This window comes from Pangasianodon hypophthalmus, chromosome 24 (genome assembly GCF_027358585.1).
Source record: "Pangasianodon hypophthalmus isolate fPanHyp1 chromosome 24, fPanHyp1.pri, whole genome shotgun sequence".
NCBI classification, from domain to species: Eukaryota; Metazoa; Chordata; class Actinopteri; order Siluriformes; family Pangasiidae; genus Pangasianodon; species Pangasianodon hypophthalmus.
In genome coordinates, this window is record NC_069733.1 from 3,114,531 (window position 1) to 3,186,619 (window position 72,089).

At 36.9% G+C, this 72,089-nt stretch overlaps 4 protein-coding genes across 7 annotated transcripts in view; 2 read left to right on the forward strand and 2 right to left on the reverse strand.

Annotated features, from left to right (window-relative positions):
* Positions 1-401: 401 nt before the first annotated feature.
* tbx3b (T-box transcription factor 3b) lies at positions 402-33,210 on the reverse strand. 3 transcript variants are annotated; one of them, XM_026940061.3, is made up of 10 exons: positions 32,633-33,210; positions 23,523-23,848; positions 19,972-20,056; positions 10,259-10,533; positions 8,087-8,354; positions 5,947-6,093; positions 4,876-4,952; positions 4,615-4,748; positions 3,416-3,837; positions 403-1,745 (listed from the first exon to the last, which is right to left on the reverse strand). In XM_026940061.3, exons 4-10 carry the CDS (start codon positions 10,525-10,527, stop codon positions 1,518-1,520), a joined length of 1,545 nt encoding a protein of 514 aa, XP_026795862.3. In that variant the 5' UTR covers positions 10,528-10,533; positions 19,972-20,056; positions 23,523-23,848; positions 32,633-33,210; the 3' UTR covers positions 403-1,517. The 3 variants fall into 3 exon arrangements, with proteins under 3 accessions (XP_034155032.2, XP_034155031.2, XP_026795862.3); XM_034299141.2 differs by lacking the exon at positions 19,972-20,056 and having other exon boundaries at positions 402-1,745; XM_034299140.2 differs by lacking the exons at positions 19,972-20,056; positions 23,523-23,848; positions 32,633-33,210 and adding an exon at positions 14,414-15,213 and having other exon boundaries at positions 402-1,745.
* Positions 33,211-33,212: 2 nt separating this feature from the next.
* lman2lb (lectin, mannose-binding 2-like b) lies at positions 33,213-40,234 on the forward strand. The gene is made up of 8 exons (XM_026940192.3): positions 33,213-33,417; positions 34,372-34,490; positions 34,906-35,023; positions 35,785-35,867; positions 36,039-36,200; positions 36,758-36,872; positions 37,554-37,670; positions 38,107-40,234. The coding sequence occupies exons 1-8, from the start codon at positions 33,213-33,215 to the stop codon at positions 38,247-38,249; spliced, it is 1,062 nt and encodes a 353-aa protein (XP_026795993.1). The 3' UTR covers positions 38,250-40,234.
* Positions 40,235-44,829: 4,595 nt separating this feature from the next.
* On the forward strand, positions 44,830-55,605 carry zgc:64051 (leukocyte surface antigen CD53). The gene is made up of 8 exons (XM_026940281.3): positions 44,830-44,974; positions 46,378-46,451; positions 47,379-47,567; positions 49,390-49,464; positions 51,497-51,598; positions 51,692-51,790; positions 51,926-52,009; positions 54,781-55,605. The coding sequence occupies exons 2-8, from the start codon at positions 46,395-46,397 to the stop codon at positions 54,847-54,849; spliced, it is 675 nt and encodes a 224-aa protein (XP_026796082.3). The 5' UTR covers positions 44,830-44,974; positions 46,378-46,394; the 3' UTR covers positions 54,850-55,605.
* A 2,909-nt stretch (positions 55,606-58,514) lies between these two features.
* The window catches only part of araf (A-Raf proto-oncogene, serine/threonine kinase), a 17,017-nt gene continuing 3,442 nt past the window's right edge, over positions 58,515-72,089 (reverse strand). For both annotated transcript variants that reach the window (XM_026939936.3, XM_034299002.2), the window contains exons 2-16: positions 71,157-71,397; positions 70,928-71,031; positions 70,648-70,750; positions 70,195-70,346; positions 69,826-69,912; positions 69,415-69,559; positions 68,816-68,843; positions 68,476-68,603; positions 68,153-68,346; positions 67,560-67,736; positions 67,062-67,108; positions 66,581-66,699; positions 66,316-66,447; positions 65,713-65,847; positions 58,515-65,058 (exon numbers count right to left, since the gene is read on the reverse strand). In XM_026939936.3, coding sequence (XP_026795737.1) covers positions 64,918-65,058; positions 65,713-65,847; positions 66,316-66,447; positions 66,581-66,699; positions 67,062-67,108; positions 67,560-67,736; positions 68,153-68,346; positions 68,476-68,603; positions 68,816-68,843; positions 69,415-69,559; positions 69,826-69,912; positions 70,195-70,346; positions 70,648-70,750; positions 70,928-71,031; positions 71,157-71,264 — 1,800 coding nt within the window. In that variant the 5' untranslated portion in view covers positions 71,265-71,397 and the 3' untranslated portion in view covers positions 58,515-64,917. The remainder of the gene's footprint in view (positions 65,059-65,712; positions 65,848-66,315; positions 66,448-66,580; positions 66,700-67,061; positions 67,109-67,559; positions 67,737-68,152; positions 68,347-68,475; positions 68,604-68,815; positions 68,844-69,414; positions 69,560-69,825; positions 69,913-70,194; positions 70,347-70,647; positions 70,751-70,927; positions 71,032-71,156; positions 71,398-72,089) is intronic.

The following is a 72,089-nucleotide window of genomic DNA, read 5'->3' on the forward strand; positions in this document are numbered from 1 at the left end:
ATAATAATAATAATAATAATAATTTTATATGAATCTGCTCTTCCAAAATAATCTCTTTGAAATAAAATTTGAACAAGAATGTGGCTTCATTTAAAAACAAAAATCAATAAAGATAATGAAAATGTTTTTGATAAATGACTCCAGCTTGACAGTGTTGGGCCAAAAATGACGGCTCAGATGATACAACACACTATTCCTGCAATTGAGAAAATATCTAGATAAATATGAGAATATCAAAAAACCCTGGGAAAAAAAAAGTTTTACAGTTACTGTGGTTTAGCTGATGTCTATGCATGACCTACCTGTCAAACCCCTTCTCATCTCTGTGCCTCGTTTAATACACACAGCACCATGTGATGCTGAAGTTCAGTAAATAATTTCCACGCTGTTGTAATGCGACAGTAACAGAATCATGCACACAGAGTCCTGTATACAAAGCCATACACTTTATTTGGCAACAAATCCATTTAATATATCTTTCACTTTCTCTTACAATATATTAATCATGCACACATATCTGCCAAACAGTAAATAATAAATAGCCTAATCATCATATTTTTACATTTACATTTATTCAGACTGAATTTATTATAGATGAGTTACAATCAGAGTGTGGAGGAGAACAGGGTAAGACAAGCCACTCCAAATAATTCACAATTCATTATTGTTTTAGTCATTGTCATAATAATGTTTAGTCATAATAATGTTTTAGTCATTTCGGCTCAATTTAAGATTTTGTGATAAAATAAAGAACACTTAAGTCCAAAAATATGATTTTTCTTATTTTTTTTGTTATATTTTCTTATAAGTCCAGTGTTATAATGAGTTCATAAGATGCATCAAGTGTATCTTTTTGTATGTGTTGTACTTATTTTATTATTTTTTTAGATTTAGTGTATATATATATATATATATATATATATTTATTTTCTCCCCTAATGTAATTTAAAAATAAGTAATGTATATCCAATGGATATTTAATATTTTTCTTAAACTTTATATTTTATACGTCTAATAAGTCTGGATTTTGGACAATCAAAACACACATACTAATAATAGTACTAATACTTTTTTAAAATTCTGGATAAGTTTTTTTATTTATTTATTTTGTAAATAAAACTGAATTGTTGAATCTGACTCTGAATCAATTTTCATTTCTACCACTTTGTCATGTGAAGTTTATTTTCTTACTGCAATTTTTTTCAGGCTTTTGGTCCAAAATGTTTCTGTAAAGTGCATAAAGCAAAAATGGCGCTGTAGCTACATCCATTTATTTCAATCAGCTCAGACTGAACTGTCCTGTCCAGGAAAAGTGTATAAATATTAAATGAATCAGAAGTGGCTTGTCTTACCCTGTTTTCCCTCTTTGCAGGTGAGCGGTTTAGGATTAAGAGCCGTTCTCGAGGGATTCAAGTTCCGCTCATATTCTACACCTCATTATTTTTCATTCACGCTTCAGTCACAGGTGTGAAATTTTATTGCTGTTCAGTTCTGTTTAAATCAGCGTAAGGTTTTTTTTAGGTGGAAGGTGGCGCCGGTGACCTCTGACCCCTGCTGACTTTGCTGTCGGGCTCGGCTCGGGCTGAAGCGTGGCGTTTGGGCTGCAGCAGGTGTGTGTGTGAGGCGTGGGGGAGAGGGTACGGTGCACAGCGAGGCCGGTGGCTCACAGCAGGAGCGGCCATTCGCTGAGTCCACGGAGCCGCCAGCATACAGTTATACGGGTAACAGTGAGAGATGATCAGAGCCTGAATATAAAAAAAAAACATATTTAATTCAGTACAAAATTAGTGTTTAATACTTACGAAAACGATTTCAAAAATCATAATCACGAAGCGCTGAAATGAATGACCACATGTGAATTTCTCAATAAAGAGCAGTACTTTGCTTAGGATGCTTAAGATCCAAAAAAACAGCATCAGTAAACATTTAAATAATATTTATTTGGTTTTTGTTTGGCTATTATTACATTTTTTTTTTTTAAATATTATTTTCAGTTCTTGTCAAATTTTATAAATATATTATTATTTATATTGGCTTGGCCAAAATGAACAAATTACAAATAAAATGCTTATTTATTTATTTGTTTGTTTGTTTGTTTGTTTGTTTAATCATTTGTTTGTTTGTTTAATCGTTTATTTATTTCTTTTTCTGTTCTTTGCAGACAACACAAAATCCACAAACTTTTTTTTTTTAAAACACACTTTTCTGTTTTTAAAAAACAAATTCTGAAATTATGAAACCAGAGCAATAACAATAGCAATAGCAATAATAATAATAATAATAATAATAATAATAATAATAATAATAATAATAATAATAATAATAATGCCTTAAAACACCTATGATTTATAATTTAATGTAAGTATGTCGTCATTTTTTTCACTTCATGGATACGATTTCATTGCAGTCATTTTTTTATGAAGATTATTTTTGAACGTGGAATTTGAATATCACACACTGCAAACATTTTTAAGCATTTTCGTGAATAAACATCAGAGCGATGACATCACAGTATTTCAGTATCAGTATTTCAGTATCATGTACTGATAGACACGGTTACAGATTCGGTTTACGCTGCTTCAAAATATCAAAAACAGTTTATTCATAAGCCTGTAAAAACTCTTAAAGTAATATTTGAGTTCATGTATGAAACGCCTCAATAATAATAATAATAATAATAATAATAATAATAATAATAATAATGAGAAGGCGAGGACAGGGTATGACACTAGATAAAAATTTGATTTCAAATTTTTTAAGATTTAAAATGATATGTTATGGTTTCATCATTACAGTAATTTAATCTTAGTTATTAAAGCATTACACTTTAGTCAGCTGAGCAGTAGATTACAGTGAGTAGGAATTATTGAAGAACTACTACAGTAACGCTTCATTACTTACTGATAAGTTATTAAGTACTTAAGCATTAATTAAGAAACTGTATTGTAAAATTTTATCACTTTCTTTTAATCTTTTTTGGATATTTTCTTCCTTTAGACTGCACCAGAAAAACAAAAAAAACCTTACACTTAAGATCAGCTTAAGTGTTTTTTATATTTGGCATATCATCATACAAATTAGCTCTTTAAAAATATTATAAATTATTTTAATATAATTAGTATTATATTTCAATATCTGTAACCTCCATGTATCAATATTTTATCTTGTGTGTATTGTGAATTACATCACAACAATTATTTATTATTTACAGTCATTGGAATATCATTGAGGACATGAAAGCCTTTATGGTTTGTATTTTTATTTATTATTATTTTTGGAAAAATTTTTTTATGCATAATGACACCTGAACGTGGTGCTGGAATATCACATTATTTTGATTCATTATGGTGATATTTGATCGTGGTATTAATACTGATTCATGTGGATCGTCATGGACGCACTGATGAAGTCGTACCTGCGAGGTCGTCTCAGGCTGCTGAAGGCACAGTGGGAAATTTCCCACAATGCCCCGGTGTGAAGTTTCCATGGCGCCGTAGCTGTAGCCCCTGATGCTTTCTCCAGCAGCTGGAGCACCAGCCGTCCAGAAGTTTACACAGTTTTGGTTTGGCAGAAAGCGTGACGTTCTTCTCACGCCGGCGAGAAGCTGCTGTCCTGCGAAGCAGCAGCGATGAAGGAAACACTCGTCCAGAGTCCGTGTGAAGTGTCCAGCGTGCAGAGGGACAGCGTTCAGGTCTAACACACGCTTCTCGCTGCCTCTGACCAGCCGCGTGTCTTTCAGCTCGTGGCTGCTGGTGGAGATTTCTCTGGAGTCCAGTTTGGTCTGATGGATCGAGCTCTCCACTTCTGCGTCACTCCCACTGTCGCTCTCGCAAACATCTGCACAAGAAACCACACACGCGTGTCAATGCCTTATTATTTATTCGTTTGCTTGATTGATTGTTTATTCATTCATTTACTGTCATATTTAGGTATTTATTTGTTTATCTATCTCTGCCTGTCTATTTATTTGTTTGTTTGTTTGCTTGCTTGTTTATTTATTAATTTTTTAAATTAATTTTATTTATTTATTAATTAATTTATTTATTTATATATCTATCTATCTACATATTTACTTATCCATTGTCTCTCTATTTAACAATTGTTTCGTTTATTTACTTACATATTCGATTATTTATTCATTTATTTTTTTGTACTGACATTTTTATTAATTTTTTTATTTATTTATATCTATGTCTATATCTATTGTCTAACCTTCCATTTATTTATTTATTTATTTAATTTTTGTACTTATGTATTTATTTATCTATTTTCTCTATTATCTATTTAGTTATTTACACATTTCATTCTTATTTATTTATTTACTTATTTATTTATTTATGTACCTTATGTACATAATCTATCAATTTATTTATTTATTTGTTTTTTTGTTTGTTTGTTTGTTTATGTGTGATTTTGTGTTTATATTTTATGCAAATTATTTATTTCTATCATTTCTTTTATTAACATTATAGAGGGTATTATTATTATTATTATCTCATCATTATACAGAATAATAAATATACAATCCATGTAATGATTCAATGATTAACAACAACAGCAGCAGCAATAATAATAATAATAATAATAATAATAATAATATAAGAGACTTGTAACCTTTCTGTGAGGACGTTGCGACAGTTGGAACTTGGAGGAAATGGCCGGGACGATCAGAGGACGAATCGTCTGAGGATCCGCCGTCTTTATTCTGCTCCACGTCTCTGGCCTTGAACTGCAGCATTACAGGTTTTCTAATGGAAAATATATTTTTCATTCATTCATTCATTCAGTATGTATTTATTTATTTATTCATTCATTCATTTAGCTACCCTGTTTTTGTTTAGACCTGAGCTACACTAAGTCATGCCAAAGTCTGACCTTTTCTCCCTCCTCCCGTTCCCCGTGTCCCGGAATCCCTTTGCGAACGGATTGTTATCGATTTTCAGCTGCGTTATCTGTTCAACATAAAAACATGATCAGTTCAGTGCCTCTCTTTATTACACTCAATGTGCTGATTATATCACATCATAAACATATAATCAATAATAAATAAGAGTAAGATATTCCTTTATTTCCTAAATCTATAATTACATAGTAACTGTGTATAATTAGATAAATAATTAACCTACTATATGATCATGTGTCTATGATCACGTTAATGACGGACAGATTTCATTCTTACTAAATAAGTATTAAAAAGAAAAAAAGGATCATTAATATTTAACATATTATACAGAGAGCAGCCTGGAGTGAACTGTGTGACTGAAGTAACTAATAAAAACCGCACGAGTGTGTTGAGATTTCTGCAGATGAAATTTATTGCTTTTATGAATTTTAATTGCTTTCATGCAATTACATCATTTCAAGAAAAAAAAAATAATTAGAACAAATAAGCATGACTTACACAAACATCAGGTTTTTTTAAAAATTTAGTTAAACCTTTTCACACAGAAATCACTTGACATGCAAATCAAATAAATAAATAAACAAACAAACAAATAAATAAATAAAAATCAATCCTAAAAAAAAAAAACAACAACAAACAAAAAAAAAATTAAGCTCCAAAAAATTATTTCCAATTCCAATTTTTTTCCCCCATTTTTCATAAGATCTGATTTTGGGCATTGGATTGATATCATCTCTAATTATTACTAATATTATTATTATTATTATTATTATTATTATTGTTGTTGTTGTTGTTGTTGTTGTTGTTGTAATAATGTAAAAAATACAATGAAATATTTATAGATTAGTAGACAGATATTTCTAAACAAAAATAAATGAGGTGGAAAACTTATCTCTGACTATAATAATAATAATAATAATAATAATAATAATAATAATTTTGTTATCATTATTGTTGCAAAGGGAGCTCATGTGAATCATTATAACTTCACATGGTGGTATCGTGGTGAATGAAGCTGGGGAATGAAGTGAACAGAGTGTAACCTTGTCGTTCTGGTAAGCAGTGACGGCGATGAACTCGGTCTCAGGAAACACGAAGGTCCTGAACGCACTGTAGGGAAGTTTGAGGAGATCATCAGCTCTCACCACGTGCAGCCGCGGCTGGTATTTATGCATGGAGTTCAAAATGGTCTGCAACAAGAAAAATACAAAAATAATAATAATAATAATTTAAAAAAAAAAACATAGTCGGATTTCTGATAGAAGTCTAGAGAAGTTTCCAAAAAATCTTAGAAAATAAAAGTAGAAATGATTAGCAGTGAAACTCCAGTGAATGACAGACTCACAGTAGATAATTAATGTCATGGTTTTCTTTCTTTCTTTTTTTTTTTTTTTTTTACACAGTATCTGTTTACACACGCACTTTTTTTTTTTTTTTGTTAAAAGGATCACTTTTAGATTTCAGTAATTCATCATATAGAAACATTACTATCTCTGATTTTTCACCTTTTTATAAAAACCTCCTGTGCTGGTATTTTAACAAACATATTGGACATGGAAATAATATTTTTGTGATATTATGGTATAAATATTTCTTCGTTCTCATTTCTTCGTCATTCAGATGCTCTGTTCCACCTGTTACACTAACATTACTCCTAACGTTACTCTGAACAAAGGGAAATTACAGGATTACTGTAATGAGTATGAAAGTAAAAGTTATCAAACAACATGTTTACATGCAATATAGAATACTATAATATTAATTTCTCACAAAATCAAACATAACATAACTACATTAAATAACTTCACATATTTCACTGAAGTATCCAAACTATTACTCAGTAATTTGTTGGGTTTCCACACAAAGTTCAGCTCACAAAAGTAATAAAGAAACATGAGATAAATACGTAGTTTAAATATTATTCATTATGTATTGTCTATTAAATCATATATTGTTAAGTTTTATTAGCTTTTGAACTAGTTTTAATATTAATAAAAGCTTCTATTACTTAATATATCACAACAAAAGTTTACATCCTTTAATCTTGGATGAAAAAAAGAAATTACTGAGAGGATTTATGAGTTTGAAGGCTGTTAAAAAGTCGAAGGGTGGAAGTTAAGAAGTTATTAAAGAATATTATATGATATTATATTATATTATATTATATTATATTATATCATATTATATTATATTATATTATATTATACTATATTGGATTCAGAAAGGAAGATATCAGCTGTGAAGTGACTTAATTTAGTTTTTTTTTTTTTTTTTTTGCGAATAAATTTTTTTTGTTGTTGATTATGATAACGATTTTGTCTTAAGGGCGTGCAAACTATTGCACTCCTCACATCTGTTGCATTCTAAGATATCAGCCTATGACGAACAAGATAATAGTCTAACGTGTGATGGAAATTAGGCGAAGGCAAATAATTATAACGCACTTGTATTTGAAATTTACTTAATTTTTTTTTTAAAAATCGCCTTTATAAAATCTAAACCACTTTTATTTTGAAATGTATCGAAATAAATTTAATTTAGCTGGCTTATCTGGCAACATTTGAAAATCTTAGCTGTCATTTACTGAAAATAATAAGTATTTTTTTAATTTTCTTATTTTCTGTATGTTTTTTAATCTTTTTAATTTTTTGATTTTTTTATTTTGAATTATTTTCACTTTCTTCAGCACGTGACGCTGATTTAACCTCAAACACTAGCTGCAGTCATAATAAACACGAGTGGAATAAAATTCAGACATAACACTGTAACAACTACCTTAAAATAAATCATAAAAAAAAATCACAATCTAAATAAAAATATTTCTTTATATATTATGGTCAAAACATCGTGTAGTCGATATAGACATAACAAAATGGAGCAACTTACACTGTTTCTGTGAGAGGAGAGAAAATAACACCATGTTTTGTTTTTATAAAAGTAAGAAAAGAATATGTGAAAAAAATATTTGAAAAAAAAAACCCACTGTATTTACGTATTTTTACATTTTTCTTCATTTTTGATTTTTGTTGATTTTTGAGTAATTTAGAATAGACGATGCACTTTTCACAGAGTTAGGAGGAAACTGGAGAACTCCGAGTAAACCCACGCTAACGTGGTGAGAGTGTGTGTGACTCCATCCAGACAGAAATCCCAGCTCATACTACTGATCTTATTATTACTCACGAATCCGTGTTTGTCCGAGATGTTGTTGGTCAGTTTCAGCTTGTGAAACGTCACCACTCGGGACATCCAGTGTTCCCCGGAGGCCGGGCTGTCCGGGTGAACGTACATACGCTTGGGAAGCTCCGGGTCGGCTTTTCCTGCCACCGTCCAGCGCGAGTGATGAAACTTGTACCTGCAGCCGTCGGACGACACCATGTCCATCAGCAGCACGTAGCTCGCTCTCCGGTCCAAACCACTGCAGCGCACACGCAACGGAGGAAACATCCGCCTCATAGAAAAAAAAACCCAGCTGAGTTAGTCTGACAGAGACGTTTATGGCATCTTTAATCATTAAAATCAACAAATTGTATGTAAATGTACAATAAGAGACCCCTGACAGAGGCGTGTATAAGTTCTGTTTACATTTTACACAAAATAAAGGTGGAAAGTCAAAAAAATATGGACCAACTGTCTGGAAATTTTGACTTACACATTATGTTCTTCAGTATTTATTAGAGATGCAGTATGAAACCTATAGCTTGTGTAATGTAATGTAATTTACACAGTTACTAATTATATTTTCTCATCTCCTGAGATGATTATCAGTGGTGTTACTTAGAGAGCTATGTTTATAAGCGGTAAGTTATAGGTACCATATTGCATCTTTAATATTTAGGAACGATATTAAACATTACCCTGTAAGTTCTATGAGAAAACTGTGGACATTTAACTTACAACATGAGATACATGGGGAAATTAGCTTCCTTTTTTTTTTTTATATAATTATTGAGTTATAGGTGTTTAGAGCTGTGTTACTCTGAGACATGTTTAGAAATTACTTGTGGCATATTGCAGCTTTAATATTTTAAAAAATGCATTTGAATTATTTGAATTAAACAACGTGTGCAAATTTCACTTACGCTTTCAGCAATTATCAATTAACACATTAGCTTAAATATAATATTTAATTTGTCTATATAGGTATTTAGAATCGAGTTACTCTGAGAGATGTGTTTATAACGTACAGGTGCCATACCGCATCTTTAATAGTTATGGAAATCATTAAACACAAGTCATAGGCGCGAAATGAACAATGTGAAAGGCGTAAATTTGACATATATTCAGTAATTACCAACATCACATGGGAACTTTAGCTTAAATTTATATGTTTTAACTATAGAGTTATAGGTATTCCGAGATAGAGATTATAAGTTTGAGATTCCATATTGCATCTTTAATAATTAAAAAAAATTAAAAATAGACAAAGGTCATAGGAGCAACCTGAACAACCTGTGTGCACATTTGAAGTATTGAGTAATTATCAAAGACGTAATACATTATAGAGTAATACATTTAGCTTAAATTTATATTAAATATAATTATTATAAGTTCTATAAGGTTCTATATTGCATCTTTTATTTATGTATATATATATATATATATATATGCATGTATTAATTAATAATCTGTCATGTGGGTGAACTGAACATCTTGTGTATGATATCGGATCTTGACAGATACATTTAGTACTCCTATGTGCTATATTCATCTTTAATATTTATTTTTTCGAGTGATTTTCTCGTTACTCTGAAATGGGTGTTGTGTTTCACTGACCAATCAACGTGTAGGTTCCACTGTGCATTTTAATGTTAAAGAAAACTACGTTTCAGGCGTTTCAGCACGAATCTGACTCTCACGCAGGATTTTTCAGTACTTCTTAAAGTCACACCATGGGACTTACATGTATTTTCTCATTTCTCACATGGTAAAGTGACAGCTGAATTACTTTCCTTTATAAGCTGTATTGAACATGTAGAGTTATAAGTGCTGCTTTTAAAACATATGAACATGATGAAGTAGTTTTCTATAATTTGTTACAATAAACTTTAAGAATTTCTGACGTGAGTTTTCATAAAGGAAGTATTTTTGTTTGTTTGTTTGTTTGTTTCTTGCCCTATAAAAGGAGTAGTTTTCTATTTTTTTAAGAATTTTTTTATAGAAGAATTGATTGACATAAATATCCAACAACCAGATTTTGACAATACACACATCTTGTGTTTCTTACTGCAAATCCCACACCGCTTTTTTAATAATTCTAAAACTGACACACACTGATACTGGTTCTGGTTTTCATATTTGCATATTTAAACAAAAGTGTGTCATGTTTGTTTATTAGTTTGTTTGCTTGTTTACCTCCCCGACTTTGTGATGACCATTTCAGTGCCGATCCGGTGGAACTGCCTCCACAGCTCCATGCCCTCCAGGTGCACCACCGGCTCTTCCTCCTCCTCCTCCTCCTCCTCGTCCTCCTCCTCTTCTTCTTTCTCCACATGCTGGAGGTGATGATGAATAGATGATGATGAAGATGAAGGGCTGGAGATGATGATGCTGCTCCCGGTGATCTGCTCCATCAGAGGCCTCCCACACCCCAGCAGAGGGAAAAACGGCGCATGGTACGCCATGTTCACCTGGATGATCCAAAGAACCAAAATAAAATCACTTTTTTAAAATCTTTTGTAGCGTCAGTTCTGAACAAATTATGAGTTTCTGTGCACATGGAGTTGTTTCTTCATGTTTCAGGATGTGTCCAAATCCCCTAAGCCACTTAAAAACCTCCTAAACCCTCTTTAGCATGATTTATTCCTGAAGAAAAATGAAGAGACAGAGAACAAGAGGAAGTGCTGGGAAAGGAGAAGGGTCACCTCTTCTCCTCATCCCAGTCCAGCTGGAGTTTAAACTGGACTAAAGACGGCACTTTCTGATTGGCTCCCTGGGGGAACGCGCACGGACCAATCGCGTTCGAGCTGGGCGTGGCTAGTAAACATCACACAGGCGCTGTATAAACCGACACTTGTGTGCAAAATCATATGGCAAAATACAGTAGAGCGCTACGTCACTACGTCATCAGTGGCGCGTTCGCTAGTCGCCATGGCGACAGGACACTTGCGTACTACTTGCAATAGACTGAATTAATAGACTGAAAAGCGACACGGTGTGACTTAAATGCCTTTAAATGCAAAAATAAAACGCACACTTACATACTTAATAGGATGTACATTTAAAAGGAGCCCTATTAACTTTTTTACTACTGGAACTGAGTACGGATATTGCAGTAAAACAAATGAGCAGGCTACTTCCGTACTAAATAGTGTCAAAATAGTATGCATGCTATTTAGTAAGGATCCAAGCAGGGAAGGAAATCACGTGGTTTCAGGACGTCACTATGTGTTATATATGATTGTATACTGACACATACTACTGTAACATACTACTACTACTACTACTAATAATAATAATAATAGTTATGATAATGATAACAACAACAACAACACATAATAATAATAATAATAATAATAATAATTATGATAATGAACATAACATGACATATGTGAACATGCAGGATTCCCCCCCCCCCTTTTTTTTAAATAAAGGAAGTACAATGTTTACATTTTTTTTCCATGATAAAGAGTAGATCTCTCTCTCTCTCTCTCTCTCTCTGTCTCTCCACAAATATGCACAAAGGGAAAAAAACATGTTTTTTTTGTTTGTTTGTTTTGATATCACCATGTAATATATCTGATTATACATAAATGCAATTAAATAAATAACATGAAATATGTGAACTTTTTTTTTTATAAAGGAAGTAGTACATTTTCTCCCTTTAAAGAGAGCAGTACTCTCTTCTTTCTTTTTTTTTTTAAATGAAAAATAAACTTTAAAACAAAGCTTTATGATTATATACATTCTTCCATTTTCTGCATTTTTTATGTCCATACATATAAAAGTTAATGTACAATGACACAATTTTCGTAATTTTGCCTCTGTACACCAGCACAATGGATTTGAAATGAAGCAATCAAGATGTGATTGAAGTGTAGACTTTCAGCTTTAATTCAAGGGGTTTAACAAAAATATTGCATTAGCCTTTTAGGAATTACAGCCATTTTTTCAGTTATTCTAAGTGTTGAAGGGCTCATATTCCAAAGTATACCACATCATGTGTCAAACATGGTGGAGGCAGTGTTATGGCATGGGCATGTATAGATGCCAATGGAACGGGCTCACTGGTGTTTATTGATGATGTGACTGCTGATAGAAGTAGCAGGATGAAATCTGAAGCATATAGAGCTATACTTTCTGCTCAGATTCAGTCAAATGCTGCAAAACCGATAGGACGGCGCTTCACAGTACAGATGGATACTGACCCAAAACATACCGCAAAAGCAACCCAAGACAAAGAAGGCAAAGAAATTAAATGTTCTTAAATGTCCAATGACCTCAACCCAGTTGACCTGCTTTTCACTTACTGAAGACAAAACTGAAGGCAGAAAGACCCATGAACAAGCAGCAACTGAAGGCGGCTGCACTAAACCCCTGGAAAAGCATCTCAAGGGAGGAAACTCAGTATTTGATGATGTCCATTGGTTCCAAAGTTCAGGCAGTCATTAACTGCAAAGAATTTGCATCCAAGTATTACAAATAATCCCAATATTTATGATTATGTTAGTTTGTCAAATTACTTTTCCTAAATGGTTAATGCAACATTTTTCATATATATATTTTTTTTATAATATCTTGATTGCTTCATTTCAAATCCATTGTGTTGGTGTACATAGGCAAGATTATGAAAATTGTGTCACTGTTTAACAACTGTATATCGCAATAAGCCCAATGAGGTGCGGCATGAAGTGTGCGACTGATATATGTCCAGTATATAAACTCACACTGCTCCCACTGATTGGCTATTTAGTGAAATAAACCTGAGTTTCTCCTCCTCCTGACGTCCCCCAGCACTAATCAATCTCCATTCCTTTAACTCCAAGACACCATGCAACACAAACCATCACGCCATAAAACACACCTACCAGAGAGCACTGCATCACCGACTCATCCTGTACTTTTTCCCAAAAATCCAGGGTGATATTTAATACCAGCAGGTCTTTATATTTCATATGAGGAACTATTACAAAGAGCATAATTATAGCTATACACGGTGAAGCAACTGAATGTATAAATAAATTGTAGAAATATAGAGTAAGCATACACTGATCAGCCATAGCATTAAAACCACCTGCCTAAAACAGCTCTGACCCATCAAGGCATGAACTCCACAAGACCTCTGAAGGTGTGCTGTGGGATCTGGAACCAAGATGTTAGCAGCAGATCCTTTAAGTGCTGTAAGTGGTGAGGATCGATGGATCGGACATGTTCGTCCAGCACATCCCACAGATGCTCAATCGGATTGAGATCTGGAGAATTTGGAGACCAAGTCAACACCTTGAACACTTTGTCATGTTCCTCAAACCATTCTTGAACAATTTTTGCAGTGAGGCAGGGCGCATTATCCTGCTGAAAGAGGCCACTGCCATTAGGAAATACCGTTGCCATGAAGAGGTGTACTTGGTCTGCAACAATGTTTAGGGAGGTGGTACATGTCAAAGTAACATCTACATGAATACCAGGACCCAAGATTTCTCAGCAGAACATTACCCAGAGCATCATACTGCCTCTCTCTCTCTATGTGTGTATATATATATATATATATATATATATATATAAATATATATATATATATATATATATATATATATATATATATATAAAATGCAATTTATATATACATATCACATATATGTTACTTTCCTTCATAAACCATATAAACCACACTAGCTAGAGTGGAAACACATTAAACAACATTGTATTTTTAAAGCTTTTTATCTCTGAATTAATTTTTTTCTATATTCTGAACCAAAAATCTCAGTTTCTAGATGACCTGCATTCCTGAAATCTTATATGTTCATTCCTTTCCCTAATCATAAAGACATTACAGAGAAATTTTCCAAATTTATTGTTGGATTTATGTTAGATTTTTAACTGATAAACGGCAGTGCGTGGTATTTTCTGAAATAAACATTAAAGACAAAACATTTTCTGTAAAAGTCTTTCTTTTGGGAGCGTCTTCACAATAAAATAAATATTTCTAACAACAACAACAAACGAATGCATAATTAATTAGACAAAACCTCATTTGCATAAATAAATATACATTGCTGAAAAAGTTCCAATACAAAAAGTATTGTAAGAATATCAGCAATCAGCTGGTAAAGACTGATTAGGATATACTGGTATTAAAATTAAGATACATGCACAAATTTTGCTAGATCATGCATTACAACATTTTGAAAATGGACGTAAGATCATAAGTAAAGAATAGTCAGTAAGAGAATGTTTCAAATATAGAACAGCTCTCCTAATCAAGGTCAAAGCCATGGCATTTTATTTCCAGCAGAGTTTCAGGGCTTTACTCTCAGAACCTCATTAAAAAAAAAAAACTTCCTGTTTACTTACTGCTTTCTGATTTAGCTCCACCCCCATCCACGCCCACAATCACTGCTCTTATTTAACACATCTCATCACGTCTTCTGAGCCTCTTTGCTTTATTTGTGGTTTGAAGTTCCAGCATTCTGAAGAGTTTCCAGTTTCTACTGCTACTTCACCTGTTCCTAGACGTTTCCTGGTTTTGCTGATGGATTTTTTTTTTTTCTCAATAAGCCTGAACACAAAGACTTTTTTTAGCTACCTCCACTGACTGACTCTGACCTGTAACCGGAACTGAGAAACTGTTTTGGCTATTAAACTCTCTGACATTTAATAAAACAGATCTGAGATCAGTAGGAGTGAGTGACGGAATGATTGTGCCAAGAACTGTTTTTATTTCACGAGGGCAGGAGTTGTACCGTTCTATGCTGTTAATTGGGATTAGGTGACATATTGAGTTACAGCTTTTTATTACAATGGAGTTTGGCATTGGGTTTAGAGAGCAAAGCCTTCCAGCTCACTGTAGTTCATCATCTCTGACTTTTTCCACACATATCCACACGTTATTGATCATCACTGCCAAGTCTTGGCTATCTATTCACTTCATTCATATTTATTCATCCTTGCAAACTCAGAACCAAATTTCCATCACCAATGGAAAGCTTTAAATTGTGTTCTTTTCCTCCATACAAAGTTTACCTCTTGAGAATCATCAACTATTTTAGATGTCCACAGACTCATATCTCTATATTCTGATGATGTTAACATTTAATTTATCAAGGATTTGTCCTTAAGACAATGCCAAAAGATTCTGTAGATTGTATTTTAGGAATTCTCCACATCTCACCCGTCCCTTTCTTTACCCTCACGCTCACCATCACAAAACCTATTCCACAAAACTGAGAGGTTGGTGTTATATTTTTCTTTCTCTATCGTATGAAATGTGAAATGCCTGGCTCAGTATGCCAGTCAAACCATGCTTGGGGCCTTGAATTCAAGGCCACCTCTGCTGTCGAAAATAAGAAAGAGGTGGGGGATTGGAACAGTGCCGAAATCTGAATTAACTCGGATTTCCTTTAGGGAGCGATGCTTAATTTTTTTTTTTTTCCAGCCATGCTGCTAAATGGGCCCTTGGGTGCCATTATTTTTATTCCCTCAAAAAGTAATACTATTTGAGTCAATTTAGATATCATGAACTAGTTCGTTTTCTTACTAACACCAGTCCAAACCATGTGTTCTGGTTGCATTCTTAATTCCAAATGTTCTTATGATAAAAAACACAGTGGATTTTAGTCACAAAGCTGCAGAAATAATGCCTTCTGATGTAAACGTTTTGTTCACTCCCAAGTGTCCGAGCAACTCTGTGTCCATAAGCATTACCTACACCAAAAAACATCTCAGCCATTTCACACCCAGCGTTTTGTAACAACTTTATGTCACTCAGCAGCCCTCTGGAGTACCACCGACATTGAGAGAAATACCCACACACACATACACTCACACACACATACACACACACACACACACACACATACACGCAGGCTTATGGGGCAGCTGTGCCAAACCCCAGCAGTCTGCTAATAACAAGCCAGTCTTTTTCTGGCATGTGGGTGAGGGAAAACCCAGGGTGCTTTTCGTGTCACTTCAAAAGGAATGGAATGAAATTGGACCCAGCCAAAGGGGTGGGGAATGGGATACTGGATTGTCTGTCTGATTTCAGTGACATCATCACCCGGTGGTAAATGCCCCCTGTTAACTGAAATGTATTGAGAGCTATGAGTAGTAATTTCTAGATTAGATAGATTAGACTGTGCTGAGACTACACTATAGGAAATAAAAAGTTAGCCTCTTGATTAGACTGTATTGAGAGTCTCACTCAGTCACTTTCAGTATGTGCTTTATCCTGGTCAGGTTTGGATCCAAAGTCTATCCCGATAATGATGCGAGATTGAGATTGCATGATTGAAAACAAGACATTAGTCATTACATTAGACAATGCTTAGATTCGTCAAGAGATTAGACTTAAATGTTTGAAATAAGGCATTAGTTTATGGAAATAAAATAGTTACGTCTAATTTAGATTGTGCTGAGATTCTATCAGGAACAGAACATTATTCTCAAGATTAGACTGTCCTGATATTCCATAAATGAAAATAAGATGTTCACAGTTCAGTAGATTAGATGATAAAATTGGAAGTAATCTCTAATAAGTTTAATTAATAGAAGAGTATGCAGTTGTCAGTGCAACGTAATAATTTTAGACATAGATTACAATACAAAAAATCTTCCCTAGATTAGACTGATCTGGAAAATAAGACAGAACTCTCTAGATTAGTCTCTAACCTGTGCTGAAATTAGACATAAAACTGTGACATAAAATATTTGACATAAAATTTCTTCCCCTAGATTAGATCCTGAAATTACATTATTGAAAATAAGATAAGAAAATAAGAAAATAAGAATCTCTAGATTAGACTCTGCTGAGGTTACAATATTGACAAAAGCAATTAGTATCTAGATTGGACCATGCTGAAACTACAGAATGGCATACAATACTTTAGCGTATAGATTAGACTGTGCTGAGATTATATTGAAAAAAGCAATTAGTGTCTAGATTAGACTGTGCTATAAGTACAGAATGAGAAACAATACTCTAGTGTCTAGATTAGACTGTGCTGGGATTAAAATGTTGAAAAAAGCTATTAGTGTCTAGATTAGACTGTGCTATAAGTACAGATTGAAAAACAATACTTTAGTGTCTAGATTAGACTGTGCTGGGATTAAAATATTGAAAAAAGCAATTGGTGTCTAGATTGGACTGTGCTATAAGTACAGAATGAGAAACAATACTTTAGTGTCTAGATTAGACTGTGCTGAGATTAAACTAATGAAAAAAGCAATTAGTGTCTAGATTAGACTGTGCTGGAATTAAAATATCGAAAAAAAGCAATTGGTGTCTAGATTAGACTGCTATAAGTACAGAATGAGAAACAATACTTTAGTGTCTAGATTAGACTGTGCTGGGATTACAATATTTAAAAAAGCAATTAGTGTCTAGATTAGACTGTCTTGATAGTACATAATGAGAAATAATACTTTAGTGTCTAGATTACATTATTGGATATAAAACCTTAGTCTCTTTCTTAGACTGTGCTGAGATTAAGATAATAAAAAAAAGCTATTAATATCTAGATTAGACAGTGCCGAAAGTAGAGAATGAGAAATAATACTTTATTCTCTAGATTAGACTATGCTCACATTACGATATTGGAAATGACTTTAGTCTCTAGAGATTACAGTTTTTTTTTTGTTGTTGTTAATTGCCTCTGAGATATCAGATTTTTTTTTATTATAAACACATAAATATATAACCAAGAGATTACAGTATTGAAAAAAGACATTAGTCTCGATATTAGACTGTGTTTAAATTTCTAGATTAGATTGTGCTTGGTTTACAATATTGGGGAAAAAAGACATTGTATTGTACACGGTGCTGTGAGAGTATAGTATTGGAAATAAAATTGTGGTGTCTAGATTAGACTGTGTTGAGATTCTAATATCGGGAACATGATGTCATTCTCTAAATTAGACCATGTTGCGATCGCAGATTGGAAATAAGTCGTTACTAGTTACTAGTCACTAGTCACTCAGCTGTACTGAGATCGGAAGTAATTTAGTTGTTAGATTAGACTGTGCTACAATTACAGTATTGCAAACGAGTGTCACTAGATCAGACTCTTCTTATCATTTTCTAAAATGAGATGTTAGTATACAGTATGTGTTGAGTATTAGATTGGCTGTAGATTAGTTGATCAGGAATTAGATCAGACTACATTGAGAATATAGAAAAGGGGATTAAATTTGAATGCTTAGATCGGTCTCTGCGGTGGATATAAAGCAGAAGACGGTGAGAGTGCAGCAGGAGAAGAGACACAGTGGAATGAGTCTTTAGTCCTGCGATCTCTCAGACACCTCAGTGTGTACTTAGAGGGAGTATGATGAATAGTCGGCCACTCGCAGGCCTGTGCGACCCGCCGTGTTTGGACTGAGGAGGTGAGAAGAATGCAGTTAAACAGAGAAGGTGCAAGAGAGATGGAGGTCAAGTGGTGCTTATTTCGGACATTCTTCTTTCTTGACAGCTTTTACACACATTTTTTTCTGTCTGTTCACTTCAAGTGAAGTCTCTCTCAGTGAGGTGGTATTGCACCGTTTGTACCTTTAGTATGTATTCTGATCTACAAAGGTGCATGTAGTGTTTCCTCAAAAAGGAAATTATGGTCTATTTATGCACCCTAAATTTTTGTTTTAAAGGTACATTACAGATTACATTCTAGATGAAAGGAATGTATAGTTTATTTTGTTTAAATCTTGATATAATTTGATGTTTAGCACTCTACAGTATATATGTGCATTATTTACTAATGCACATATACAGAATGCTATTACTATTTTGAATAAACTACTGAACAAAATAAGAATAAGGGCTTTGTCATGCTCGGACATTGTCATTTGTAACTCTAAGCTTTTGCGATATTTTGTGTAGTCAGACTGATTAACAAAATCCCATCCTCATTCAAAAAGTAGAAACTGTGAACAGCTTTCTGGGAATTTATCTGAGAATCAATCCCACTCAGTTATTCAGTTCGGATAATGCTGTGTCCTTCCCGATTTTGCTTTTGTGTGTCTTTTCCAGAAGAAGAAATCACATTAAATGGATATTGTTATTGTTGTATTAACGTGTGGTGACCTGAAGTGTTTTCGTAAGCATGAATTGGTTCTTATGAGAGCTCCTACAACCAAGGTGAATATAATTATCACAGATAACAATAACGAATAACGATAGCTCTCTTCACAGAAGGATAGCTTAGCACAAATGACCTTCAGAGTAGAGTAAACCATAATGGGGATTTTTTTTTTTTTTTATATAGTGGACGCTACGTGAATGAATTGTGTTGCACGCCGGATGGAAATTATATTGAGCTTTTTTTTTTATTGTGCCATCTTTTCCAGCACAACTTAAATTTTAAAGTACAATCACAAAGTAGTGATCAATAATGTTCGACCTAGCAGAGATTCAAGTGTGGTTAAACTCGTCTACTTTTGTTCTCATGAGGGCCAAACACTGCCGATTCTATTTCCATGAAGGCGATGTTTTTGTGCAGTTTAGCTGCCATCCTTGAGGGCATCTAGACACGTAAATTCAATATGCTTGTGCAGCAGACATTTTAGTAAGAGTAAACTGTTTCTACAAGAAAGTTGGATGGAGCAAAAAAGCTGGTTTAATATTTGTTAAAATTATATGTTCTATCATTTTCCATAACAATAGTTTTCCATCATGAGAAAGTCTTAACAAAAGGACAAAGGGCTTTGTGATATCTTGGTAACGTGACAAGCCTTTTATTGTCTATTTAACTTCAAGAGAAAGTGAGAGAATTGCTCTTTCATCAAATGTAACTATGAATGGATAAAAAAAATCACGTCGTACTGTAATAAATTTTAAAAAAATGTATTTGCAAATTGCTCTGGTAGGAGAAACGCTTCAAGATGTGCTGCTGCGTTTTTTAAATTGAAAAAATCAAAATAAAAACCTGGAGTGTTCCTTTAAGAGATATGACATGTGGTGTCCGGCTTCTCAAGGACCTGATTGAGACCAGGTATAAGGCTGTCCATCTTCTGCAAAGTTCAGAAGGATTCGTTGAAACACATTTGCAAGCAGACGCAAAAAAATTCCAAACAGTTTCTTAGATGACAAAAGATTGAACACATATACTCACCATTACAATCCATAAACTTTGTTAATTATTTTCTATATTAATATTGTATAGTATGTATAACTATGGGGTTGAGCCAATGCAAACTTCCAGAACACGGTGTAGAGTCTACAAGGGATAAAGACCAGGTGATGTGTTTCAAATCTTTTGGTGAGCCTGCTGCCCACTGTTGTGCCTTCTGAGATGCTTTTCTGCTCACCACGGATGTAAAGAGTGATGATTTGAGTTACCGTACCCTTCCTGGTATCAACAAGGTATTTCTGCCTACAGAACGGCTGCTCAGTGGATGTTTATAGTTTTTCGTATCATTCTGTTTAAACTCCCAGAAAAATCCCAGATCAGCAGTTTCTGAAATATTCAAACCATGACACTTTTTTTATTTCTGATCAAATTTTGATGTTTGATGTGAACATAAACTGAAGTTCTTGTCCTGTATCTGCATGATTTTATGCATTGCACTTGTCACATAATTGGCTGACTGGATCATTTTGAGACATTTCTAGACATTTTTACTAATTTCAAGGTTGATATTTTCTTGTTCTATAAGAAGTTACTTTTTCTGATTGCAGGTACTTTTTTTTTAAAGAATTCATTTACCATTTCAAGCTTGTAATCTGTAAAAATGTCTAGTAATAAGCTTGACAATTTTGTATTAATTTATCACCACCTCTTAATGAGAAATGTTCTTATAACCAAAATAAATTTCGCTTGTGAAAATTACACATCTTATTGAAACTTTCTGAAAAACCAGCACGGCTTAGGGCAACTCAAGACACGTCAAATTGTTCTTGTAACAGTTTTTCGTCATAAGGAATGCACACTTACGAGCAAAATTTGCAAGGAGGTTCTAAACACACATAGCAGCCTGGGTGTTAATAGCTTGTGCTCGAGGCTGCTCGCTGTCTTTGGCAGATTCAATGCTTCATCGTTAAACTAGCATTTAATCAATAGAACTGATTTGCAGAAATATATATGTCTATTTAATAAGATCATTTCATTTAAGTCTTAATACCGTGTTATATCATTACGATCACTGTTTAATTTCTCAGGAGCTTCAGGAATAATTATAGCCAACATTTGAGAGGTTTTTCCTGTTTCTTATTCCCATATCAATATATCGGTGTCATAAAGGTAATATTGATATATCACAGAAATTCCCTTGACACTCTTGACCATCACTAAATGTGTAATTTATTGATTCTCAGCAGCTACAGAGAAATTTCTGTGAATATCTTTTAATATAGTACAAAGCTTATGGCAATCACAATCGCAAAGTGATACCTTCTTTATTATGTGCACCAATCATTATATTTGAATGTAATATGATTTTGTTCTTTTGTATCTAAAGCAATGTAAAGATTTAAGACCAAAAAAGACCAAAACGCTTCACGAAAAACAAGAATTAAGCATTTTAGTTGATAATCAAGCACACGTTTTCCAAAGTAAAAGAATCTCCATGTTGATCCTTCTTTCCAGATTTGGCGGACTGACCTCTCATTGCTCGGCAAGTTAGCGAGAAACATCCAATTCAGGAAACACACACCGAGGGAGCGAGCATAAACCGAACGCTTTTACTGCATTACAAAATCAATAGAGGCTTATCAATAACGAGGGCATGAATCACTCCGAGAAGGAGGACAGAAACGGGGAAAAATGAGAGTGAGGGATGGGAAGAGAGGGGAGGAGGACTGAAATCAATTTTCACACATTAGAACGATTAGCTTATTGAGAGGAGGGTGACGTATTGAGGGCTGCACAATGGAATTTGGAAATAAAGGCCTTCCGCAATCGGACTATAATATACAGCAATTCTGAGAAAGACTGGATAGAGTTTTACGTCCAGATCTACTGGTGATGCTGATGGAATGGACTTTGGATCTTGATGTATTTAGTAATTAATAAGTCAGGGATTTGGGGGATTTAAAGCCAAATTTAAGTCTCTAAGCTAAGTGTGCATTTCTTCAATTGTATAAATCATTAAGTTTCACGGAGAGGGTCAGTTAAGGCCACGAATCAATCACTGAAATGGTTTTAGTTCCAGTTCTTTCATACTTTCATACAGTTTATCTACAATATGTAAAAACAAACTGGCAATTATAGATATGAATATCTGAGTACTTGTGTACATATATATATACCATACAATATACAGTATACGCAAATAATTCATTTTCTTTTCAATTTAGACTATCAAAAGGTGGTTTTTAAATCTCTTCATGCTGAATCATTGAAAAGCTTCTTTTCTAAAACATGATATCAAATCCACATGCAGACATTTCCTTAGATTTGTGCTGAAATATTCATTTGAAACCTTACAGACGCAAAAATATATAATATCACCTCTACTGCTGGCTTCCAGTGTGTAGTTTTTTCCCATTCGGTATGTCAGGCAGTATATAAACATCGCTCTTAGAGTTCTTTAGTTTGGACAAATTTGAATCCCATTATTCTGTTTGGGAAACAAAAGCATGAAAGTTGAAAAAAAAAAAAAATGACTGGACTATTGCTCCAGCAGAGAAATATATATATATTTAAATTTCTCTTAACGGTCTTTCACACCACAACACCTTTAAAAAGTGTGTAATCGCTGATATGGTGAAGTTTTAGTTTATTGAAGGTGAAGTTTATTTCGCATTTATGGAACTTGGCACTTTAAAGTTTTCCAACACGGGAAGTCTTCACGACAGATGAGTTTACTTACTTTTTACTTACGATTTTTGCGACTTTATGTTTAAGATTTTACGTTTAAGTTTAGTTCGTGAGATTTAACCACTCTTCACATCCATCATGAGCTGAAAAGCATCTCAGGAAAAAAAAAACAGAGGGAACGACTGTTTATAGCTGCTATAACATTTAGTGATCACAGGTTGTTTTGTGGATGTTGGAAAATTTTAATATACGTTAAAAAACGTCTTTATTTATTCACTTATTTAAGTATTAATAAGTAAAAATTATATTGTTGGCAAATAAGAGGAATAAAACACTTTGGGTCATGCTGTTAATGTTAGTGTTTGGGGTTAGTTAGTGTTTAGCTGAATGTTAGTCGGTCAGTGTTTCATACCAATTAAATTCTTACCTGTGTTTTTAATTTAAGCTGAGAAGCTAGCTAACAAACAACGGGAAACATACGTCATGTACACAGAACGCTGATATTCAAGATATATTCAAGGTGACTAACTGGATTTTCCATAAAAAACAATATTTATAGCACAAAATGATTTTTCTGTGTAAAACTGGATGACGTGGCTGACATCGAGACCACAGTATAAACTTTCTTCATTTAAACAAAAGCCCTTTTTATTGTTATTTAGCCGTCTGTGTGTGCATGCGTGTGTATGTGTGTGTATGTGTGTGTGTATGCTCATTACCCAGATTCATGTTAAATACTCCGATGAGAACTGATGCAGCTTTTAATCACCTCTTTACTGAGTCTGGCAGTCCTTTGCTAATCTACCAGAGTAGGTTTTCACTGTGCCAAAATGTCAATATGTGCCCTTTTTTTTTTTTTTTTTTTGGCTCACAGGATTTGATGTGTTTCGAATTTTCCAAGTCCCCTGGGCCTCGTACGGCTTCTCCACCGCTTTCCCTGAACGTCTCTTTAACTGAGTCACACAGCGAGTTCACAGCTCGAACAACACTCACGATGACTGAGAGTGTTTCATCCTGGAGATCGTCACCAATCCTTAAACATCATCTATATGGAACAAAGAACAAAATGGAGAAATCATTGGATTTGAACTGAAGTTATAGAACATATGCTGTAATAGCAAATTGGTTGGCAAAGTAACTTTTCATGTATGTAGGACGGAAAATGAGAGTACGTAGTATTAATTCTTTTTACCTCCACTGAAAGTTCTTCAAGGGTTCTAGTTTTCTAAAGGGATTCGATTTGGAAAAAAATCTGATGTCAGATTTTGCTGTACATCAAACCGAAGAACCGTTTAAGCTGCTCAACGGCACATGCTACCATGATAGAAATTTAATATTATTTTTAAAAAAGTCAAACAGAACTTTATCATTTCAAATTCTCAATTTTTAATATTTACAGCTTAATATGTTCAGTTCAACAAAACTCATTATTATTATTGATTATGAATACTGGCAATAATAGTGGGTAAGAAGAACAAGATATTGTTTATGCCATGTTTACGTATTCTAGTATATCTACACCGAAAATATCTTAAATATAGACAAAGTGTTCATTAAACTTCGTTTAATCCTGTTTCCAGATATTTTTACTAACTTCAAGTTAATAAAATTGGATAAATTTGCTTATTTGTAGGCATTTATTTCTAGAAAGGAGCAGAATTATCTGTTTTAAGCTTTCAAAAAATGCCTAGCAATGAATGGGTTTAATAATAATAATAATAATAATAATAATAATAATAATAATAATGTATTTATTTAATCAGAATTTCATAACCTGAAATATTAGATCAATTCGACAATAAGTAAGATCACTGCACTTTTGTTGCTGAGTAAACTACTGACGCACTATTGAACACACTTCTAAGATGGCAGTTAATTAAATAAGACACCCACACCCACACCCACACACACACACATGAAGCAGACAAGTACAAGGCTTAAGCACAGGCTGATAATGGATGGAGCTGTAATAATAAATTAACACACATCTGGACAGGTAACAGTTTCGGCTTAAGCGTCCAGCGTGGGTGTGATAAGTATCGACTGTAGTGACTGGACACAGATTCGTCTCTTCAATTAAGTAGATGCTCTGGGTTTTTTTTTTTTTCCCTCCTCCTTCCGTTCCGTCAGCACAAACTCCGTAGAAACAGAAGGAAGGTTGAGGGATGAAGGAAGGAAGAAGACATCCTTTACTCAGAGCTGCATTCTTAAACACTCTTAAGTATTTCCTGATTTTTGCTGAGATGTACAGCGCGTTTATAGCCGCCGTCAGGTCCTGCAGAGCCGCCAGGAAAAGCATTAAAGCGTCCTCATTAGCAGATTATTTACAGGTGGAGAACTGAGCGAGAGTGCGAGTGAAGGTTGTGTAAGGAATAAAACACACACAGTGTGTGTTATAGCAAATAACAATGCAAATAACGGTGAGTTGTGTGATAGAGTGACAGCAGGTTCTGACTGTGTTTTATTCTTTTTATACCACAGAAAAATGAAACCAATATTTATTAGAAGAAGAATAAAATATACTTTTTATCCGTTTATTGTTACATTTAATGTTATGATGCGTCAAAAGGACAATGGAACTTTTTCCCATTTTTTCTTCTTTTTTTTTTGGGTGTTTCCAACTTAAAAAGAATTACTTTCTAATCATTTGAAATAAATAATAGAACAATTCTAATATTAATAAGCTTTTTTAAACATTGGAATTTTTAACAATTTTATCTAACCATTCCATGATTTGTTACTGAGCCATGATCTTTTGACCCTTACTAAAGACAAGGCAACAAAAACATCTTTTCAATTTTTTTCCCCTATTTTTAAAGAATATTTTGTTGTGAAATTCAGTATAAAGAACTTTAACTCATTAATCATGACAGCAATTTGCCAATGATTCCACTTTTCATCCTAATTTGAGTGTTTTTTTTTTGTTTTGGTTTGGTTTTTGTTTTTTAATTTAATGTTGTGGAACGTCCACGAAACAAATTCCTGTTTTCACTTACCTTATAGCAGCAATAAAAAGTCGTTCCCTCACCAACCTCTCTTTATGAAGTTAATAAGACGTTAACTCTTCTGTCCTGAAGATGTCAGAATGCGTAAAGCTACACTGTACCTCCGACTGTTACTGGAGACTCCTTCCATAAAGGTCACATAAACATCTCCTTCACCATATCAACATACAGCTTGTAAATTCGTTTATATGGAGCGTCCAGCATACAAGTCCCTGTGAATCAGCTGTTGCTATAGAAACGATAACGTATTAGCACGAGCGCATTAGAATAAACGCGTGATTTGTAGCTGCACTACTGTCAGAGCTGCTGTTATAGAAAATGAATCAACACCTTCTGACCTATCAGAATCCAGAATTCAGTAGCGCTGTAGTACGAAACTAATTTATCCTAACGAAGGGTGTGTTAGTGAGCTGATGAGTTGGATGGTGTATGTTTGGGTTTAAGGTTTGTAGTAAAATTTTTTTAAAAAAGCATTTTTATTTCTATTTTTATATTTTTGAATCCCAAATACTGGAAAAATACAATTATTATTATTTTTTTTTTTTCCTAAAGTCATTAGCTCCTCCTCCTCCTTATATTTATTATGATATAAAATCCAAACATTGATCATAAAGCATCTAACATACATACAGTTAAAAAAAAAAAAAAACAACAATGAAACATTTACAACTTTTCAAAAAAAAAAAAAAAAACGTAAATCTTTTTCCTGTTAATTCTTAAAATCTATTTTACTGTTGCTTGCGATACGATTTTGAAAATCCCATTTACGAAATCTCTTTTCTCAAGAAAAATAAAAAATAAATAAACAAAATTAAACAAAATGGTACAAATCTTTTTATCATTTGGTAAACATGAAAAAAATTTCTCTTAATGTTATTATTGAATGGAAAATGGATATAGATTGTATAAACGTTTTATTAATGTCCAGTAAAATAAATATTAGCAAATATATATGTTTTGTAGCGTTTCTCTTACTGAGCACTTTGTAGCTTTTACACTCTGAAACTGTGCACTTAATATTGCGGCTCTCTCCTCTCTCTCTCTCTCTCTCTCTTTTTTTTTTTTTTGCAGGAGACCATGCAAATAAGGATTTCACTGCATCTTGTACAGAGTAATAAAACCTGAAGCTTGAAGTAAAGGACTGATGTGGACACTGCGACGCCCTCTGGAGTTTCTGGAGGCTCTGAGCATGGTGGAGTGTGTACAGAGAGACTAACACAACACAGCAAGACAAAAAAGACCTGAACGAATGACAAAGATCCACTGAGGCCACTTCTTGGTTTAGAATTTCGAAACAACAAATTATTTCTTTTCCTGACATGCACATTTGTGTTTGTGTGTATGTGTGTGTGATCTGTGTGATGGCCATATTCTTTCATTAAACAGCATTAAATATGGTACATTAAATGACTTTTATTTTTACATACAATACAAATACACATTTAAAACAACAGCTGAACAATTTGAACTATATCTTTTTTTAAAAAAAAAAAAAAGATTTTAAAACTTTAATGAAGTATACAGAAATATAGAAATATGAAAGAAATATTGAAATACACCAGTCAGCCATAACAGTAAAACCACCTGCCTAATATTGTATAGATCCCCCTTGTGCCACCAAAACAGCTCTGACCCTTCAAGGCACGGACTCCACAAGACCTCTGAAGGTGTGCTGTGGGATCTGGCACCAAGATATTAGCAGCAGATCCTTTAAGTCCTGTAAGTTGTGAGGATCGATGGATCGGACTTGTTTGTCCAGCACACCCCACAGATGCTCGATCAGATTGAGATCTGGGGAATTTGGAGACCAAGTCAACACCTTGAACTCTTTGTCATGTTCCTCAAACCATTCCTGAGCAATTTTTGCAGTGTAACAGAGCACATTATCCTGCTGAAAGAGGCCACTGCCATTAGGGAATACCGTTGTCATGAAGGGGTGTACTTGGTCTGCAGCAATGTTTAGGGAGGTGGTACATGTCAAAGTAACATCCACAAGATTTCCCAGCAGAACATTGCCCAGGGCATCACACTGCCTCCGCCAGCTTGCGTTCTTCCCATAGTGCATCCTGGTGCCATTTCTTCCCGAGGTAAACCACGAACACGCACCCGGCCGTCCACATGATGTAAAAGAAAATGTGATTCATCAGACCAGGTCACCTTCTTCCATTGCTCCATGGTCCAGTTCTGATGCTCATGTGCCCGTTGTAGGCGCTTTCAGCAGTGGACAGGGGTTAGCATGGGCACTCTGACCGGTCTGCGCAGCCCCATGAGCAGCAAGCTGAGATACACTGTGTGTTCTGAAACCTTTCTATCACAGCCAGCATTAACTTTTTCAGCAATTTGTGCTACAGTAGCTCTTCTGTGGGATCGGACCAGACAGGCTGGCCTTCACTCCCCTCGTGCATCAATAAGCCTTGAGCACCCATGACCCTGTTGCTAGTTCACCGGTTGTCCTTCCTTGGCCCACTTTTGGTAGATACTAACCACAGGAACACCCCACAAGACCTGCTGTTTTGGAGATGCTCTGACCCAGTCATCTAGCCATCACACTCTGGCCCTTGTGAGAGTCACTCGGATCCTTACACCTGCCCATTTTTCTTGCTTCCAACACATCAACTTCGTGAACTGACTGTTCACTTGCCACCTAATATATCCCACCCCTTGACAGGTGCCACTGTAACGAGATAAGTTATAATCCATGTTATTCACTTCACCTGTCGGTGGTTTTAATATTACGGATGATCAGTGTATATATTTCGTTTTTTTTTTTTTTAATATTCTAAACCTCACAAGGTTTTAAACATTTCCTTAAAATGTGCATGTAAAATAAAAAATATTAACCTTAAATAAAATATTTATTTAAAAAATATAAAAAATATATATATTTATATTCAGAATATATATTGAAATACACAATTTCCACTATCACACAACAAACAATTCAACTGCTTAGAGCAGAAATCGTATATTTTTTATACATTTTTATATGCCTATTATTTTTAATGTATATATTTTTTTAAAAGTTTTTTTCTCGTTTGGTTTATAAAGGCCCATCACAGATGGGTAATGATGCGGGAAATCCAGGTAAACAAGTTTACATTGTGTGTATGTCCATGCGTGTATGTGCATGTGTGTGTGCAGTGTTGTGTTGTGCGAATAGAAGCGGATTTGTGTGAACACACACTGTTTGTGAGCTGACAGGTGCAGGCCGAGGCGTAAAAAGATCAGCGTGGAAATAAACGAAACGTTTTGAGTGATTGGGGACGGCGCATAAAAAAACAGCAGGCGACGTGCAGATATAGATTACACAACTAAACAGCTGCACACATAAACACATAAAACACAGGGTTTACGAGGGAAATGTTGTTGATATCTAATAGCTAAAGCATAATCCAGTAACAGATATATATATATATATATATATATATATATATATATATATATATATATATATAAGCTGAAATATTGATCACATGTTTGTAAATCAGATCCAAGTACACATCTTGTCTTTACATTATTTATATGAATCATCTACATGATGATGTTATATATTAGGCATTTTAAAATAAATGTTATGAATATTTCTCCTAGGACGTCCTGTACTAAGGAGACTCGACTCCCGAGCAGGATTATTTTGGACACTCAGGTTTCTAGGGCTCTTCAATGTAAACTATATCCTCCCATGAGACATCTGTAGAGCTCAGAGTTGGCTGATTATAACGTAAGCGAACCTCCAAACATAATCCACAGGCGGCTTTACACCTCCTTATCCTGTCCCTCTTTCTGAGTACACACTGTCTCCATTTCATTTACGTTACAGTGGGTATATTAACTGCTCGCACCGCCTGCAGCTTTTCGAAGCTCTTTGCTTTACACAATTGATTCGCCTTGTTTTCCCAGAAACCGTGTGTACTTTGCTTAACTACGGTTAAAAACAGAAGAAAAATATCGCAAAATCGATTTGAAACCCCTCCAAGTGATAATCTCCATTCACAAGCTGGACTTTTCTCAAGAGCCACGACTTCTCTAACGCTTCACATTTTGGGTTTCGCACATTTCTCTAGTGCATGTATTTTTATTTTCACAAAAGATTCTTATACACGATTCCTTTATTACATGATTCTTTGTGATTTTTTTTTTTCAATTCACTTATTTTCTTACATATTTATTTTCTCGCACATGATTCATTTACCTTCACATGTATTTCTTTGACATGATTCATTTGTTTTCACGTGATTCATTTATTTTTCACATGTGATTCATTTGTTTTCACATGTGATTCATTTGTTTTCCAATGTGATTCTTACACACGATTCATTTATTCTCACATTTGATTCTTACATATGATTCATTTGTTTTCCAATGTGATTCTTACACACGATTCATTTATTTTCATGAGATTCATTTGTTTTTAAATGTTATTTTTACATATGATTCTTTTTTTGTTTGATTCTTGGACATGACTCTTTTATTTTTTTTACATTTGCTTTTTACACGATTCTTTTTTTTTTTTACATTTGATTCACAGACCTGATTCTTTTATCTTCCATGTGATTCCTGCACATGATTCATTTACCTTCACCTGTATTTCTTAAACATGATTCGTTTTCACGAGTGATTCATTTTTCACATGTGATTCTTACAAATGAGTTTTATTTTACATGTGATTCTTACACAATTCACTTTTCACTCATTTGTGTTTTTACCAACTCATTAAGCTGAATTTAAGTAGATATTCAGTACATTGAGTCAGTGTGTGTGTGTGTGTGTGTGTGAAACTGAAAATAGCTCATAGCTCTTTTTATTTTTATTTCCAGCACTAAGAATTAAGTTTCAGTGTTACAGCTCTCTCTGGCCTTCACTTTCAAGATAGAGTTCCCTGATAAAATGGACATCAGCGACACACACACACACACACACACACACAGCTCTCTTTATCTCTCTCCTTTGTTCCCCTGGTCTCATAACGCGTTAAGGAAATGGCCACTTCCTGTTCATTTGACACGCCTTCCTGTAGTGCGTGATTAATCCATTCACGTATCAACTTTTATTTAATCCTGATATCATTTAGCCACGCCTCCTCCCTGAGTCTTATCCAGATGACGCTGATGTATCATGTGCACTGTTTTTTTTTTTAAGTACTGTACGATAATTGAAGTAGTTATACACTGTGATCAAACGTCTGAGTCTTAATGTGTTTAAATGCCTCAGATGGTGTGTGAACAGAATAAACAGATTGAAAGTGTAACTGAACCCGGTATGTTAATCACCTTCTCAGTCTCCAGTTTAATCAGCTGTGACGGCTCAGGCGTCAAAAGATTTACCCTCTTTATTACGGGCCTAAAGAGGTCATCAAAAATGAACGTCACACTTTCCACAGTTACGGGGGTCGCATTCAACGAGGAAATCTAATAACCGCACTGACTCTGAGGACCAGGAGCCCAAGCCAGAGGCCCGAATTCACAAAACGGACGTGTGATCTGCACAGGATTAGATACAGAGCTGCAAGTGATGACAACAACAAAAAATAGTGCCTTACACTCACCGTCCACTTTATTAGGAACACCCGTACACTCATGCAGGTATCTAATCAGCCAATCATATTGCAGCAGGACAACGCATAAAATCATGTGGAAACAGGTCAAGAGATGATATCACATGTTCACATCAAACATCAGAATGGGGAAAAAGTCTGATCTCTGTGACTTTAACTGTGACATGGTTGTTGGTACCAGATGGGCTGGGTTTGAGTATTTCAGAAACTGCTGATCTCCTGAGAATTTCGCACACAACGGTCTCTAGAGTTTACACAGGATGGTGCGAAATAAAAAAAACATCCTGTGTACGGAAGGTCTACACCCAGTTGATAAGAGAGATTAGAGGAGAATGACAGCTGACAGGAAGTCTATAGTAACTCAAATAATCACTCTTTACAACCGTGCTGAGCAGAAAAGCATCTCAGAACGCACAACACATCAAACCTTGAGGTGGATGAGCTACAAGAGCAGACGACCACATCAGGTTCCTCTCCTTTCAAACAAAGAATAAGAATCTGAGGTTATCATGGGGACAGAGTCACTGAAACTGGACTTCTTCAGCTGTATGTAATGACACAGAAATCGAATTCTGACTTTTTTGTTTTTTTTTTTAAATATCAGCATTTGAAGTAGGGTTAAATCAAGTTTACTTTCAGATGAAACAAATTCAGTTTTAAATTACTCATGCATTAAAGCATAAAATTAAAATTCAAGTTTTTCAAAAGTGCTAATATAGCACTGTGTAGCATAAGCAAGGAAGAAAACTCTTGTTATGTGCTATTAAAGGAAAATAATCAACGACTGGGTGGTGTGATAGTTTTCTACACCTGAACATCCTGAAGTGTTTTATTCCAACAATATATAGATGTTTTTAAAAAGAACAACATCGCAATTTTTATCTCTTTATAGTTGCATTTAATGTTATGGAATATCCATGCGTATCCTTATTAAATGCATAGAAAAACACAATAATACATTCATCATTATGATATCATAACAATACATCAATACCAACCCAGGGTTCCCATCTTTTCGTCCAAACTGAGTGCCAAGTCCTCAAACAAAGCCGTTGTTCTTATCGCTTTTCAGTTCTTTGAGGATTCAATCGATTCAATATACACTTTCAATTCATATTTAAATCTTAGAAAAAGTGGTTTGCTTTTAAAGAATTTATGAATGCGGTATTTGACTAACAAAAAAATAAGATTTATAAAATAAGCATCATCTCTCCTTTCACAGTCATGACTTACCCACTTATCCAGAGCGACTTACGATTATCTCATTTACCTGTGCAGTTGAGGGTTGAGGGCCTTGCTCAGGGGCCCAGCAGTGGCAGCTTGGCAGTGCTGGGATTTCAACTCTCAACCTTCCGATCAGGAGTCCAACGTCAAGAATGTCACACCAAAAATTCACAAAATGTTTGAACAATTCCAAAATAAATGCAAAAATAAAGGTTTCAGGTTTTTCCAAAAAAAAAAAAAAATCATTCTTAATATTATTCTTAATTCTTTTGAGAGAGAGAGAGAGAGAGAGCACTTATCTGGATAAAATCTATGAATCAATTTAAAAGTAATTTCTTTCACTTTGTATTTTTGTATCTTTGTAAACTATTTTTGAGGTAAAATCCAAACTTTTCTCCAGGGAATATCACTTACAAAACCATTCCTATAACAGGAACTCCATGCTTTGCCAAACTGCGTAAAAAAAGTCCCCCCAGGTGTGAACGCGTATCCGAGAGCACTTGTGGAGGCCAGCGATTGGCTGATGATTTGAATGGCAGCACTCCCAGCCAATCACGATCGTACTTGGATGGAACATTCGCCAATCCACACTGTAGCCGGGCTCGACCGGAAGTAGGAAGTAAAAGATGGCGGCCCCTATGCACGAGTTTAAGAAACACAGCGCAATTTGTTTACAATTTATCCATTTATCGCGACATTTTCTGAACAACGCCAAAGTTTATTTTCTTTTAGCTTTTCTACTCGCACTGACAGCCCGCTGTTCCGGAAATGACGACTTTCAGAGAGACGAATTTCTTAAGAGGGAGTACTCGCTGACCAAGCCGTACCAAGGTGGGAGAACGAGTCTGGTTGCTATTTTACCACCCGTTTTGATGACAAATCCCGCCTCCTTATGCTGTGATTGGGCCAGTGCTTCACACTCACAAGCAGTTCTCCAATCATAGCGCGAAAGCCTGAACGCTTCTAGCCAATCACAGGGCAACAAGCGGAATACGGGTGGTTTTTAAAAAAATAGATTTTTTCCATTCTTAAAGTTAGTGAGCTTTGGCTACGATTTGAAACATGACTACAGATAATAAGCACTTCGAGCTAATTGAATAACTTTGCGATTTTTATTTAGCGATTATTTTTTTTGTGAGTCGTGTAAAGGTGTGTAAAAGGTTTTGCAACTGCTCCCTATTGATTGGTGACTAGCTGCTAATATAAGCTAGCTGGATCATCAAAGTGTTGAAGGTTTCATATAAAGACTATGTTTTTGACTAAATATTACTGGGAAATGATCAGAATTAAAAATGAATCCCATCACGGCTATCCAGGCCAGGAAAAGGTCACACACACTTATTAACAATGTCAGTAATGACGCAGGTGAGTATAATATAATCAATGAATATAATCAATAAAACAGTGAAGAGGGCGGGGTCATGATGGCTCAGTGGTTAACGCACTCGCCTCTCACCTCCAGGGTCAGGGGCTCGAGTCCCGCCTCTGCTCTCTCTCTCTCTCTCTCTCTCTCTTTCTGTTGTGTGATTTATTCTTCACCTTTAATTGAGACGCCCTCTTTTCATTATTCTCATACTTTCCTAATAATAATCATAATAATAACTTTATTAATCTAGAATTATTTGATACATTTCAAATGTAGCTTATTGGTTTTTTTTCCACAAGATCTTTTTTTGTAGAAAGTTTTGTGTGATTAAGAGGAAGTAAAAAAATACATCTGCAATTAGTGTTACATTATACAGTCTTTACTTTACTCAGTGTGTGTGTGTGTGTGTGTGTACGCAGGTCTGGGCTCGTCGAGCTCGTCACACTGGGATTTACTGGGCAACACCATGATCACCCCCGAGTACGTGCGCCTGACTCCAGACCTGCAGAGCAGACAGGGTGCCGTGTGGAGCCGCATCGTGAGTGCGCTTCGTATATATGTTAGGAGTAAAACACTCCGTGTCGTGCTGTTCCAGGAAAATAATAAATGACAGGATGGTACGATGCTGTTATCACCCTGAAGTTAATTATTTTTCTATAACGGCACACCCTGAAGTGCTTTATTCCTTTTCTGCTACAGCAATATACCAATTATTACAATTTCTAATTCATTAAAGAAAATCACTTTGTAAGTTTTTATCCGTTTAGAGTTACATGTAAACTAGTTAGCAGCTTAACCTCTCTATTTTCTTATTACACATGAACTCATCAGTATCATCTGACTGATCTGAAAATCCAAAATGAACTGTATGATTGATGGATAATATTTCCAGAGAAGTCTTTTCTTGTTTATACTGACTGTGTGTGTGTGTGTGTGTGTGTGTGTGTGTGCAGCCGTTTTACATTCGAGACTGGGAGCTCCAGGTGCACTTTAAGATCCACGGCCAGGGCAAGAAGAACCTGAACGGCGATGGACTGGCGCTGTGGCTGACCAGAGAACGCATGCAAATAGGCACGTCGTTATTATTGTTATTATTTAACTACTATTTATTTTATTATTCTCTTTAACTACTTTCCACTGAAAGAAAAAAGGCTATTCGCTGTAATACGTTCTCGTTTCTATAGTAACCGCGTACGCAGAGATTTGTACCGTCGATAATGTTGATGATTTCTGTAAGGAGATGCTTATTTGGCATTTAAGGAAGGAGTCTCCAGTGTCAGCGCTTTGTAACAGTCAGAGGAATAAAAGAGAAAGTAACTTCCAGGACAGAGGAGTTTGTGGTTTCACAGGAAGGTGACACGCTGTAATTTATTTGCCTTGTTAACATTAAGAGAGAGAAACCAGACAGGCTGGTGAGGGAGCAAGTGTTTATAGCTGCTATAAAGCAAGCAAGAGCAGGAAATAATTTAAAAAGTATAAAAAGTATGACAAAAAAATTGCTGTGGTATGAGAGGAATGAAATCGAATTTATTGCATTTTGATCAATTACAGTTATTGATTAATTAATTAGTAATTAATTACTAATTAATGAGGTATTCAAACAGAAGGCGACCTTGACACATTTTTTTCCCCTTTTCAGCCAACTTGTTATAAATAAATGTAATACCTCTTAAAAGTAAAAAAAAAAAAACAAAAAAGAGTAACTGCATCATTCCGTTTCACACTGGCTTCACACTGATTTTTTTTCTTTTCTTCAGTTTTCTGTGTAAAACGGATTAAAATGGAAGCTTCCGAATGTTGATGTCTGTGCTGTTCTCTGCGATTCGTTTCAGGCCCCGTGTTCGGGAACGTGAACCATTTCACCGGCCTGGGGATTTTTATAGACACGTATCCCAACCACGAAAACCAGCATGAGGTATATGAGCTTTGTGCCTAAGCTGTTGGTTGAGTGTGGAGAGTGAGAATCTACAGCATCTTACTTAGTTAATGACTTTAGATTATTAACGTTAGTTCTGTTATTGTGACTGTCACTCTATTTATCACTTCTTCTTCCTCTTGTTCTTATTGTTGTCCTCTCTGCACGTAGAGATTATTTCCGTTTATTTCGGCAATGGTGGGAAACGGGACCGTGGCGTACGACCACGATCAGGACGGAAGGAACGCAGATCTGGGAGGCTGCCAGGCCGCCGTGCGTAACGTCGACTATGACACGTTCGTCCTGGTCAGATACGTAAAGAGCACACTAACGGTAATCACACACACACATACACACAGGTCACAAATCAGCCTTTCTAAATACAACTCGTACACACCTGTTGTTTTAATGTCTGTAATATAAATGAGCCAGGTTTTTTTTCTCTATATACCTCTATACATATATATATATATATATATATATATATATATATATATATAGCGTTTGCACCCAGACTCCTGAAGGGTCCCACTGGGGGGCGTCATGTGACCAACAGTTGATGCATGTTATAGTTCTTGTGCTTTATATACAGCCACATGCCAGTGTCTTAATTAATAACTCAATAATGTGCAGTAAACATCACTATTTGCATAAAATGGAGGCAGAGAGGAAGGGAATATTACAATTTCATACATAGCAGACTACAGGGACACACTATATAGTATATGACTATGCAAATGGCTGCTGATGATGTCATGACAATTCGTGATGGCTAAAACCAATAATAGGAAAACCACCCTGACATCCAGCATTAGTAAAAGTCATACAGCAAAGCGCACACACACAGTGCGCTTAGGAGAGGTCAGTGTGTGATGTTTCATTTTAAACAGGTGATGATGGACGTAGAAGGAAAGCAGGAGTGGAAGGAGTGCTTGGAGATCCCGGGTGTCCACCTTCCTCAAGGGTATTACTTCGGAGCCTCATCGCTTACTGGCGATCTGTCAGGTTTGGATAGACGATTTCTTTAAATTGCTCTAAAATGATACGTTAATGATTTTATTTTTCTGCATATGCCACAGAAACTGAGCTACCACAACATAGAACTGAGCTACCACTTCCCCAGTGGTCAAAAGTGGCAATGTCTGATTTAGCCCATGGTGCTTGTGGTGTCTGATTTAGCCCACAGTGTTTGTGGTGTCTGTTTCAATCCACAGTGTTGATGCCGTTTGTTTCAATCCACAGTGTTGATGCCGTCTGTTTCAGTCCTCAGTGTTGACGCCGTCTGATTCAGTCCACCGTGTTTGCGGTGTCTGATTCAGTCCACCGTGTTTGCGGTGTCTGATTCAGTCCACTGTGTTGACACTGTTTGATTCAGTCCACTGTGCTGTGTTGACACTGTCTGATTCAGCCCAATGTGTTTGCAGTGTCTGATCCTGTCCATAGTTTTGGCATTGTCTGATTCAATCCAAGTTGATTTCACTGACTATTTGATTCAGTCCACCATGATGACAGGGCCAGATTCATTTCCCTTTATTGGCACTGTCTGATTCACTCCACTGATTCACTCCACTGTCTGATTCACTCCACCGATTCAGTCCACCATATCAAATTGGCTAATTATCTGTCCAATTGCTTCGATTCACTTCATAATCTACTCTGTGATGTCTGATTGTTGTCTGATGGCAGATAACCATGACCTGATCTCCCTCAAGCTGTTTGAGCTGACGGTGGAGAGAACTCTTGAGGAACTGGAGAACGAGCAGGAGGTCACGATACCCAGCGTGGACTACCGAGAGATTCCCGGTAACAAACCTTAACACTGTGTAGGATAAGTAAAGCTAGTTAGTGACGTTTTAACACGTGGGGTGGTGCGAGACTTCCCCTATCGAGACAGGCCCTATCTGTGTTGAGTTCCCATGAATTTTTAATTTAACCAGAGATTAAAAAAAAATGGAAATGAAACTCAGCACAACAGTTTCACCCTATTTTAAGATGCTGATGAAGCAGTAACATCGAGCAGCTGAGGACATTTTTACTGTAGATAAAGGGTCCAGATATTCTTTATATGTGAATGCATGTTGTCAGATATCATATGATATCATATCATATCATATCATATATCACTGATATGAACTTTAAACCAGGCATCATGTTAAAATAATTTCAGAATAATGATAAAGATGGTGTAGGACATTGTAAATTGCCCATGAGAGCAGCAGTCACACTCTTTCTGTTGCAGTGGAGGTGGTGGATGAAGGCATGAGCACGCTCACCCTCATCTTCCTGTTCATCTTCTCTGTGGTCGGCCTCGTGGTGTTCGTCGTGGCGTTTCTCTTCATCTACGCGCGCTGGAAGGAGCGCAGCCGCAAGCGCTTCTATTGAGGGAAACGGAGAGCGTTTTTGCGTTCCGAAGTTTCTTCTCACTGCTGCATCTAACTGACGTTACCTCCGACACCGAAGAGCCATACGAGAGAGAAAACGGCTTCGTCCTGATCCTCTCATTCATCTACTAAAGTGTATAAGATATTTGAATGTTGCTGCGGAAAGAACAAAGTGCCAGAGTGCGTGCAAGTGTGTGTGTGTGTGTGTGTGCAAGTGCAAGTGCAAGACACAGATTTGATCCTGAACTGCATATACATATTACAGACCTAGATAGACAGCATTGCTTATGATGTAATATGAGTGTGTGTGTGTGTGTGTGTGTGTGTGTGCGCGCGCAAGCGAGTACGTGCGAGTGTGAGTGTGTTTGAGATCTGTTCCCGATTTGGACATACATATTACAGACCAAGATAGGTAGCTTTATCTGCACTAGTGAAGCATACACATCAGAGAGAAGGTCTTTTTTTTTTTTCTCTCTCATTTTGTTTTTGTTTTTCTACATGAAATTGTTTTTTAACAAGACATTTTTGATAAAAGATGCAAAAAATAAATCACAGTCATAAATTTAGTTGTAAAATAATTAATGAATCCAGTTCACATTTGTAGGAAAAATCGGATTCGAACACAAACTTGGCTAATTCTTCTTCAAGAAGTGCTCGAGAAAAGTTTCTCGGAGCCTTACGCACGCGTTTCACACACGAATGAGTTTTGTTAGAGGGAAACATGACGCGCTTCGGTATTTTTGCCCACTTCATTTATTTTAGAGAGTGGCTTGACGGTGCTGCGTATAGAATCGAATCAGGTTTTGAGGTCTTTAACAAGGATGTCTATAAATTTGCACACACACACACACACACACACACACACACACACACACACACACACACACAGCCTGACATTAACAACAAGCTGAACTATAAAGAAGTGTATGCGTGGGTGCATATGCATATATGTGAAATACTCTTTAGGAATTTTTTATTTTTTTTTTAAAGGTCATTATACTTTGTACGATTTTACACAAAATACATCAAACAAAGGTTTAAGCAGACAGAAATCTCATTGCTATGTTATGTTCGATGTGCTGGATGGAAAGAATAGTGTTAAATGAACAAAACTGTTCACTGATTCGTAACAACTTCGACTTATACATGTTTAACTGGTGGTCATGTTTCAGTAGCACATACTAAACTTGCCCTTTCTGCCTTTCAAGCCGTAAAGAGTAGGCAAAAAAAACGGTTTATTATAATAAAATAAAAAAAAAAATAAAAAAAAAAGATCGAAAAGGAACACAAGTAGCAATCTTTTGGGGTTTATTAGGTTAATTTTTTTTTTTTAGTCTGTGAATAATAATGCACTGAATTCTCCAGAGTCATACTCGTTTAGTTTTTGTTTACACAAACTCTTTAAAATCAACCAATCACAGCTCAGTGATTAAGTGGGAAAATGCTGTTAAAAATAATAGCTTGAAACAATTTTCTGCTCAAAAATTTCTATAAATTTAATATAAAAACGCTTTTTTTTCCCTTGTTTTAATTTTGGTGCTTTATTTGAATTTTTATTTGAATTACATTTTATTTCCTGTTATTTTGGCTGGTTGTCATGCTCACACACCGTAATCTGATTTTCCTTTCAAATGCACTGTTAAAATCAATTACTCACTGAACGGAAAACCTGAGCACGCGGAATTTATTTTTCTCTTTGCTAATTGGAAATAATATTGGCTTGTACTATACTTTTGTTTTGTTATGAAGGGTGTTGTGTAGGATTTGCTGGATCAAAGGGGTCTTTAATGGAAACGTCCATAATTTAATTACATATTGAACTTTATATAGAATATTAAATTCGTCAAACTTACCCACATTAGCGCTCTAATTCAATGTCTTATTTTGAAATCACGGAAATGCTGAATGTCTGAGAAATGTCATTTGACCAAAAAACTGTATTTGGGGTAAATAACTGATTAAATAAAAATTGTTCTTGGTGGCAAACTTGGACTGGACCTAACTCAAATTTTAATTATCTTGCTTTTATAACTTGCTGTTGTCAACAGATCAGTGATTTCAGAAGCTGCTGGATGAACAATTTAGACACTGATATTTCATTTTCATAACAGTTGTCACATCATTTTGTCCTAATATTTGTTAGAATATTCTAAATAAAGGATTATAAGACAGTTTTCATAAACTCAAAGGTGTATGCGTCTTATTTTGATGTACACAGTTTAATAAGAACATGAGATCCTCAAAAATATAATAACCGAAAGCAGTAATAGTGTTTCAAAGCAGGGAAGAGCACCTTCACGATCCTGAAGCTTGTAGCCAGAAAAGTGTACAAAAGACGTCCGATTTGTAGCCTGTGGACAAAAATAAACTTTATAAAATGTATTAACCAAAATGGGCATTACGGAAATGTTTGTGTTAACGTTCCTACAATTAGAAATGCTGCGTCATCGTTGTGGGAACATTAACATACGTTTTATATTGTGAAACACTTACTACATCACGTTGTTTTCAGGAGATTAGAGGGAAGTTATTTAATATTGAAAAGCCCATAGTGTGACAAACAAATGCTCCTTAGATAATGAATTACAAGGTTTCAGAATCAAACATTGTTATGTACTGAATTCATATGATCCTAGGGTACTTCCTTTCCACTGATGGACAAGATAAAGTGCAGCTGGACACCTACAAAATGGCCTATAGGTAGGTTTAGCCTATAAAATGGCAGGTGAGTATAACAATAACAACATGGATATAGGTCATAGAGTGGCAACAAAGTGTAATTATATTTGTAGATTAATACAAATATGTGATAAACATCAAAGAAGAAGAGGAAATATCGGTCACCTTGCATAAATGCTAATATTAGCATGTTTCCTGTTCTTAAGAACTAGCGTCATATCTTCCATAAGTATTCTGAATACTGAATACTACCTGCAATCTGTGCGGTGTGGTTAAGACATTCGTACCAAACAGCCACGCGAGCAATTTATTATTTGCATTATAATAGCTTGCAGAAGTATTCACGCCCTTGAGTTTTTCCACATGTTGCAGTGTTACAACCTGGAACTAAAATGGATTTTCAAGGATTTTAACCATTTGACTTATACAATATGTCTAACATTTGGGTCAATACTTGGTAAAACCAACTTTGGCTGCAATAACAGTCTTGTGAGATATGTCTCTATCAGGTTTGCACATCAAGATTCTGCTATTTTTGCCCATTCTTCTTGGTAAAATTCTTCAATTTCTGTCAGATTGGATGGAGACCATGGTTGGTGAATGGTAATTTTCTAACTAGATTGAGGTCTGGGTTGATTGGGCCATTCTAATACATTCAGGTTCTTGGTTTTGGACCACTTCATTGTATATCTAGTAGTATGTTCAGGGTCATTGTCCTGTTGGAAGGTCAACCTTCTTCCCAATATCAAGTCTCCTGCAGACCGGAACAGGTTCTCTTCCAGGATTGCCCTGTATTTGGCTCCATCCATCTTACCCTCAACCCTGATCACTTTCCCAGTTCCTGCTGAAGAAAAACATCCCCACAACATAATGCTACCACTACCATGCTTCAATGTAAGGATGGCGTTCTCAGGGGGATGAGCAGGGTTTGTTGGGTGTAAGGTTTCTCCCAAATGTAACGCTTTGTCCCAAAGCCAAAAAGTTCATTTATCTTTTTCTACATGTTTACTGGCTTTTTAACTCATGTTTTTTTTTCCTCTCTTCTGACCACTCTTCCATAAAGCCCAGCTTTGCGGAGTGTTCTTCCCCCATCTGAGCTGTGGATCTTTCCAGAGTTACCCTTCTCTGACTAATCTCTTATTTTTGGTCACTCTGTGGGATTTTCAAAGTTTGGGATATTTTTTGATAGCTAAACCTGACTGATATTTTTCCAGAACTTTGTCCCGGACTTTTTGAGATCATGGGACACTTTAATGGCACAACAGTGGACTCCATTCACCCGGAACCGGAACTAATTTAGGGGTTTCACATTAACTGGGGTGAATACTTATGCAATCCCAAATTCTGCAAACTATATTGATCCATACACACACACACACACAGATATATATTATGGACTACTTTGTGTAGATTCATGACATATAATACCAATGAAGTCTTTTCAGTTCCAGGTTGTAACCCTACAAACAGTGGAAAGGTTCAAGGGATTATTCAATTTCTGAGAGTCAAGATTTTCGAAAACCTTGGAACAGAAACAATGATGCAAGCTTCCTAATCTCAGTTAAAGTCTCCAACACAGATGATCTTGAAATAGCTTTCACATCTTCACCACAGCAAAGATGATCTTGAAATAGCTTTTGCATCTTTACCATCCCAACCCATGTGCTACTTTTCATGTGCTACTTTTGACAGCCTTAACCATTGCACCATCAACTCACACCATAGCTGTTTCCGTTCAATCCATTCTGTCTATTTTTGTAGTAATGAAATAACCAGTTGGTGCACTGATGTGATCACTTCAGTATTCTTTCACTTCCACTTTTTCAGTTACTCTGTTCCTTTTTTTCCACCCTGTCCTCTGCAACTTCAAAGGGAGGTGGCTAAAGATTTCAGTGAGGAACTGAAGAAGGGAAACCACACACACGCACACACACACACACACACACATACATACCATATTATATGGTATTATTGAGCAAAACCTACTCCATATCAATTCAGCAATTAGCATTTGCTAAAATTCATTTGATAACCAACAATGGGCTTCATTTATCAGTCATCATTTGCCCACAAAACTCCATAAAAGGCAAAGCTCACAGCAATAAAATGACAAGTAAACGGCAAAAAAGATTTCCCGGAGGTAGATGTGACAGACATATATATATATAGATATATATGTGTGTGTGTGTGTGTTATTTAAGAACATAACAACACCTTGAAAAGGTCAAAATTTGGAGGTGAATTACAGAAAAGGTGAATTAGATGTGAATTAAGTGAGGTGCAAAGAAAAGAGTTTGACATGAAAATGGAGGAAAAATAATATTAATAATAATAATAATTCTCCTATACTCATGGACACCAAGCACGTCAAGCCACTTCTGTTTTATTCAAAGCAAAGTGTCTTGGCAACAGCCAAAATGCTCCAACACGCCCTTCCCGATGCCATGTTGGAAAAGCAGAAGGTATGTGAGTGTCATAGGAAGCTTATATAGCACATTGCAGCATGAGACATACCAGATCGGTCACTTATCGGTCACTCTAATAAAACGTTGCACAGCATTACAAGAAGATGCCACAAATTATTCATTACATTTGCATGTGTTACTAAAACTACACAAACTATTTAAACTTGACAGCATAATAATCCATGCATAAAAGCGACTCATTGCGATTTATATGATTGCAAACCATTAAATCAAGGGTTCTGGTAAATTTACACACACTCAGGAGCACAAGTAGGCAACGAACTTTTTTTTTTTTTTTTTTTTTTCACAAATTTATGGGATTCTCATGAATACTGAATTTCTTCTGGAAATGCTCCTAAGAACAATTCACAAATAAAGCTATTTGTATCCAGCTTGATAAATGATGAGGTCCAATGTTAGAATTACTTACTAAAAAAAATCTGTACTTTATGCCTAAAACATTCACTTGAACATATTTATTGTATATTTTATTGTAAATCTGCAGTTTTTTCCTTATTTTTTGTTTGATAAGAACTTTAGCTGAAGTTCTCGGACTGTATCTATTATACAAAAAAAAAAAAAAAAAAAAAAAAAAATCCACAATTTTCCCATAAGGCAAGGTATGTTTAAGGTTTAAAGTCAACTAACAAGCAATGAAAGCTTGTGGCCTCTGCTTTTATCACTGTGAAAACCGTATGTCTGAATCATCACCCACTCACAACGTCCGAAACCTTGTCTCAGACTTGTTATGCACATTGTTATTTACAGACATGAACAATAAGACACCGTAGAGCTAAAAACAGCCCAGACATTGTGGTCACTGTGTACCAGCAGCAGCCTCAGGTAGGAGGCATGACCTGAAGTGTGACATCAGAGTTTGTGTTTGAAATGCGGTGGGAAATTATATATTCTGCTGTTTTATTACGTAACACCAAGCCAAACAGTGTGTAATGATTTGGCTTTGCAGTTTGCATGATGTTAAACTGGTAGCTACACTATAGCGGTCACTTGTTCGCTAAATTAGCCTTGTGTATTGTATTCAGTGTGACCTTCCAATTGAATAAATGTAATAGCTCTAATTTTATACTTCTGCATGCTTCAAGTTTCATTCTCACACAAACTTAACAATGCATTCACACCTCCACAGCTGCACACACAAATAGCATGTGGTGGTGCTGCTGTGGTTTTCCACCCAGTGTACATATGTACATCTGTGTGTTTTAATGCTCATATCACCATTTAAGCTTTTAATACTATTAAAGGAAATGGGAAAATATAACCTCCTGTGCTCATATGGAGGACCATGATTCATAGTTATCCTTCATTTTCCCATGCTGCATGGGTCACTGTATGTATTTTAGTACGTTAGATGATGTGTGTTAGAAGTCATTTTTATTTTAACTGATCTGAGCTCAGTTTTGTTTTTCTGAAAGTATGACGCCGAAGGTACGGAGGATCTGACCCCAGATCAGAAGTGGAACGCTTCAGAAAGGGGAAGTGCAGTAAGCATATGTGTTCCTCCACACAGCTGGACAGAGACTGAGTGATCACAAGGACGAACGAGTGTTTTCATCCAGTCAAGGTAAGGGAATGTGGTGTCTTCTAAATAAAATGTAATCGAAATATGATTGGCTACGCTTAGCGAAGAAATTAGGTATATTTTTTTGAAACAATGCTTAAAAGTCTTCATGTTGAGATCTTACACAATTTACACAGAATTTAAGAATTTGAGTTACAAATTACTCTGTAATAGTAGTTTAAGTTTTATTTTATTTCAACAAATTTAACAACGAATCGAAACAGTACCTCAAGTGATCTTTAATCTTTAATCCTAAAGATTAAAAAACGAATGTACGTAATAAATGACAGCTTAAAAGTGACGATTTTGATCGTAATGAAAGATCTCTTGATCACAAACTATAAGAAATGTTATTGCTGTTAAGGAAACCCCCCAAAAATGTTCAGGGAATGTGTCTTTGCTTTCGTTTATGCTTTATGTGTTATAATTTATATACAGTAAAATATTAATTTAGTTCCAAATGCATTTAGGGAAGTATTAAGAATTGATAGTTTGGAACACAATCAAAAAAGAAGGTTTCACACATTTTGGGATTAATTTCTTTTGTACTGTAAAATATTAAAACCTCACATTGGGTCGTGTTCACTTCTTTGTTTCTCGGAAACGCACACAGGAAGCGTGCGTCATTGGGTTTGACAGACATGGAGTTATATCAGAAAGAGGAAGTTGGGTGTCTGTTTGTTACATTTGATGCATGCTGTTCCATTTTTCTTAAAAATATTTTTTTAATTTTTTTTTTTTTTTTTTTTTGCACATTAGCAGGTTTAGTTATAAGGAGTCTAGCTCGTACATTATGGTACATTATTATCAATACTTGACTTTTCTATAACTGCAGCTCTAATTGTAGTGCTGTTTTTTTTTTTAAACAAAGAAATGTCTACATTGGTGTAATGAAGCTTTCTGTAAGGAGATGTTTATTCAAAATTTATGGAAGGAGTCTCCAGTGTCAGCGGTTGGCATTAAGTTTTCTGCCACAGGAAAATTATGCGTAATGTTATTTTTAAGCACTTATGTATTTTTTTTAATGTTCATTGCCTGTTCTTGGTTTGTTCGCTATGGTAAGGGGATTTTTACAAGTACACATCATCATGTTTATACCTCAAAGAAACAGGTCATGGTTGAAAGCAGACAAGAGGTTTACAATTTGTTTCCATGTGCTAAATACAGCTTAGGGGTGTAAACTTTTGAGAGAAAAATACTACTAATTTTAAAAAGTCATCTCTTTGTTACTATAGAAATTTAAACAAAGTTTCCCTTATCGCTGGAGTGGGTGATCATAAAGGGTGCAAATACTTCTGGAGAGTACTGGACGAGATAGATATAAATAAATGTGTGCGTCTATTTACGGGCGTTTATTTGGTCTTAACATACCTTCTGTCTGCATGTCTGTCTGTCTGTCTGTCTAGAACACACAAAAGGAAAGATGTCGTGCCTCAAGTGCCTAAAATACACCATGTGTGTGGTGAACTTCATCTTCTTTGTATGTATCAGTTCTAATACACACACACACACACACACACACACACTTTATAGAATTATCAAATATCTATATTTATACCACAGCGCTGTTGAATGATCAATTCTGATTGGCGTAGTACAAATTTACACCAACTCTGACAATACTGGAGCTACAACTCACAGGTTAACATTTATGTTTATGTTTTTGTTTCTATAGTAACAGCTAATTCACAGTGACTTGCACGAAGGATGCGTCACGTAACCTTAATCAACGATATATTGTGATGATATGATATGCCAATGATATGTAACCATAACTGGATTACAAAATATGGTGGCATTTTCTTATTGAGCGTCTATGGAAGGAGTCTCCAGTGTCAGTGCTGTAACATTACGTTTCACAGATACATAGAAGGAAAGACATTTTTGAAGATGCTTTTTGTGCTTTCTTGGTAACAAACTCTGTTATTTGTCTTCTAGAGAAAGTGAAGGAATGACTGTTTATAGCTACTCCGATGTAAATGATAATAGGAATTGATTTGTTTCACAGACTTTCCACTACATAATATGTAACTATTAACTGAGAAAGTATGTCGTGTCGTACTTAGATGAATAAAACCTGCTAGTGTTGATAGTTTGCTGTGGTATAAGAGGACGCGCTGTTCCTGGAAAATAATCTTCCACATCAAACCAGCTTGTCAGTGATTATTTTTCTATAACACGACCCAAGTCTTTTACTCCTTACATAACTCATTGGGAAATTCATGTCAATTTGAGTTCTTCCCAATCCATATGTCAACTTCTTATTCTTTGAGAAGGACCAGTGGATGCTGAAGACGTAATTCCTTAAAAAAATGCTTATATTAAATATATTTTGTTGCTAACAAATCCATCCACTTCTAAGTTCACCGTGCTGAGATTTTCACGTAACTGTCTGTGCTGCTTACAGCTTTGCGGAGCTGCTATATTCGGATTGGGGATCTACATGAACACCACGTCCAAGTACTTGTCCCTCTTCCCATCCTTGTCAGTGTTGAACATAGCCAGCGCGTTCTTCGTCATCGGCATATTCGTCACCTGTGTGTCCTTCCTGGGTTTCCTGGGGGCCCTTAAGGAAAACCGCTGCCTCTTGATTTCCGTAAGTCTTAAAACCTAAAAACGTGTTGACTGAGGTAAAAATGCAATTATGCTAACAATGATCAAAATAAATCCTCTGGAAAAAGTTAATCTAAATAAGTCTAAACTAAAATCACCGATTTGAGTTACTAATGGTAAAATAGTGCTAATTAACAAGAGCTTTATACCTAATCCCTCAAATGTTAGCTAGCATCACAATAACTAGCTGAATGCTAGTCGCTAGTTGTTTCAGCACAAGCTGGCAAGAGAAATACAAAGTGTGCTGTACGTAGCAGCAGACAGATGATGGGTTTTAGGTCTCATTCTCACAAAATTTGAGATTTGTTAGTCATTTAAGATCAACTGGTTGATGTTTTCTACCAATAATATACTTAGCCAGCTCTATCTGAAGAAAACATAAAGATCATCTCTGCTGAAAAAAAAACAAAACAATAGAAACCCTGAAAGAATTTGTAATGGGTTTAATGGTTATAATGGAGATTGTATTGGTTTTAATGGTTATATTGGAGATTGTATTGGTTTTAATGGTTATAATGGGGATTGTATTGGTTTTAATGGAAACTCTAATGGTCCCTTTGGGTCTCTACTGGTAATTTGTTGCCTTCTATTGGTGGTATGTTATGTCTAATGGATACCATTAAGGACCAGTAATGGTTTTAATGGTTAGCTGATGGTTTGTGATGGTATTTGTAGTGGAAACCATTAGAATTTCTGTGATGGTTTTCTGTGATGATTGGTTTTCTCAGCAGGAATGGCAACCCTAGTCGCTGGGGTGGGGGATGAGGAAGCACAAACACACCAAACAAAACCAAAATGAAATAATCAGGTGGGAGTGGCCCAATGTGTGGTTTATTTTATTGCTTTAAGTGTGAGCAAGGGCAAAACATCAAACAATACCCCAAGCCACACCAGTAGCTAACTTCCCTCCACAAACACACACACACACACTGAATTTACCATTCTTGCTTATTATGCAAAAACCCACACATAAACTCAAGTCCCAAACAAAATGGCAGCCACACCCAAAGAAACAAATGCACTATATACAAAACCAAAAGGGAAGAGCAAAAAGGCAGAGCAAAAAAAAAAAAAAAAAAAAAAAAAAAAAAAAAAAAAAGCTGACCAACAATCAGGGTGCTTAGCACCATATAGTAAGCATTATGCTAACAAGCCAACTTGTGAAGACTTATATAGCCATGCAGCTATGCCAAGGAGTAATTAGGCACAGGGAAATCTGAAAATAATGGACTGGAGTGAACACATGAACCTGGAATAGACTGGATCTCTGGAAAACCTGACATGGACATCACACATAAGACACAGAGAGAGCAAAAACAAAAAACAAATCAGTAAATGCAGTCAGTCTGTCTAAATATGTCGAAAACCTTGCTAGCTAAGTGGGCTATTTAATCTAGTTATTAAATAATTACATGCCAGAGTGAAATGGACATAAGTCTAATCAATTTGGTTTGGTAATACAATAGGGGCTGTTAAAAAGTAAAAATTAAAGTTAAAAGATGCTCCTGTGACATCATTAAAACAGAGAAGAGTGCTTAGACACACTAAAAACACATTAAAAATTAAAAGTCAGCAGGACAGAAGTATGTGACTGATGAACTCTTATCTATCCAAAGAACCCTTGGGAAACTCTTTGTGTAGCTGAGTGTATTCCTGAACAACTTAGCACTGAGAATATTAGAGTACTGTATATACAGGGTTTTAGGGGTTTTTGATACATTATGAAATGTAAAAAAAATAAAATAAAAAATCTGAAAATATTGTTTGTCTGTAATTCAATTTATATCTGAACTCTTTGCTTTCAGTTTTTCATTCTCTTGTTCCTGCTGATGTTGGCCGAGCTGACCATGGCCTGCCTCCTGCTCTTGTACGAGAAAAATGTAAGAAAACAACTTTTACAGTAAAAGTTAACCAAAAATATTTTGGCAAACAGCAATCAAAAAAAGCAGATCTTTCAGAACAGCAATTCAGAACCAGATCCAACGCAGGAAATAAAACCGACCATGTAGGCGACACTTTAACATCCATTACATCAGTCCCAGTTAACAGCTGACGCCTCTTTGTATATTCCATCTTTATTTTAGTTTTGTACTGTGTAGATTCTTAGCTCTGTGCTAGCCGTTGAACTCTGTATAATACAGCGTTATGCTAGCTTCTGCACTCTTGTCACTTTTCAGCTCTATGCTAGACTTTGAAGTTTGCATAATGCTGCATTATTCTAGGTTCAAAATTGTGTATATGAGCTACATATTCAACTGTACTTGACAGATCAGCTTTTTTTTGTACATTAACTATAAATTTCAGACATGAGAAAGTTACATTCTGTAAAAACCAGATCATTGTAACTATTGGGGTGCTATTTCTTTTGAAAGCATACTCATTTTCTCCAGTTTTGGGCTAGGTAGTGTGAAAGGGAAGATATTGGTTTAATGTTTCTTTCTTTTGTGTTTGGAATAGGGGAGGAACTTTAGTTTAGCGATAGGGTCAGTCCATCTCAAGTGGTCCAATAACTGTAAAGTGGGTTGCTTGACCAATTTTAATTTTTCAGATTTTTCTAATTTAATATCTCAGCTCAGGATGGTCATAGCTCCTTGAAACAAAAAGTGAAGTCTAGAGCACAATACAAAATACATGTATTTTGCACATTCTTGTTCCTTAGACTCAGAACTTAAGTCCAATGTAATGCTCAAGATTGCTCACAGTTCCACATTTAGGGTGAGTTTATAATGGGAAGGGTTCGAGTCTCAGTCTTAATATTTTTAGGGGATATCTAGGTAAGTATAGTGTGCATGCAGAACATTTCAGGTTTGAGGCTTCTCTTATTATTATTTTTTTGGGGGGGTGAGAAAATGCAGTTTTTTTAAAATTCCCCTCACTTTCGGGTTGAATATCTCTGGTGGGGGACCAGACACGAACCTGAAATTTTCACAGAAATAAGTCCTCTATAGTAGCATTCTGCTCAAAAAAATTTGAGTTTTTATTATTTGTTATTCTTATATTATATCTGTTCAGTTCTCAAAATTCATGAATAATATAGGTTTTTCCCCAGATTTCTACTAGCCCTAGCTCTGTAACCAGTGGAATCTCAAACTCAAAATTTTTACAGCAGAATGCTACTATAGAGGATTTGTTTCTGTGAAAATTTCAGGTTTATGTCTCGTCCCCCAAAAGAGATATTCAACCCGAAAATGAGGGGAATTTAAAAAACTGTACTTTCTCACCCCATTAAAAAAAATTAGAGAAGTCTCAATCCTGAAATGTTCTGTATGCACACTATACTTACCTAGGTACTCCATAAAAAAATTAAGACTGAGACTCGAACCCTTCCCGTTATAAACTGACCCTAAAAGTGGAACTGTAATCAATCTTGAGCATTACATTTGGAATTAAGTTCTAAGTCTAAGGAGCAAGAATGTGCAAAAATTGTATATAATGTACAAGTACCTTGTAATGTGCTCTAGAGATTGGCTTTTGTTTCAAGGAGCTAGGACCATCCTGAGCCGAGATACTGAGGTTTCTGTAAACAGCTGTATAACCAAAATTTGTTGTGTGCCATGACATAAAGATGGCCGTCATAGTTAAACCAAGTAAAATAAAAAAATAAATAAATAAACTGGTGGTTTTGCAATGCCAATACATAGAGGTAATCACTCAAAAAAATTAGGAAAATTAAAAATGGTCAAGCAGCCAACTTTACAGTTATTGGACCACTTGAGATGGAATGACCTGATATTGTTATGGTGTCACCCTGATGCCAATTTTCAAATCTGATGTTATTTTGCTTAAACTTAAGACTAAAATGCCTTCGTTGATGTGGTTATAAAAAAAACCACAAGAACAGGCACAAGAACACAGGCTGAATGCCTTGAAGAGCTGAATAAAGACTTATTGTTGACTTTGTACTGCTTGTAGATTGACGAGTTCATTGAGAAGGAACTGAAAGGCAGCCTGAAGAAATCCATCACAGAAAGCGAAAATAACTCAACCATTGACTGGAACTACATTCAGAAAACTGTAAGTTATAACAGTAACGTTTGGGGAATTAAAAAAAAAAATGGAGCACACTGGAGCATATTGAGAACTCTGGTCTTTCCTACATGGCTGTAGTTCGAGTGCTGTGGCGTAAACAACGCGACGGATTGGGAATTCATTGTACCGGATTCATGTTGCACATCACCACCATGTAAAGACAAACCCTGGGACATGGTATGACAACGTTCTAATTGTATTTTAAAAAAATATTGCAACTGTATTGCTAAAAATGGCCTGAGTGAAAGCGATATCCATTTGCAAAGAGTAAACAGAATCATCACACCTAGTGTAAAATGTGTGTGTTTGTAGGGCTGCTATAAAAAACTGAAGGAATGGTTTGATGGCAATCTTCTAGGAACTGGGATCGGAGTCATCATCGTATGCAGCATTGAGGTACAAACCATTCTATCTCACCCTCCAAGACAATACGATGCACTTACATAATCAACACATTGACGAATGCTGCACCTTCTTACTATTAGGACTTATGTATGAGTAACATTCTGAATAAGGGAATAAAAGCTGGGGTTTCTAAAGGGTCTGTTTTTTGGAAGCACATTCCCAAGCAAGTGGACAAAAATGCTTTCAGTGAGATAAAAATGATAAGGTTTTAGATAGAAGTCAGCAGATGAATGTAAATATTTAAAGATGATGAAGGCATTTTATAGCAAAAATTACACATTGTGTGCTTTTAGGCAAACAGGATGTACACTATATATGGCCAAAAGTATGTGGATGCCTGACCATGACTCCTATATGTGGTTCTTCCCCAAACTGTTGCAACAAAGTTGGAAGCACACAATTGTATAGAATGTCTTTGTATGCTGTAGCGTTACAATTTCCCTTCATTGGAACTAAGAGGCCCAAACCTGTTCCAGCATGACAATGCCCCTGTGCACAAAGTAAGCTTCATAAAGACATGGTTTTCCAAGGTTGGAGTGGAAGAACTCGAGTGTCCTGCACAGAGCCCTGACCTCAACTCCACTGAACACTTTTGGGATGAACTGGAACACCGACTGCACCCCAGACCTCCTCACCCAACATCAGCGCCTGACCTCACTAATGCTCTTGTAGCTGAATGAACACAGATCCCCACAGCTGCACTCCAAAATCTAGTGGAAAGCCTTCCCAGAAGATTGGAGCTTATTATAACAGCAAAAGGGGGAATAAATCTCGAAAGGGATGTTTACCAAGCACATACAGTCAGGTCCATAAATATTGGGACAGTGACACAGTTTTGGTAATTTTGCCTCTGTACACCACCACAGTGGATTTGAAATGAAGCAGTCAAGATGTGACTGAAGCGTAGGCTTTCAGCTTTAATTCAAGGGGTTTAACAAAAATATTGCATTAACCGTTTAGGAATTACAGCCATTTTTTTTACAGAGTTCCTCCATTTTCACAGGCTCAAAAGTAATGGGACAATTGACTGATAAGCAGTTTCATGGCCAGCTGTGGCCTGTTTCCTCCTTATATCATGATCAATTAAGGAGATAAAAGGTCTGGAGCTGATTCCAAGTGTTGAATTTGCATTTGGTAGCTGTTCATGGGAACTCTCAATATGCCGTCCAAAGAGGTGTTGATGCAAGTGAAGGAGGCCATCATTAGGCTGAAAAACCAAAACAGACCTATCAGAGAGATAGCAGAAACTTTAGGAGGGCCAAATCAACAATTTGGTACATTCTTAAAAAGAAGGAATGCACTGGCGAGCTCAGCAACACCAAAAGGCCTGGAAGACCACAGAAAACAACTAAAGTGGATGATGGCAGAATTCTTTTCTTATTGAAGAACAACTCCTTCACAACATCTAGCCAAGTCAGGAACACTCTGGAGGAGGTAGGCCTATCATTGTCAAAGTCTACAATCAAGAGCCACCTTCATGAATGTAAATACAGACGGTTTACCTCAAGATGCAAACCGCTGGTAACAGATTAGACTTTGCTAAAAAAAAACCTCTAAAAAAAAGCCTGACCAGTTCAGATGCAAGATTAACTTGTACCAGAATGATGGGAAGAGAAAAGTATGGAGAAGGAAAGGGAGGGCTCATGATCCAAAGCATACCACATCATCCGTCAAACATGTGGAGGCAGTGTTATGGCATGGGCATGTTTGGCTGCCAATGGAACTGGGTCACTGAGGTTTATTGATAATGTGACTGTTGATAGAAGTAGCAGGATGAATTCTGAAGTGTACAGAGCTATACTTTCTGCTCAGATTCAGTCAAATGCTGCAAAACTGATAGGACAGTGCTTCACAGTACAGATGGATAACAACCCAAAACATACTGTGAAAGCAGCCCAAGAGCAACTGAAGATGGCTGCAATAAAGACCTGGCAAATCATCTCAAGGGAGGAAACTCAGCATTTGGTGATGTCCATGGGGTCCAGACTTCAGGTAGTCATTGATTGCAAAGGATTTACCTCCAAGTAATAAAAATAATCCTAATATTTATGATTATATTAGTTTGTCCCATTACTTTTGAGCCTGTGAAAATGGAGGAACTCTGTAAAAAATGGCTGTAATTCCTAAACGGTTAATGTAATATTTTTGTTAAACCCCTTGAATTAAAGCTGAAAGTCTACGCTTCAGTCACATCTTGACTGCTTCATTTCAAATCCACCGTGGTGGTGTACAGAGGCAAAATTACCAAAACTGTGTCACTGTCCCAATATTTATGGACCTGACTGTATGGCTGTGATGCTCAGGTGTCCACAAACTTTTTTTCCATAAAGTATACATTTATTAGAGAGAGATACAATACCAGAACAATCTGTCAACGCTAGCAAATTTTTCTGTATTAGAGAATGGCAAATAGTACTTTTTATCCATTTATAGTTACTGTTTAATATCGTTGAACGTCCACAATACAATTCCCTGTGAATGTCATGTTACTATAGAAACGATAACCCATCAGAGGGAGTGCATTAATATAAACCTGTGATTTGAAATACAACTGCACTATTGTCAGAGTTGCTGTTATATAATTAATCAACACTTTCTGAGCAATCAGATTCTTTTAACTTATTATTTAATCCATAGTAGCGCTATTAATTTTGATTATTTATTTTAGTTATTATTTGCTGTACACAATGCATATCTCATTGCGATTCAGGATCAGTTTATTTTCTCTACTCAGTTTGTTCTCTCTGTCTTTCTGGCTGTAGGTTTTGGGTATGTGCTTCTCCATGACTCTGTTCTGCCACATCAGCAAATCTGGACTTGGCTACAAGTGAACAGCCATGTAAGTTTTCCCACAATGCAGAAAGAGAGACAGCCAGAAGAGCTGAAGAGACTGGATGAGAAAGCTTGGCATCCATTTATCCTATTATACTTTTAGAATTTCTTCATCGAACTTTGTGACACTTGTCTAGATTACTATTCTGACATGTATTATGTGAATGGGATACATGTGTACTGGTACACAGATTAATTAATGCATATGTATTTATATTTTTTGTCAAATGAAAATGGCATTGCCATAAATTTGCGTGTACAGAAAATGCATATGTGATTGGATAAATGGTAAACTATAATGACAGAACATTGCCTTTAATCGTTACATAAATGTTTGTTATAGTGCAATATCAGGCTGGACCACAGTTGTTGTTGTTGTTTTTTTTTAATGAAATGCCAAAAGTTTTATTCAGCTTTTAAGTGCTTTAAAGTGAACGTCACTATGTCTAACTGAGAAGTTGACATCAGCACATGTTGTACTCTTTAACAGAAGCACTTTTATGAGAGGGATTAGCAGTTTCAATGCCAAATTTAACTTCATGTAACATTTTGATGTAAGGAAACTCCCTTCCATGACCAAAAGTCCAAATAGCCTTCTAATTTCCCCAAAATTCCCCAAATTGACATTTTTTTTGTAGCTGTATAATTTAGGATACCATGCTAAGCATGCTTTTTTACTTTAATGTAATTTTAAATATCATAGTCATTAATCAGAGCTAGTTGGTGTACAGATTATAATAAAGTGCTTAGAAATATACACTGTATTTTTAATTTTTATTTCCTTTTTTTCCCTGATAACCATAAACTACACTGTACATAGCTAAACCTTATTTAAGTTTAGCTTTGGACATGAAAATTATTTGTGTTCTTTTCCTGAATCGTGTCTAGTATTGCTGTGCTAACTGCTGGACCTTGTGACTTTCCTTCTTTTTTTTTTTTTGCCAAAAAAAAAAAAAAAATAAATAAACTTTTTTGGGTGAAAAAGAAAAGCATGCAGTGATATTTTAGTCAACTACCTACTTCTTGTATCGGTTCATTTAGAGAAGCAGTTCGAGTTTCACTTTGTTTGAAAGTGGGAAATGTCTCATTGATGGCCTCTTCCTTTAGCAATGTAAGAAGGACAACATAAAGACTGAAACATTGTAGTTACAAAGTTTATAAGCCCCTTCATGAAATTTAATTCTTCTTGTAAACACTCCTGCCCAAATTTTATATTCTAACAATGCCTTCTCCTCCCTGCTCTCAGCCATCTGAGCACTCCTCTTCACTACCATCCACACCCTGAACTAAACATGGTGTGTGAACATTGTAGCAATGTCTGGCAACACTGTGAAAGACTGAAAACCAGGAAAGCACCCAGACCTGGCATTGTTTAATCCACTTACCCGAAGATCTGTGCCAACCAGCTGGCCCTTGTCTTCACACACATTTTCAGCAGGTAACTGGAGACTTCCTGGTTCCAACTCTCCAAAATAATCTCTGTTCCAAAAAAAAAAAAAAAGAAAAAAAAAAAGACCTTGCCACCTCAAACCTTTATGACTCCAAGCTGGTCACTCTGGCCTCTGTAGTTATAAAGACATTTGAGACACATCTGGTCCATCTGAAGGACAATACAGAGGCCTGACAGTCGAATAGGTCAGTTGATGATACAGTCGATACGGGGTTACAATACCTCCTCTAGAACCTCGACTATCCAGGGTCTGGGACAGACAGGGATCTGCCTCCATCTGTAACTGGGTCACCAGCTTTCTGACCGGTTGGAGGAAGCAGGCGAGGCAGCAGAAACTCATATGTGGAACCCACCCATAGCTATGTGCTCTGCCCACTGCTCTCTCCCGGGACCCTTATTTTAAAAGACCGCCGCTGTTAGCCCATCTGAAGGACATTACAAAGATCTCAATAGACCCACAGGAATTTGACAGTTGGTCAAGTTGACAATACAGTCAATATGGGGTTACCTCTAGCACCTTAACTACCCAGGGGTCTATGACACACTCCTGCCTCCCCCTGTAAACTGATCACCAGCATTCTGACTAGCTAGAGGCAGCAGGTGAGGGAAAGTCACATGTGGAACCCTGACCCTGTGGTCTGGCAACTGCCCTTCTACCCGACATGAATGACTGCATCTCCAAGGACCATTATTTTAAAAGACAGGTATTGGTCCATCTGAAGTACATTACAGAGTATTCACTGGACCTCCTGCAATTTGCCAATTGGACAAATAGATCAGTTGATTATACAGTTGATATGGGGTTATACTATGTTCTCTAGGACTTTGACTACTTGGGGTCTATGACAGGGTCCTGCCTCCAGCTGTAACTGGGCCACAAGCATTCTGACTAGTCAGAGGCAGCAGGTAGGGGGAAACTCACATGTGGAACCAACAGGTGCCCCCAGGGATTTGTGCTCTGCGCACTGCTCTTCTACAGGGACCCTTCTTTTAAAAGACTGGTGTTATTCCATCTGAAAGACATTACAGAGACCTGGCTGGTCCAATTTGCCAATTGGTCAAATAGGTCAGTTGACAATACAGTCGATATGGGATTACACTACCTCCTCTAGCACCTCGAATGCCCAGGGGTCTATGACAAGCTCTTGCCTCCACCTCTAAATGGGTCAGCATCATTCTGACAAATTGGAGGCAGCAGGTAAGGGAAGCACACATGTGGAACCCTCACCATCAACACAGGTGCCCTGAAGGATGTGTGGACTGCCAACTGCCCTTCTACCTGTACATGAATGGCTGCATCTCCAAAGACCATTTGGGTGTTGGTCCATCGGAAGGCCATTACAGAGACAGACCTGACCAGACCCCCTGCAATTTGTCAAATAGGTCATTTGACAATATGGTCAATATGGAGTTATGCTGCCTTCTCTATCAACTTGACTATGGGAGTCTATGACAGGGTCCTGGCTGTAACCTGTAACTGGGTCACCACATTTCTGGCTGGACAAACAAAAACAACTGTCATTGGTGTCATCCATGTCATGACGAGGCCTGCATACAGACCGTAGAGTGAACCGCTAGAATGAACAATTTCCTTTGTCTTCTGTGACTTTGTCTTATTTGGTAGCAATGTTGAATCCTTCATTCTGATTAATCAGATGTTGATTAATTTTCCATACAGCCAGTAGTGATGGCTGTAAATCAAAGGACAGATTTCTATTAATGCACCCATTCTATGTCATATTTTCTATAGTAACAGCAACCAGGACAGAGGAATTGCCGCTTTCCAGTTCCTTGATACAGGACAAGCTGCATTTTTTCTTAATAATGTTAAGAAAAACAAACATACAAACAAACAAAAAAACAGACTTGTTATAGAAGCTATAACATAAGTTACAGCGGTAACTAATTTGTTTCATGGAAATATCACAACAGTAAATGTAAACAAAAATGGATATAAAGCAGAAAGTGTAATTCATTAATTAATTAAAAGATCTAACTGATAACCAACTGCTGTGGTGAAATGGGAATAATTCACCAAACCACCCCATGGCTGATTATTTTTCCTAAAAGTGCACATCCTTAAGTTTTTATTCCTTACATAATAACAGCTTTAACATGTAAAATAACACATTCACCTATATTACTTTCAGCCTTTAGCTATTTACAAAAAAAAAAAAAAAAAACATCTGATAAAATAAAAGAACACAACTGTAATTCATCACAAATCCACCGTTTTATTTTAAGAATAAAGTCCTGTCTCCTCCATATTTTTAAGACCAAATAAAAATAATAACCCTAAAAAAATACTAAGATTTCCTTTTACTTTTTTTTTTTTAAAATAATTTTGTTCTTTTGGAAATCGTTACACAAAAAATAGAAACAAGTACAATTTAAAGTAAAACTAAAAAAAAAAAAAACAAAAAACAAAAAACAAAAAAAAAAAGAAAGAAATGTAACTGTACACAGCAGAGTACATTTATTGCAAACTTTAAACACCCCCCATACCTCTTCAACTATACACACAAAAAAATTATTGCAATTCACCTAAAATATGCAAAAACCTTTGAACAAAAGTTGATCGTTGTGTTCTGCTTTGCGAAGAAAAACAACTGTGGATTGAGTTTAGAGTTTGACCCGTTTCCCCTCCGCGGTTCCTGACAGCAGACGCGTTAAAGTGGAGTTTTACGCCTTTTGTAAAGTTTTCGTAACTGTATTGCATTTTTAAACAGTGTGCTTCAGATGGCCAGCTGTTGAAAAGATTGGAGCCCTCAAATAAAAAAATTTTTTTTTAAAATCTACTACAGATAAAGCCACACCCACTGACCGACGTCATGAAAACAGATGAGCCGTCTTTAAGAAGCTTTTAGTTTAAAGATGAAAACTGAAACTGTCGCTTTTTCTTTATGTTTCAATGTGCAACTCTGCAATAACTGTTTAGTTTTGACTGTTTCTCTTTTCATGTTACGTGTCACCTAAAGCAGATATAACTGTATAATGTCACTATAGCAGATTAAACACAATCTGTCTCTGTGTGGTGACTCCATTCTTCGTATGTTGCTTAACAAATCCAAGAAGACGTAATGGCAGATTTAGTAATCGTTTTAATTCCGAACGGGCTAATTCCATTCCTCACACGCACTTGAAAATCAAAACCATGATCAACGTGTCAATGATTGCCAAATAGGAATAGTACGGAAGTCTGGAGAGGACAATGAATTTTTTCTTGCCCACAATATAGTAAGAATGTGGCTACAGGATATTAAATCAAAGCCATGAAATCAAAATGCTTTTTTTACATTATGAGTTCTCGAATGAATAAAGTTGTGCCGGTTTTATTTTGGCTTATTTCAGCTCATCTAAAGAAACCGTTTGAAGGATTTAACTGTATTTCAATCTCCACTTTGAATGGACATCAAATATACAAGCTATAGTCCTACACAATCCTACAATTTTGCCTGGGGGTGACCACCGCGATACATCCACGGGCACACGAAATCAATTTGAGGACTCGGAATAGCAGTTACATGACCTTGATTTAATAATTGCATGATATGTTTAGTCATATATAACACACACTATTTTCTGTATTTACATAATGCTTCTAAATGTGCGTTCCAATCTTGTTTATGTTGAATAAGCAGCTCTAGGGAAGGTCTGAGCTTTAAAGAACGGGCAGATCGTCAACAATCCAATCCGGCTAACTCGGTAATCCACGTACGAAGAATGGAGCACTGAAATGATTATTAAAATATCGAAAAATATTACTAATGTTTTTTAATTATTATAGCTACTAGCATGAAAATCATCTTTCATTTATCATTAGCATTTCTGTATGATGTATAGTCGAGTTGAACAGTCCATTGCTATTTCATCAGTTATCAGAAACTACTTTTTTTGTCACATTGCACTTATCTAACAAGACCCCGCCATTACGTTTTTAATTATTATGTTTGACTTTAGTGACGTAAATATGGACAGGATATACAATGATTTGTCTATATCAAGTATAACTGCATATTAGTTAGTGAGAACTAATGAAATCGGAACAGTTCTTTGTGGTGAACTCGCGCTTCAGCTAGATAGAAACCGATCTTGCGCGAAAAGTCTTTTAAAATCTCAAACTAATCTCACAAACCTCTCAGATATGAATATTTCTGAAAAGTATTTTACACATATAATTAACTATTGCAACAACAGTGTGCGGCCGAACCCCCGCGAGAAGGAGGTTCGGTAACGGCGGCGATGATTTCTGAAAGCTCGTTAATAAACAGTTATGTGTTAATTAGAAATATACACCAGTCGATTTGCAGCATGTGGATATCAGCTAACGAGCACGTTTTTGACCTACCGAAAGTACCTAGTAATCTTCATCTTACGCTAAAAACATCAAATCGCACACTTGAATACACACACCAACTTGCTTAAATGACACAACAGATACACGATATGCGACTTTTACGACTCAATCTTGATCACTAGTGAGCGGTAGAAAGCCAGCAAAATTCCAAACACAGGCTGCGTTCAAGTACTACTTGTTGATTTCTCCTCTCCAGCGCCACCTTAACGTCCGCTCCGAACCTGCATCGACTCAAATGGAGTTACACTGATGGCGCCTTGGAGTCCTGAGGGATCAGCTGAACATTTCCATCACTGCAGACTTCAGGAGCAGGAACTGCACTTTTGTAAATGCAAACAGAACCAATAAAGTATTTAATAGTTAAAAAAAATTGATATGCTACGTTTCAACTGGGTTTGAATGCAGATCCATCTGATGAATTCTTGAGCCTGATTAGTCAAAGGGGTTGATTAATTATCTATAACAGCACCTCTGGCAGTTCAGCTGCAAGACAAATCACAGGTTGATAATGAATGTGGTTGTTCTAATACATTATTATACTACCGTTTCTATGGTAACAGCTCATTCACAGGGATCCGCAAAGTACAGCATGCCTTTACTTAAATAAATATACAGTTGTAACTGCTGGCAAACTGTTGTGTTATAAGAGAAATAAGACACTTCGGGACGTGCTGTTATTATAGTGGTAACAGTAGCTCCGCCTAACAGTTGTTCCTTTAACAGCACGTCCTTTATTACTGACATAACAGCCTTCATTACGTAATTCTGCTTGTTCACAAGCCTGCTAATCAGCACCTCTAGTAAACCCGCTGGCTAGTCAGCAAGCAGATAAAGAAATCCAGTCAGAGAGCTACATTGTAGTTAACGAATTCTAACAGATGCTACGTGCTGAAACGGCTGACGTCCTGCTGAGAACCCTGACTAGGCTTGAATTCTGGAGTTTGGGCCACGGATGTGATACGGTGACGCTAACTGTATACCGCTCACGCTCATCACAGCTACACACTCCTCCTCCTCAGAGAAGACTTTCAGGGGTAACCAGCCCCTGTTTCAAAAACAAACCAATAAAAGTAGCTAAGAAATGACACAAGCTGTCCATTTTGTGTTTTTCAGGCGTGACCTAAACTAGTTGATGATACTGCTTCAGGAAATAGGGGGGGAGGGGGGGGGGGAAACAAAAAAAACAAAAACAAAACAAGACACAAAAATTACTTTGACCTTGCCTCTTATATCTTGAGCTGATCTATGCTTTCTAGATCCAAAATAAATGTATGTCCAAAGTCTCACTTTGTGAATTGTATTAATTTAGAATAATTCAATAATTTAGAAGAGAAGTGTTAAGATGTTGAGTGCTTCTTTTTTTTTTTTTTTTTAAACGCTGACCCCTTGTGGCTGAATAGAGAGCTGATAATGCAGCATATGAATTTCTGAATATTTCCGACGGTGGGGCTTCATGATTCAACTTCATACGTACAAAATAATTCTCGTTCATTACAATTCCTACGAACCTGCACATCTTACACACGATACAATTTGTGTTGTAAATCGGTTAGATATATCGCAATATTCAAATATGCACAATCACGCTTTCCCTACATCACCGCTTGCCTTTTTTCACCAAAAATTGTACATAGAGTACATCAAGTTCTAGTTCAGCAAAATTAACTAAGCAAACCACCAACCTAAACGCAGCCAACTACTGAAAAAGTTCTGCTCAGAAAAGAAGAGTTCGATATGAAAGTACAAACCTTAGCTCTAGAATTATTGGCATGACAGAAATGTGGTTTGTGTCACCTTGTATTTATACCCCAGTAAAACAGGAAGTCAGGGATGATCGCTTAAGAGTTCCTAAACACTCAGGTGAACTTAAGAAGGTGATATACAAACGAGAACTTTACATCAATTATATTCTGTTCATGAGAAAAGGGGTGCCAATAATTGATATTTTATTTTACTTCAATTTAAAAGGTCAGAATTTGGTCCCAGGGGGTTCAATCCTGAGCTCAGGTGACTGTCTGTGTGGAGTTGTGCATGTTCTGCCTGTGTCTGTGTGGGGTTTCCTCTGGGTTCTCAGGTTTCCTCCCACCTCCCAAAAACAGGTAGGTACATGAACTGGCCACGCTAAAATGCCTGTAGGTGTGAGTGAGTGTACACGGATGGTGCCCAGGATGTATTCCCGTCTCACCTCTAGCGTTCCCAGGACAGTATCGCTGCCCAGCGTAAAGAACATGTATAAATAAATAAATAAATAAAGTTTCGATTTCTTTCACACTGAGATTAACCACAAAAACATTATATCACAACCTTTCTTTTTAAATCTGTCTTTACCGAGGGTGCCAATAATTCTGGAGCTGACTGTACACACACACACACACACATACCGTCGCTAACAAATGTCTAGTTCTTTTCCCATCTGCGGATACACCAGCACTATAGAACACACACACTACGTGATTACTCACTGCAGCCATCTGCGCTCCTGCGCCACCACGCTGTGCCGCTTCACAGTCCAGATTGAACTGGAATGTACTCGGCTAGACTGCCAAGCCCGTGAAACACACTGTACACGCTGCTAACTGAAAAATCATCACCCGGACACACTGCTGATGACTCGCTGATACCCTGCTGGCCATAAAGATTTTTTTCTCTGCGTTTCTCGTTAACTGATGTTACCCTGCGTTATCTGTCTACAGCTACACGTTCACTAGCAACGTGCATTTCCTCAAAAAAAAAATAAATTAAAATTACTTGCGAAGCTTATCATGGCATCCCAGGTGTTTGCTAGGGTGTTGCAAGGTTGTTGCTAGATGGTTGCTATGGCATCCCAGGTGTTTGCTAGTGTGTTGTAAGGTTGTTGCTAGATGGTTGCTATGGCATCCCAGGTGTTTGCTAGTGTGTTGCAAGGTTGTTGCTAGATGGTTGCTATGGCATTCCAAGTGTTTGCTAGTGTGTTGCAAGGTTGTTGCTAGATGGTTGCTATGACATCCCAGGTGTTTGCTAGGGTGTTGCAAGGTTGTTGCTAAAGTGGTTGCTATGGTATTCCATGTGCTTGCTAGGGTGTTGCTAAGGTGGTTGCTATTTTGCTAGAACATGTTCCCAAGAGGATCGCTTTTATCCTTCAGAATTTCTTCGTAAACCATCATGCCGATATATCGTCGCTATGTAGAACAGGTTTTCTGAGGGAGGGATACGGTAAAATTTTCACACATAACTACTTCCTGTTTTCTAACCTGCTCCCTTGTTTGATTAGACAGCATGCAAAGAACCGAACAAAGAAAAGCGGCGTCCGTTCCTAACCTCACGTCATTTAACACTGGTCTCTATAAGGGGCGTTCCTATCTGTAGCTAACTGCCGGTTGCCATGGCAGCACAAACAATTGTACATAGCTAGTTACGTGATGTGTGCATTCTGAATGGAATTTGCTCTTTACTGTAATACGGTGAAAACTCTCGGCTACCTATAAAACACCTAAGAGGATGGCGAGTCTGCGACTAAGAAAGGTTTATCTGCAGGAACCTCATTCCACCTGCTCCGTTTCCCCCGTTCCTCCTTGTTACAAAAACTGATTTCTGGCTGCTTGGTCCCAAGGTTTTAAAACGTGCAAGGATTAAATGCTCTGTTACCATGGTAACACAACGGTACATGCTGATTACTGGAATAAACTGCATAACTGACTACGCTAACGAAGCCGCCTTGATCAAGCCTTAGCTTAAGGGAAGGAGTGCAATTTTTTTAAACATGTCTAAGTCATGACAGGAAGGTACTGGTGCTTTAGAAAACGTGTAGTGTTCGCTCGTCGTGTATGGATTTCTAATATTAAAGTGCAAACCGACTGGTGTTTCTAAACGCAGAATCGGACGTTCGCAATCCCGCATCTAAACATGAATGAAATGAGTTTAATTAGAAATGTGATCAAAATCCCCATAACGGAAATATCACTATAACTCAGAAACGCTTTAGGTTTCTCTACGTCTGCGAATGTGGCCACAATCGAATCGAGTTTGTGACGGATTTCAGAGTAAAAATAAATGCTCTCGGGTTGCAAAAGGGAAGAATAAAATATGAATAAATCGTATCAGAGGACCGTTTGTTCACACGGAGAAATGACTGGAATGACTGGAAAGTTTTGCTGATGCGTTAAGGAGACAAGGAATGCACAGCAGGAATGTGTGTGTGTGTGTGTGTGTGAGAGAGAGAGAGTGTGTGTGTGAGTGTGTAGTGAGTGCGGAGGACAGAATCTTGTGCAGAATCTTCTGGTTTCACAGAGGCAGGAGGCGTGTGGTGTGCAGCAGCAGCGGGTTCAGGTCCTCAGCGTGAACGGCGCGGTGCAGCGATGGCTCCGAGGCGCTGCGCTCGATCTTGGGCAAGAGATCCTGCACCTGCTCGATGGACACCAGGATCTGGAGGAAAACACACACACACACTTATGTGAAACGTCACAAACACAGTTATGGTGATCCTAAGAAATTGGAACATTGTTTGGATTCATTTGTGATTAAAAAAAAAAAAAGAGAGGGCTGCTATAACATAAGTGATGACAGGAACTAACATGTTTCATGGATGTATAAATGAATAAAAAGTATAATGTTTCATTCTTTAATAAACAATCATTGGGAAATTGCTGTCAAAAAAAAAGAGATAAAACATTTCAGGATGTGCTGTTATAGGAAAATAATCAACAGAATATAATCCTTAATTATATTTCTAAAATCGTCTTTAGTCGTCGACTGGGAAGGTCACGGTGATGACAGTAAAAGCGATTGCATCATCATCTTTACAAAGTGCGATATGAAAAAAAAAAAGTGCTTGGATCAACATTGCACTGTTACAAAATGAAAATGATTTGGATTTAAACAATAAGATCATTGCAAGGATGAGAGTAACATGTTAAACATGTTTGAGCAACCATGAACCAGATTTTTTTTTTTAATAAGTGTATATGAAGCCACATGACTTTCAAGTGTAGCTCATGCTAGCTATCATATCAGTAAGGAGAAAATGAACTTGTGGAAAGAAAAAAAAAAAAAAAATTTTAATCGCTGTTTCATTCCCACCTGAGGAAAGAGCGGCCTTTCGTCCTGTTTGAATTTCAGACAGTCAATGATGAGACGTTTCATGGACTTGGGGCAGTTACTGTACAGCTTGCTGAGGTCTGGTGACAGGTAGCCTCGACCCACCATGAAAATGATCTGGAGTAAAAGAAATTAGTTTAGAACGGGAATCATGTCAATAAATGAGCTAAGTGTAATATGTGTGGCGGTCTGGGAAAACCAGTCGGCTGTCACTGTGGATGAATTCTGGTATATAACATACTTAAATTAAAGAAATCATAAATATATTATTTCACCAAAATGGCATGGAGATGTTTAAATTGGAAATGTTTTCATTCCATCGGCTTTCTTCCTGCAAAGATCATGTTGCGTAAGGAGTTAAGGTTAAGCAAACACAGCGCTATAAACCTCGCTAGCTAAGCTTTTTCCTCACACCTGCAGAGACAGATAGTGCCAAAGCGAAAAGGACATCACCCTAATCGAGACCAGCTGTTAAATATCTGTGAATGAACAATAAATATTTCTCATAGATAATTTGTAAAACAAATGTCTTGCCTTGTGTATATAATCTTATTTGGCAGATAAAAGTGGTTGTGTGACTCTCACCTGGTCGCGGTTGTTGATATTGGAGTAAGGCAGCGTGCCGGACATGAGCTCGAACAGCACCACGCCGTAGCCGTACACGTCCGACTGGAAGGTGTAAGGGTTCGGGTCCTGCATGCGGATCACCTCCGGAGCCTTGAGAAGAGAAAATGATCGACCGAGACGTTATTGGTGTCCGGCGTTTGCGTCTTTAAGTGTGTGTACATTTTTAGTAAACGCTGATACGCCGGTTTGGCTCGTTCGCTAAACCGAGTGCGTGAATGCTCACCATCCAGAGTATGGATCCGCTGGGCTGCTCCACCTGCTGCGAGCCGCTCCAGCGAGACTTCACCGTGGCCAAGCCGAAGTCGCCGATCTTCACCGTCCAACCCTCGTGCAGGAAGATATCTGACACCAGGGCTAAGGAACACGGCTGTACCACCACCACACACACCAGAGACAGTGTGACTGGTCATGTGACAAACATTCAAAAAAAAAAAACTTTATTCTGGCTGTGTGTTTGCCTACATAGGCAACATTTCTGAGAATTTAGAAAAAAAGCCTGTTCCATTTAGACGGATATTTAAGCATCAGTGCTACTTTCCAAAAACTTCACTGAACATGAATGAATGTGTTCCAGACATCTCTCATTTCTCACCCAGCTGAGGAATAATTATTTCATAACACAGTGTTCTTGAATTACAAATGGACTTCATTTGTACATCATATGAAATGTTTGCTAGTAGTTTTAAATCCTGCTGTGAGGATACTATTAGATTTCAGGTCCCGATGAATGATGTTCTTGGCGTGAAGGTAGCTGTCAGAAACAAAGGAAAAGTTGATGTTAATGCACTTGAAATGAAAACGGAACTTCGTTATTTCCTCAGAACGGTAAATCATTACTGGGCACAGCAAAGAGCGTAAACAGTGGTGAGGCAAGTAAGACAAGGAAGGATAGTGCGCCACTGATCTTCTATCTGTTAACCAGAGGAAATGTCTCTGGTTGGCTACTGCTGCTAAACGAAGCACCTTTAAATGGAACATACGTCAATACATTCAAATAGGTTTGGATGCTGTTATATGATGTTGATGTTGTTATAAGATGCTGTTACATGAAATGAATCACTTGGCTAGCATTTACTTGTACATTATGGTCACACTTAAACCACAGAACACAAACTCCTCCAGGTGAAGTGTAGTGAATTTATGATTCATCAATCTATCTATCTATCTATCAGTTACTCATTCTGAGGCGTAGATTTACGTACTCCATGCCCTGCGCCGTCTGGCGCGCCACGTCGATGCGCCTCATGGTGTCGAATTTGGTCTCGGTGACGTGCAGGTGGCGGTAAAGGCTGCTGCCTTCGCACCACTGCGTGATTATGGCGAAGTGCGGCTTCGTCATGAAGCCCATGAACAGCAGGATGTTGACGTGGCGCGTCTTCCTGTACAAGAGAGACACAACAGGAGAGAAAGAGAACAGAGGAAGATCATGTTATAAGCACGCAAGCAGTGCTCTGTACTCCAGTAGTGTGTTTAACACACTCTCGTCTCATTTCCCCAGTGCTGAACCCATACTAACATCCTGAGGGCAGTCATGTTAATAGAGCTTAGTTAATATTTAAAAACCTCCCAAAACTGCTAAATCGACGTCTCCTTATAGAAAACTTCACCTTATCGAGGATTACAAATGTGTTTTTTTTAATATATACAATTTTCTATACATTAGATCTATTAAAACGAGTGCATTAATATAAACTTGTCATTTGCCTTGCAGCTGGAACAGCTGGAAAATTATTCCACCCCTTCAGACTGAGAAATCAGCAGCGCTGTAGTATAAAGTGTATGGAGGAACACTCACCGCAGGACCTGCATTTCATTCCTGAAGGCCTGCAGCTGCTCCGGCGTCGGCTCTGTCACCTTCAGGATCTTGATGGCCACGTCTCCGTGCCACTTGCCCTTGAAGACGGTGCCAAAGGAGCCGGCGCCGATGCGCTTCTGCATGGTCACTTGGTGCGACGGCACTTCCCAGTAGTAGCTCGAGTCTCTGTAACGCTGGGGAACCCAAAACAAACCACACACTCCAAATCCACTTCAGAGGAGTATTTTAACAATACTGATTCTGAAGGTTATTATATTCATAAGCATGAAACAGGCTACAGAGATCTCACTAAAGCTTCTCACCTGATTCCTTTCCTTTTTTCCGTCAAGGATGGGGGCCGGTTTGCGCTCCGGGGGCGATTTGGGTGGTTTTCGACCCGGAGAGCCAAGGTGAGGTGGACTAGTCGAGGGTTTGGGAGAGGATTCTGGTCCTGTGGGAGATACTTTCACTAACATTCTCTTGTACAACATGAAATTTATTAAAAAATGTATTTAAAAAAAACTGTGTCTGTGGTTTAGGCGCCTGATTTAGTGAAGTGCATGAACTCAGAAGGCGGAAAATCACGGCTGTAGAAAATGAAAGCGTGTCATGTGATAGTGACGTTCAAAAACAATGCCGTCGTGATAAAAACAAAAAACTCACCCATTGGGCTGTTGGATTTTAATGCCTCCTAAATGAGAGTGGGGGGGGAAAAAAAGAATGAATAAAATGATGGAGTAAACCTAAAAAGGTGGCAGAAGCAGGTAGAAAAGTGAGAGTCCAGTACCAGGAACTGTTTTGGTTTTTCTATGTATTTTATGGTGGCAATATGAGTGACGTTAACCGACACACACTGTCTTAAATTTGAGACCCTGTGACACTGAATGTCTCTACTGAGTAGCGCAAAACAAACATTTCGAGACGTACATCCTTAATTACTGCTATTCCCGGTGGTTAGCTAATGAAATTATGATTTGTCCACCCTTGTACAAGATTTCATCATTTTTCCTTCATTTCATTTGTAGGTCATGTTAAAATTCCATCAACTCACTGAATCATTTCCTAAAGAATCAAATCAATGTATGAGGTCAGATGTTTATAGCCTTGCTCTTAAGAGTGTCTGAATAACGTCAGTTTCATGCGAGGACTTGTCACAGTGTTTGACTGATGAGCGCTCCTTGGTAGTGGACTCAAGACTTTTGGACCGTACTGTCTGTTTACTCAAACCATCCTGATGGTGGCTTTAAGTTTGTGTGTCTGACCTCGATGACGCTGGCCGCTCCAGGCCCCAGCGTGCTGACCATGTGGACGTTGGGGGTTGAGGTGGAGCGAAGCCTCTGCAGAGACTGACCGTCCCCTCCCGGCATGGGGAAGTGGAACGCCGAGGCTGGCGAGAGCAGCGCTGAACTGCAAACACAGTTATACGCTAATTACACATGCTTTAATATGTGTGTTTTATAGATGGAGTACCAGTGACGATCATGTTTTACTTATTTCTTTCGGTAAAAAAGAAATCTGGCAGTGGTAAATTCATCCCTGAATCCTGACATGATTAGGTAAAATCAGCCGAATAAAGATTTCTCAAAGTAAAACACACTTCTTTCTGATTAGGTTTCAATGTGACGTGAATTCCTCTTAAGCGTTATTGAACATAATCTCACACGTGCACGTACCCAGCAGGCTCAGGGGTTAAAGGGATGCCAGCGGGAATAGGATCGGACACAACTTCACCAGTGACTGTTGCACAATCTCCTGCATACCTGAGAAAACACACACACACACACACGCACATACACACACGCGTTCAATTCTCTATGCTCAGTTCATTCTGAATGAGAAACAGGAAACTGTCCGGAATACACCATCTTCCATTACATAATTAAAAATAAACGTTCAATACATAACAAGGAAGATGCATCTTTGATGTGAATGTGAATTTCAGTAACTAACAAAAATTCCTTACAAATAATGTTGCTCATTTCACATTGTGGTACATCGCCTGTGCCTGACTCCAACTCAACTCCAAAATCACATCCTCTCACCGTTTCATGGTGTCCATGTCCACGCAGACTGTGGGCACTTTGCTGCTGCAGTGCTGGTGGAACTTGTAGCCGCACGTCTGACACCGGAAGCCGTTAAACAGGAACTTGTGGCAGAAGTCACAGTACGCTAACTTAAAGAAGGTTTTACGAACCTGCGGAGACGTTTGAAAGCAAGATGTTGTTGAGTTACAACGTGTAGCTGAAGATCGTTAATTACAATTACACGACGTGTCCAATAAATATAATGAAACTTGTGGTAGAAGTGACAGGCTCTGAGCATACACAGTATGGTGAGTGTTTACTGAAAATCCAGAATATAGCATCTTAACGTTACGGATTTGCAGTGATGTCATTTCCTTTGCAATTATACTATTATCATTGACTAAATATATATAAAGCTGATCTAGTTACTGGAGACGGCGATCATGAATGTGTATTTTCAGGAATACTTACGAAGTTGTGCATGGTGAGGGGGACGTCGTCCAAAACCTCGACAAGAAGCTCCTCTCCGACGAGGGGTGTGATGTCAGTGTTCCATTCTGTCAGCCTTTTACGACTGACCAGAGGATGAATAACAAGAATAAACGGTTAAATAATAATAAAAAGGTATTTACTTAGTAATAAAAATGATTGGTGTCGCGTTGATGTTTTAATTCTTTCACTGAAAGGACTTGATCAGGAATATAAAAAGAGCAGTAAGTGAGGGAGGCATCGTGCGTAACGCTACACTCACCCTTCGAGGAGGCGGAAAACGGCGCAACAGTCCTGAGTGAGGCCTCGCACCTTGAGCGCTTTGTCCAGACTGTCGTGCACCGTCTGACCTGGACGCACGTTCACCTAAACACAACGAGTACACGGTGATGTTGTGCTCATGTTTATAGATACCAGCCTCCTAAACCACATCTGTGTGACGTCACTGAAGACTTTGGGTTTGACTGGAAATTTTTCAGGGGTGCACTCACCACTGTGCGCTGTTTGTTGGGGAGGTAGACACGGATGGTTCCTCCTCCTCGGGGAACGTCCTCCGGGCTCGTCTCCCCCGACGAGGAGCAGGACGACGTGGAGGACATGGCGTCTCCACGGGGAAGCAGAGACAGGGAGGATGCAGCACTGAGCTTCAGTCAGCCGCAAGAGAGAGAGGGAGAGAGAGAGAGAGAGAGAGAGAGAGAGAGAGTAGAACAGAGTGGCGCCCTCACCTGGAGCCTGGGAGAACGGCATAAAAAATAACAGACATAAACATGGAGAGGTTTCGTACATGTGTGTGATGTGCAATGCTTCACTGGATGTGTGAGATGTGCAACTCCACGAATCAGTGCACAAATCTGAATGAATCATTTAACTAAAATGAGTCACTAAAATTCCTAACACTCAACAATCGTTCATCCTTCAAGGAGTGACTTTGGTCAGACACTGACACGGGTGAAGCAGCAAGTGAGCTCAAGCCCAAGAAACCATCGCAAGCATGCTCAGGACAAGCACACTCCCTTTCCATCCACGAAACAGAGAGTCAGGCGGCAAAAAGAGTTGCCTGCTGTGTGAAAAGATTTTTCTTTATAAAAACAGACATAAGTCAGAATAGTACTCTGCATGTCATACTCCAGTTTTGCACAAGCGCTAACTCCAAAGTCTACTCGCGCTTTTAAAAAATTAAAAAAGGAGCAATACACTCGCACTCTGGAAGCATGAAATATGAAAAAAATGGATAATGAATTGCAATAAATCATTGTGAATTTAATAATGAGCAAAATCATTCTACGTGAGATTTTAGCAATTATTTTGCAGCCCTTCAACTGTGACTTGTCTGTAGTCCTCTCATTTCACACTGAATCACTAGTGCTTAGTTCCCAAGCTGTTAAAACACCACACACACACACACACACACACACACACACATA

Bases quoted from the DNA above. Each gene is read 5' to 3' on its own strand.
- tbx3b (XM_034299140.2), bottom strand. From the start codon at position 14,440: ATGGGGGTGGAGCTAAATCAGAAAGCA. The intron at 6,094-8,086 runs GTGAGTAATAAT...TTCTTGTTGCAG, and splicing joins TCTCGGACAAACACGGATTC to ACCATTTTGAACTCCATGCA. The intron at 4,953-5,946 runs GTTACACTCTGT...TATGTTGAACAG, and splicing joins CTGCTTACCAGAACGACAAG to ATAACGCAGCTGAAAATCGA.
- lman2lb (XM_026940192.3), top strand. From the start codon at position 33,213: ATGGCGGCCCCTATGCACGAGTTTAAGAAACACAGCGCAATTTGTTTA. The intron at 36,201-36,757 runs GTAATCACACAC...CATTTTAAACAG, and splicing joins ACGTAAAGAGCACACTAACG to GTGATGATGGACGTAGAAGG. The intron at 37,671-38,106 runs GTAACAAACCTT...TTTCTGTTGCAG, and splicing joins GGACTACCGAGAGATTCCCG to TGGAGGTGGTGGATGAAGGC.
- zgc:64051 (XM_026940281.3), top strand. From the start codon at position 46,395: ATGTCGTGCCTCAAGTGCCTAAAATACACCATGTGTGTGGTGAACTTC. The intron at 46,452-47,378 runs GTATGTATCAGT...TGCTGCTTACAG, and splicing joins TGGTGAACTTCATCTTCTTT to CTTTGCGGAGCTGCTATATT. The intron at 52,010-54,780 runs GTACAAACCATT...TTCTGGCTGTAG, and splicing joins TCATCGTATGCAGCATTGAG to GTTTTGGGTATGTGCTTCTC.